Here is a 72089-nt window from a genome sequence, read left to right on the forward strand (position 1 = left end):
TTATTTTTATTCTAGGTGGTTATATTTTAGGTGAATTTAATATAAATGAATTTAACTCATTAAAATGTTAAAAAATATTTTTTACTGCAATTTAAAAAATAACTTTTTAATAAAAGTAAAAAATAACATATATTATCAACACAATTATCTCATAATTATTTAAAATATTAAACAAGACTTAGGTCTTACAAAAGAAAGAATAATGATGCGACATAAATAATAAGTCCTACACGAACAAAGTACGAAACGAAAACTCTTATCGAAAATATTCTTGTTAAAAAACTCGGAAAATTGCCATTATTAGTTGCCGGATACTTAGAAAAGGGTCTTAAGCAAAATAAAGAGACCACAACACATGTGGTATCAGCTGCAATAATGCATTATATTTTATAATTTTGGTTCAGCTGCTAAAATCACATATATCACAAAATTACTTGTATCAAAAAAGGTTTTGTACGTGCAAAAGCTTTTTGTTTTTGGTATGCCATATCTTGCTTTCAATCTAAACAAAACGCAAACGGCTATAATAAAAATAATGTTATGAAAGACTCGACAGTTAATGAAACTAGTAAAAGTAATAACAAAATTATTATTGGAATTGCATATGATGAAAGAAAAGACTAGAGCAAATAATTAACTTTAAGTGATGGAATATAGTAGGCTTTACCCTTGTGTGATAAAAGAGCAACATATAGGTGCAACTTGGGATTCAACTAAGCGTTAACGTGTTCACGTTACACCATCCTTGCCATCTATTTGTTCTAAAATCCCTACAAAAATGATATCAGAAAAACTTTATATTGCATTTTAATAGGTGGATATACAAATAATACTATATATATAATATATAATAACCATAGGATGGTTATTCATGGACGGATGTTCATGCTCATTCTGAGATAATGTTGGAACAAAAATCTATTTACATGGAACATAAAATGAACTCAACCAAAAACAGTTAGTTAAGTAACTTGATAGTTTAACAAATAAGGATGGGTGTACTGGATTGGTTTGCGAAAGTCTTAAGCATGTAAATAATATGACAGTAAATTTTTATTTAATTTCCTTTAAAATTGGAGAGGAACTCCCACTACTTGATGACATAAAACTTTAATCTTCTATGCTATATCAGTTTTAAGTATACAAATCGCGAGGTTAGAATTATATTGTTTTATCTCCAAGTTTTTCCGAACCGAGAAAATAAAGTTCAAGGTTTTAAATTGACCTGCAGGCCAAATAACATAAAAAACGCTAACAAAACCAATTTGTATTAATTTCCTTATACAGGCTACCACAGTTTCAAAGAAATTGTTTTAAAATATTTAAAGTGCAGGTGTTTGAATTACTACTCCCTGATTTGGAAATATAACAATGTAATATACACTTTTTTTTTAAAATACAGTATCATTTTGTATAAATCTCCATTTTCTGTTAAAAAAAAGATAATTGTATATTTTATATGTGGCAAGATGATTGTATATTTTATATGTGGCAAGATGATTGTATATTTTATATGTGGCAAGATGATTGTATATTTTATATGTGGCAAGATGATTGTATATTTTATATGTGGCAAGATGATTGTATATTTTATATGTGGCAAGATGATTGTATATTTTGGAAATTAAATTACTGTAAGGTACATATCTGTTTTATAAGTAAAAAAAGTATTTTTTACGCTAGTGAGCAAATTACATAAACACGCTATTTTGTTTAAAATTCAATTCAACAGAGAAGATAAGTAATATATTATCTAAAGTATGTACCAAGTATCGTACTTCAAGTAAGAAAAAAACTAGACAAATAAGAGTTTTTGGAGCACTTAGGAACAGTCACAGAAAAGGATAAGATTTAACTGAATAACGAGTAACGCGAGAATGAATTTTAGTAGATGGCACAAGAGACGCTAGCTCTTTAGAGCAGTTCCCATTATAGTATTTGCAGAAAAGAGAAAGAGAAACAACATTAAGACGATGTAATAATGGTAGGAGGTTGGCTGCAAGAGCAGGTCTAACTATGTTTAAAACGTGTTTTTGCACCTTGTCTAAAAGAGAGAGGGTATCATTAGAAGGTCCGCCCCAGATATGGCAACAGTATTCGATACAAGGCTGGATTTGAGATTTATAGAGATAGTGAATAGAATCCAAAGTAAGAAAATGTCGAGCTCGATAAAGAGATGCAGCCTTAGCAGATGCTAATTTTACAACAGATTTGATATATGGTTTCCAAGAAATATTGGAAGTAAGAGTTAATCCTAAAAGATGAAGAGCGGATGACTCATCGAGTACATCACCGTTCATAAATATAGGAAGATCTAAATTATTGCGATAACAATTGACTGAATAAAATTGAGTTTTATCTGAATTGAATTTTCACCAGCCACTGTGAGCCACATGCTGTAGCATAAGTGAGATTCTTTTCAAGCTCAAATGCCCCCTCCAAGCAATCAGATAGTTTTGGCTTCTTAACACGACAAGAATAAATGATAGTATCATCAGCAAACAATGCCACCTTAGATGTGAGAATATCTGGAAGATTGTAAATGTAAATTTAAAATACTTAAGGGCCTAATAATAAGTGCTGTCCATCGAGGATAACTTTTATACTACAGTTGGAAAGGAAGGATTCAATAATCTTAAAGATGTTGCCAGATACACCGTAAGAAGAGAGCTTATGGAGAAGACCAGCATGCGAAACTTTATCAAAAGCTTTTGAAATGTCAAGACCAATAGTCTTAACCTCTCAACCATTATCTAATGCACGATAAAATCTATCGGTTATTACTGTTAGCAAATTAGCTGTAGAACGAGAAGATCGAAATCCATATGGTCAGAAAGTAAGTTATTAGATTCAAGATGAAAAATTAAGTGTTTGTTAATTGAAGACTCAAAAACCTTGCTTATGATAGGAAGAAGACTTATGGGACGGTAGTTAGACGAATCAGATTGCTCTCTAGAATTTTCGAAAATAGGAATAACAGATGCTGCTTTCCAGCAGACTGGAAAACAAGACTCTGATAAGTGCTTGTTGTTGAATAGTTTTGAGAGTATACACGACAGCTCCAGAGAACACTTCTACAAGACAATAAAAGGTATTTTATCCGGGTCACAAGCTGCAGAAGAGTCTAAGCAGGAAATCACTTTAGATACAGAAGCTGGAGTGTTACGAATGTCAAGTAATCGATCAACTAGCTTGTTGGCAATATCAGGTAGAACGCAACTATTGGAATCAAGAGATGATATTGATGAAAAGTTCTTAGCAAACAATTCAGCTTTGTCTTTTGGCGAGGTGACAAAGTCTGAACCATACAAGAGAGGTGGAATTAAAGATTTATCTTTATTAATAATACTATTAAAGATTCTCCATAAGTCACGAGAGTCTAATTTTTATGATGAAATACGAGATTTCATGACCCGAGAATAGCGGGCTTTGGCGTTAGACAAAACCTTTTTACAATGGTTTCTAGCAGTAATAAACAGACGTCTGTTTTCTAGAGATTTGTGTTGCTGATAAATATGGACGTAAGGATTTCGATGGGCAATTGCAGCAGCACAATGTGAGGAAAACCATGGATGAGAGTGAGGCTTGACCTGGAACTGTCAAAAGGGAACAAAAGGTTCCATGCCAGTCTGTATCCACGAAGTTATGTAAGAAGCACATTTGTCGCCAGCAAGCCGAAATATTTCTACCCAAGGGCCATCACGAAGAAAATCACGGAAAGAGTCCCAGTCAGCTTTAAGGTAGTTGTAAGAGGTACGATGATAGGGGGATTTAGGTGATGAAGAAGAATGAGATATTAGTTTCAAACAGATCAAACTGTAATCAGAAGCACTTAAGAGTGAATGTGGAAAAACTGAGCACTGACTAGGATCAGAAACAAGACATAAGTTGAGTAGAAAAGGTAAATGATTTGGGTTGTCAGGAAAGCGAGTTGGAAAGTTGACTATTTGAATTAGGGATTTTGAAAGGCAAAAGTTGTGGGCTTTAAAGCCTGCAGAATCACTGACACTAGAGCCAAGCCATTCAGTGTGATAAGCATTGAAGTTGCCGACAGCAACGATATAGGCAGATGGATAAAGAGAGAGGGCTTGGTCAATATGATCAGAAATAACATCAAAAAGAGTGAAGTCTTGAGATAAAGGAGAGCAATATAAAACAAAAGGAAAGGCGATAGAGTGAAGTGGTGCTAAACGAAAGCACATGAAAGAATAATCTGTGGATTCAAACCTAGTTTCACGACAAATGGGTGAGTTCTTACGAATGTAAATGCCCAGGCCAATCATGTGACTATTGGAGTCTTTACGAATTAACGGAAGATAATCATCAACACTAAGATGAAACTGGTGAACTCAAATTAGTCTCACAAAGAGCAAGTAGGTCTGGTGAACTTTGCATGAGATAAGACTCAATAGAAGAAAAATTACTTCGAAAAAAACAAATGTAAGTGAATGATAAATTTAGAGAACTTGGTGATGATGCTGGTTTTTTGTGTTTTATAGTCTTTGGTAGTTTATTCATTTTAAATTTGTTGAAGAACTTGAATCAAAGCATAAATAGTACTCGGAACACTGTTTAATAGCCCAAGCAATTGTCTCATTACTACTAATAAACCCTAAGTCGTAACAAAGGGCTTCAAATGTGGCCTCCGCAATGCACACCAAAAGTACAAACAGGGACACCATCCATGCGCAACATGGCACTGTTAATACTTTGATATTTTTCAGCTGTTGATGGAATCAGCCTCTCTGAGAGCTACCACAGAGTTCGGGAAACCTGACTACCAGCCGACTTCAGAACCATAAAACTGAGTTTTAGAGCTGTACCCTCATTAGGAGATAATAGAATGAGTTGCCTAGTCATAAAAACAGAGACACAAGCAAAATCCATGCATTAAGTTAAGAAGATACAACATTCAACATCCTAAACCGGAAACAATGTATTAAAAATACATCTGCGCCAGCGTAATAGATTTTTGTATTTTACTGATTTATTTGTAAAAAGCAAATTTTTTATCCATAAAAAAAAAAAAAAAATTTATCCGACTCAACTTTTTTGATTTGTGGAGATAGGACAAAATAATTCTATCCTCGCTAAATACTATTGAGTCAAGAACGATTCTATCCGGTCAGAAAATGTCCCAATCTTGCAAATCTTATTGAATGTTTTATTTTATTATTGCTTACTTAATTCGGAAAATAACATTAGTGATTACTAATTAGAAGTAACAGAGTCAAAATATTTAATTAGAAACTTCTGACTTGAAAACACTTTTTTAATCGTATAATATATTCATATTACACAGGCTAATTAAATTACTAATAATGAAATTTGCTTTAAAAAAACACAAACGATGTGAATTGTGTTGTTTACTTCAATTTTAGTTTCTACTAAACATTTACGGAATCAAAATAAAATAAAATAAAAACTCGAAAAAAAAAAAGTTTTTTAAATCTTTTAGTTTTATATTTTTTTAGACTGAATAAGTAAAAACCAAAACCATCTATGTTTTTGCAATTTTGAATATCTTTTTAAACCGAAATTGTTTTGCTTTGTTTGTAACTGATTTCATTTTTATTAATTGACAAATTTAAGCGCCATAAAATTGTTCTGTTAAAAAGTCGTATACCATTTAGGCCGATAAAGCAGTTGCAGTATGATCCAATTACATTAGAAGATTTCGTATAATTAATGAATATTTTAAATGCACGAACTAATAAAATATCTAAATTTAATTTAATTTTCTAGTATTTTTATGATTAACACTTTTATTTGCATTCATTAAATCCGACGATCTGATTAATAAATTATACCAACAAAATGCATTCCGCTAAATCTATATAATTAAACAAAAAATGTCAGATATAAACACAATATAGCAGATAAGGATGAGAAATGGTCAACACAGAGTTGCAAATAATTAAAAAGTTTTGAGTTATTCTTTACATTAACTACTTGTTAGACGTCTTAAATTTTCTTTTTCAAAAAATACAGAAGTTTAGAAAAAAATACAGAACTTTATTTTTAGTTCTAGCTAAATAACGTCTAATTACTTTATTATTTTATTAAATATTTACTTTGAGATTGTTACTTGTTAAGCTGTTCAAAATAACTTGAAGCTTTTTTTTGTAAAGTTTTGATGTCATTCTTATTTAGTCGTTTTCAAAAACAAGATTTAATCCTTGGACTTAGGGTTACATAAATTTAACTGATTTTTTAGCAGGCTATTGTCATTTATTTGAAATTAATTTCACGAGGTATATTTATGATGTTTTATTTATAATTATATTAAAATAATTTTATTCCGTTCATTGCATGTTCTTTTTTTTTTTTTTTTTTTTTTTGATGTTTTTTTTTTTATGTTTTAATATACAGTAGTTGTGCCTTACTAGTAAAAATGACAATGAAATGTATAAATATTACGGTATACAATAGATAATTTTATTTGAATAAAGAATATACATAAAATGTGAAATGACGTTCAGATTTTACTTGAATAAAAAGCCAAAACAATAAAAATATAAAGATGACATGGTATTACATCCTTAACTTGATTTTATAAAATAACGCAAAATACACGCTTATCGTGGCATTAATAGATACACTTATCAGGTCATGGCATTAATAACAGCATTAATATCATGTTATCTTTATTTTTTTATTGTTTTGGCTTTTTATTCAAGTTAAATCTGAACATCATTTGAAATAGCGCATCATTTAAACTGTAATACCGAGTCTTAAATTTGTTAATACTTATATGTCAACAGTTAATATAAGAGTTTTTTGATAAAATAATAAAGTGATAAAAACAGCTAAATATAACATTTTTTTAGCTTAATGTCTTTTTTAGCGTGTAACATGTACACCCAATAGGTACATTGGGTTTTTAAGACGTTTAAAGCACGTATCAAAACGTAAATACGCTTTTTAGACGTCTAAAACACATCTTATAATAACGAAAATTTTATATGAAAAAGCGCTGAAACTTTTTATGTGATAGACTTTTCTACGACATATTACACGGCTGTGTATGTTTCATTTTAGGGAAAATAGAAAAAGACGTAAAGTGCATGATTTAAAAACTTTAAATTTTAACCTTTTATAAGATTACTGGTTTAAAGTGAATAAAAATTGTGCCGTTAAATATAAATAAACTCGATATGCAAAATGTTTAAATGATTTTTAAATAAATGTTTTAATAATAAATAATAGACGTAGCTTTAAGATTTGTTTTTTTTTACTGTTCTAAACAAAATTTAAAACGTACAAAAACAAACGCGCTGTAATACAATATAAAATAATACGAATTCTTAACAAGTTGCCTTAAGTAATGAATCCAAATATGTTTAATTTAAAAAAAAAAAAATTAAGTATTGATGGATTACAACTTTTAATGTAAGATATATTTTAACAAAACAAAATCTATAACTTTGTATTCTGTAAATATTTACTAAATTATATATATACTCACAATCCAAAGAACATGACTAAATAAACTCATATGATGAATTCTGCTCGTAGTTTTAGATATCTCTGTTTACAAGTCCTTTGACACTAGAATTAAAGTACCTTTTTATAAAAATTTAACCATCTACCATGATTAAGTGGTAGTAAGTTACCGGGGCCCCGGCCTCGGCTAAAAATAAGAATTTTTCAAACCCGGCCCCGGCCACGGCTAAACTATAAGATTTAGCAGGGGTTGATAGACGGGGCTAGAAAAAAGTTTATAATACTTTACATATTATAACTTTATGCTTACATTTACTATTTATTAAATACTGGCATATATTTTTATATTTTCAAACTCTAATTTACTTCCAACAAGATTGCAAGCAACCACTTTTAAGTTATGAGTTACTTTAAAATAGAGAATAAGTAAAAAGACTGAGAAATGGTTAACTGAAGGCTTCAAAAGTTGTAGTTTGTATATAAAAGAAAAACATGAAGATGGCTAATAGTTATAAGATTTTTTTGATATGCAAGGAAAAAACTGGATTAATAAAAGTTTTTATAGAATGAAGGGACAGATACAGTAAAAGGATGCAACTTGTTGAATAAGAAACAAGCAAGAATGAGTTTTGGTTTATCGTAATAGAGATGATAGCTTGTTTGAGCATTGACCATGATTGTATTTGTATAAAAAAAAGGAAATGCAACCTTACAACAACGGAAGAGTAGCTCAAGCTTGGCAGATAAAGCAGGCCTAATTTATTATTATTATTATTATTATTATTATTATTATTTTATGTTAACTCACCTCCTCAAAGCTGAAAACGCCACTACAGACGAGGAGGCTACTTAAATGTGGTTATAACCCAATTATCACTCCGAAACACGAACCTTGATAACTAAGGCTGCTACGCAGAGAAACAAGTTGAGCGCAGTACTACCAGGGACGTGGAGGGGATTAAACTCGGTACCTCTCGCTTATGACGCGAGCGCTCTACCACTACACCACGACCACATTACATTTACAATGTGCCTTTAGACATTGTCTGAGAGTAAGAGGGCTGTTATTCATCAGTATAGGAGTACCAGCATTATTGCAATATTTGTTTGCTGTAAATAAATGAGTTTTTTTGTTTAACAAAAATTGCAGATTTTAAGCCCAGAATTTAAATCCTTAAGCCACGGCAAGCCTTAGGCTGATGCGGAAGAGAGATCAGATTAAAAATCAGATGCTTGCTCTAAGCAATCAAAAAGTGAAGATTTTTTGTAAAGACAAGAGTATAAAGTTGAGTCGTCAACAAAAAGAGCCACTTTAGATGTTAAATTTTTATTAATATTGTAGATAAGAAACAGCACAGGAGCAAAGATTTAAGGGTACCAAAAGATACCTTCTGGTACCCTTAAAGTTACTTGAAATAAAGAAGAGTGTAGGCCTTCAAGAATAACTTTATTACTGCAGTTAGTAAGAATTAATTTAATAATGTCAAAACCTTTTTTTAAAGAAATTAATAACAGAGTGAAGACTAATCGTAGGATAGCTGGAGAGGTCAAAGTGTTTTCTAGAGTTTCGAAAATTGGAACCACTTATTTAGCACTTTTTAAAAATTAAATATTGTTAAATATTGTATAATCAATAAGGTTAAATGTTAGACTTATTTTAGTTAATGACATTGTTGAAGACTAATCAAAAGTCTCTAGAACCTAACATCTGATATAAGATACAAGATTTAGTAAACTGAGAATAACAGAGCTTTACATCAGACGGGACCTTTTTATATTGGTTTCTTGGAATAATAAAATGACATTTATTCTTAGGAGAGTTGTTCTTGTGAAAATGATAAAATAAATGATTAATAAAGCAATTGCCCAAGATGGTGGAAAATATGGAGTTGAATGAGATTTTACTTAAAATTGAAGAGTAGGGATAGAAGAGTAGAAAAGCTTCCGAACTTTTAGTCCAGAAGAAAGCTTCTGACGCTTTATGCATACATATTATGGAAATAAACATATATGTTGGCTACTTATATAGATGCTGGCATATAGTACCCTTTCATATTTATATAAACTTTAGTATTTATATGGTGTAGTATTTGCCGAAAGAGAAAATGATGATGATGACGATGATTTTTTATCACCTACATATTTTTGTGTTGCACTTTATATGCAACAAAAAATATTTAACTTATATATGTAACTTATATATGTATATATTTACTTAAATATGTAACTTCAAAATTTATTTTCAATCACAAGAACTTTATTTTCTTTAAAATATTTAAAAAATATATATATAAACACACTAAATGCAGCCATTACGGTTTGATGACCGCAATTCTTGAACTATTTTAAAAAATAACTAATCTTTTTTTCAAAATATTATTTAAAAAATGAATATAACTTTTAACCACATCTTAAAACATCTCAAAAATGTCGTATATTTATAAAATTTGTTCCTAGTACTAATTCTAATAAAGTTTTTTCTATTGATTAATCGCTTTGTTAATTCATATTATACTTTATCACAAGTTTAGTAAACCATAATTTGTAACTTTTTACCGCAGCTTGTGTAACTATTTTTTTCTGAAATCCATTTGTTAAAACTGTCGTTTGCGGTCCGTTTTTGATTGACTTGAACAACGAGTTATAAAATTACAAATTATAATAATTTAATTATAATAATTTAAAAAAATAACTAATAACCCATACAAATTATTGGTTAAAAAGATTAAGAAATACATCATCAACACATTTTAAAAATAACTAATAACCCATACTTATTATGAAAAAACACTTTGCAATAGCAATTTCATTAAGAATGGTGTAAAGATAACACTTGGTGTAGTTAAGGTGATTTATTAATTATTTGAACTGATAAATTTAGAATTCACATGACTCGGTCAGCGCATTATATCCAAACAAGTGCTTTAGGCTATAATTTTTTCTGTTTCAGATTTTTCTAATGTTTAAAGAAACTTTTCTTTATTTAAAATAAATTTTAAAAATCTTTTACTACCACAAGATCTAAGAAACATAATTTTGGAGTCTTTAAATTGAAGATATATCATTAATTAGAATCGAATTTTTGTAAAGTGCCTTAATCCACTTTAGATCCTAGTTCTAATCTATTATGATGCACTTTAATTGAATGTATTTCTCAATATACAACATTCCTATCGAAATTCATAAAAGATTTATGGATACCGATCGAAATCGAGTTTAATAATAATATAAAAAACTGCCAAAGACCGTTACAGATCATTTTTTTTAAACTATGATGTTCATTTCAACATAACACAAGTTTATTTAAACCTTGTTGTGAATTACGTCTTCCAAGGTACTAGCAATTAGAGGTTGTATCTTACAGGGTTATTCATTTTTATATGCGCGTCTGTTTATTCTTATATGCGCATTTATTCATTCTTATATGCGCATTTATTCATTCTTATATGCGCGTTTATAAGCAAGTCAACCACCCATAAAATCTTTAATATAATTTTATATAGACAATAAATAGGCTTCTATGTGTTTATATAGATTTATTTAAAACATAAATTAGGTTATTGCCACTGCTATTTATTTAAAAAATGGTTGCCGTGCCAGCGCTGGCTAGCTAGCTGACTACGCATATGATTGTAAAATGGAATTAAATTAAACTCTGTAGCATCCATAATCTTTTTTAGTTTCCTGATTTCCCCAACCGTATTTCGAGGCCTTTCTCCCTGTTTGTACGTGTGCTATAAATAAGAAGAAAAATTCTTATATTTGATTAAGCTATGCTATAAGAGGCTATTGTTTGCCTAAGCAAACACCTCTTTTATTACTACAATGAAAGTAGAAAATGAATGCAGATTCATTTTGTACTTTCATTTTAGTAATGAAAGTACAAAATGAATCTGCATTCCAGCCTCCAGTTTTATTTCATAAGGCAGCACTCTCATGGTTGAAACAGCACAAATCAAGCTAACACTTTAGTCACAATTTGCAGACGACTGTAAAATTTCTAGCGCACCTCTTAGCGAATAACCATATGTTCTTTAGTATGCAAATTAAATCCAGTTTCATCCAAATAAATGTTTTTCATTTGAAATTCCGTTAACTTTGCTTGGAAATGCGTAGCGTGCATCAATAACTCGTGTTGAGTTTTGTTCTTCTGGCACATGCACAACACACTTTCTTGATAAATCTAAGCGTTTGAATTTTCTTGAAATAGTAAGCTGAGACATATTGAAGCCTTCTGCAAAAATATTTTCTTTTATTGCTTCTTGCGTACAGAGATTATTTACTTGTACGCATAATTCAATAATATTTTTTATTTGAGCGTTTTTAGGTCTTTTATCTCGTTTTTTATCAGAAAACGAATTGAATGCAGTCTTGTCGTTGAATTCTCCTCTGTTAAACTTAACAACAAGATTTTAAACTGTGTGCATAGATAAATTAAGAGAAGTGGAAATGCTTGTTGTAGATTCATTTCTTTCAACTAAATGCTTAAGCATTTTAATGTGCTATTTTCTAACATTTTTCCTTGTTTTATGATTTGCACAGCTATTTTCTCTTCTATCCATAGGGTAAATATTTGAGTATTAATGATAATTATATAATTAAATTTAAATCTAGATAAATGAATATTTAGATAAATAATAACTTAATCAATCAATAAATATAATGTTAAAATTAATCAAAGATCTAATACTTAATTAAATTAACCATCATTAAATGTAAAAAGTTTTCGTCTTAAGTATTTTTAACTTCGTTTACCAGGAAACAAGAAAAATTTGTTTTGAAAAAACAGTAATCGTGGCATGAATGTTAGCTTGATTTGTGCTGTTGCAATAATGGAAGTGCTGCCTTATGAAATAAAAACTGAAATACAGATTCATTTTGTACTTTCATTATTACACTGTTAGCACCAGCGATTAGGAATGCAGACGTGGAAGCGTTGGTGTTTGTTATGGACAGCTGTAAATTCCACTGGAGTCTTTTTGTTAGATAAACACTAGACTCTCATGGCATAGCTATTAAGTATCTGCCAGCATACACGCCACAGCTTAATCCAATAGAAGAATTTTTTCTTCTTCTTTAAAGCATACTTACAAACAGGGAGAAAGGCCTCGAAATATGGATGTGGTAATCAGGAAACTCAAAAATAATATGGGTACTACAGAGTTTAACTTAATTCTATTTTACAACCATATTTTTAAATAAATAGCAGTGGCAACAACCTAATTTATATTTTAAATAAATCTATATAAAAACATAAAAGCTTATATAAAAGTTATATAAATCATTATATATTATATAAAATTATTATACATTATTTAAAAACATAAAAGCTTATATAATAGTTTATATGAAATTATATAAGAGATTTTATGGGTGGTTGACTCGCCTATAAACGCGCATATAAGAATGAATAAATACGCAAAAAAGAATGAATAAACATGGATATAAAAATGAATAGACGCGCATACAAAAGTGAATAACCCTGTAATAATAACATTAATGTATTTGTAATAATGCGGTATTCGTGAAGGTATTTGAAAATTATTCCATCGTAATTATATGTATTTAAAGTTATAAATAAAATATTTTGTGGTTCTGAATGTTATATAAAAAGGATGATATTTGTAAATAATATATTTGCAGTCATATGTTAATAAAACAACTATAATCAAACGAGTAAATTCATTAGTCTCACTGGGAAACGTTTAATAATTCCCCACACTAAAAGGTGGCAACCTCTGCCAGGACCAACGAAACCTACGAAAAATCAAAATGGATCAAGAACAAAATTATCAGAGGTAGATCAACATGTTGAATATAAACATTAAATGTATAGAACGCAACACAACAAGCAGCAACAAATCGAGCATAATCATGGCTTTAGACAAAATAACAAATTTGTTGAAAAGATTTGAAATGGCAAAAGATGAGCTGACCAGAAAAATGCTGGATGACGGCGAAAGCATTGGTTGAAGAATGGCTATTAAAACCAATAGCGGAAGTTGAATCAGCGGTTGCAATTAGAAACGAAATGGTAAACAAATTGGATATATTAAACAAAAACGAATACGACAAACGATTTGAGTATGAGATTTATGGAACACTAGTTAACAATTCAAAAAGAAGCGGAACAAGCTTCATTGCGAAAACTTCAAAACGAAGAAGAATGGTACCTAAAGAAACTAATAATAAAAGAAACATTGCGTAAATCTGTTGGAAACGATAATGAAGCTGCTCAGCGATCCGTTAAGCTTCAAAAGTATACTATTACAAAATTTGATGGTGATTATAAAGACTGGTTAAGATTTTGTAATCAATTCATTGTGGAAGTCGATAGCTCTAACATATCAAACATCAGCAAATTCAATTACTTAATGGAACTCGTCGAAGGAAAACCCAGAGAGGACATACTTGGTTTACCACACTCATTGGAAGGATACGAAGAAGCAAAGCGTATATTAAAAGACACTTATGGAAAAGATATTTGAACTCGCAAAGCGTTGATTAAAGATCTTGAAGGAATGACAGCTATACACAAAACGCACAAAATCAAAGAAGTTCACGAATTTTATAATAAACGTGCAAGAACAGTTGGAACATTAAAAACAATGCAAAAACTACAAACTGCTCAATCATTTGTGTATTCATTAATGGATAAACTTAGATTGGTTTGTGAAATACTCACACATAACGATAACATAGATAGATGGGAAGAATGGGGACTGGAGCAACTCGTCGAAAAGATACAAAAATACATAGAAAGAAACAAATAAAATACGATAAAAAGAACGCAAACGTACAGTCAAGGTCTTATGAAAACCGAATCACTGCATTCAAGCAACACAATAGTGGTAATTATAATAAATCGATGATGACAAGTGTTGGTAGACATGAATGTATCTACAAGGACATTTTTTAAAAAAAAAAAATTATGTTACAACTGCATTGGTTATGAACATTCCGCGGCAAATTGTCAATCAAGAGGATGCAGAAAGTGTTACAAAAAATATCACACGTCAATTTGTCAAAATATGAATGCAATATTAGACGATAAAATGGAAAGTAAAAAAGAAACCATGGGAAGGATGTTTAATGCAAGTACAACTGTTCACCCGACAGTAATGACAAAGGTAAATGGTGAAAAAGCGAGGATAAAGTTAGACACTGGTGCAGGAAGTTCTTATATGTGTACAAGCTTGATAACAAAACTGAAGTTAAAACCTACACGAAGGGAACATAAAACTATCGAACAACTATATGGAATGGTAAATGAGCGTGTGGAAATATATAATGTTACGCTGGAATCAATAACAATACCGGAATTTTGCATCAAGATTGAATGCATAAATGCAGAAAAGGAAATACTGACCTTCTTAACCAATCATATGATCAAGGAGGTAAAAAAGCAATTTGCGAGACTGAGGAGACTGAAATTTAGCAATGATGAAGAGATTAATGAAATACAACCTGTTCATCTAATACTTGGTGCTGCTGATTATCAACGAATTAAAACTACCGAACCGGTGGTTCTCTGAAAAAATCCGGATAAAGATCCCGGAGCTAAATTAACTATGTTTGGATGGACTCTTTCTGGAAGACAAATGGAATTAAGTTCTGGAATTGAAAAGGGTTTTTTGTTAAAAATTGGTTGTGATGAGTTCAAGCAAATGTGTAGTCTTGAAGTACTCGGATTGTCAGACACAAACAGTTAACCAATGTTCCATCAAGACTTTAGCGAGAAGCTACACCAAACAAAAGAAGGCTATTATGAAATTAGAATGCCATGGAAAAAAGATGTTGGTAAACTGCCAAATAACAGAGATCTGGTTATTAAAAGATTAAAAAGTACAACAATTCGATTGGAAAAACTTAACAAACTAGAGCAGTATAATGAAATAATGATTGAACAGATCAATGAGGGAATACTGGAAGTACAGTACCAGAAACACCTACGGGAGAAATTGTTCACTACATTTCTTATCAAGCTGTAATCAAGGATAATGCTGAGTCAACAAAAATGCGAGTTGTTTATGATTTTTCAACAAAAAAAGATGTTCTTTCATCTACTTTGAACGATTGTCTGGAAGTAGGACTATTGCTACAACCCCTAATTTATGACATTCTAATACAAAATCGGATGAACGAAGTCTGCGTTTTAGCTGATATTAAGAAAGCAGTCCTGCAAATTTGTATTCACTAAATGGTTAGAGACGCACAACAATTAATTTGGTATGAATACTTGAAGAAAAAGAAATTAATGGAGTTACGATTTAAGGGTAATTTTTAGTTCCGGTTCAAGTCCTTACATTCTCGGCGCTACCATTACAAAACATATATTAAAATACAAGGATATTTATCCAAAAACAATGGCTGCCTTGGAAGAAGATACTTATGTCGATGATCTGCAAGCGTGTGGAAAAACGGAATAAGAGCTTGTCAGATTTAAATATGAATCAACAGAAATCTTGAACGAAGCTGGATTTTAATTGCACAAATGAGATGGCAACGTAAGAAAATTGAAAAATAATGTTGAAGACAAATCAACAAAAATACTTAGACATCCTTGCAACAAGTAAACGGATCGATTGTCAATTTAATTTACTACTTGCATCAATAACGGAAATAAAGAAGTTTTTACTAAAAAAAAAATTCTATTCACAATCAACAGTGTTTTTTACGTATTGGGATTTAGTGCACCTGTGTTAATCACTGAAAAATATTGTTTAGTCAACAATGCTTATTAAAAAGTTTGATGGCATTATTAAATATCGAAGGAAATTTTGGAAGAATGGCAAACTTATATCAAGGCAATAAGCAACAAAAGGACTATTTTGGTTCCTCGGTGTGTTGTGTCTGGAAGAGCTATTGAACTAGAGCTCCACGGATTTTCAGATGCAAGTAAATTGGAAGTATGTGCATGCATTTATGTTGTAACGAGCCTCCAAAATTCAAAAATAAGCAACTTACTTGTAGCAAAAGCATGGATTGCACCAAAGGATGTAGGTATTCCAAGACTCGAGCTATTAGCTGCACATACCTTAAGCAAGTTGATGTACCATGTCAGGAAAACATTCAAGTATAATATTAATAAAGTTTTTAATTGGATTGACAGCACTGCTGTACTTTACTGGTTAACTCGGTTTTTTATAAACTGTGACCAACTTTACAGTTGGTCACAGTTTATAAAAAACCGAGTTCAGCAGATCTTATTAAATGTAGAAGTAAAATGGCTTTATGTCCCGACAAAAGAAAACCTTACCGATCTTGTAACAAGAGGAGTGAGTACGGAGAAGTTGTGAAGCTTGTGGTTCAATGGTTCAATATGGTTGAGTCCTAAAGAAAATTGGCCAAACCAATCGGGAATATTTGATGATTCATATAGCACATTATGTGCTGTAAAGGAGAACGTCTGTATGGTAACAGAAGAAAAAATTGAAGAATTTTGGAATAAATATAATTATTGGAAGATTTTAAGGGTATTTTCATTTATAAAAAGGTTCATTTACAATTGTCGCAATAAAGAAAAAAGAGTTGGACCAATAAAAACAGAAGAGATGATAGAAGCGGAAACGTTCAATATTAAACACCTGCAAGGATCTGTTGTGCTAAAAGCCAATGTGGAACTTAAGCAGGATAAAAAGCATCTTCGGAGGTGTCATGGAAGAGTCACCGAGTATAACCCAATATTTATACCAAAAGGATTCTTATTAACTCTACGAATTATTGAGCATCATCACACCAAAACCTTACACGGAAGAGTCGGAGATACCATGGGTAGCATAAGAGAAAGATTCTCGATACCAAATTTGAGAGTCGCCGTAAAAAAAGTTATTCATGGTTGCAATTTGTGTAAGAGTTACAGAGTGAAGCCTCCGTTACCACCAACAAAAGCAATGCTACCGCACTTTAGAACTGACTATGTTGAACCATTTGCGGTTAGCAGTGTTAATTTTGCTGGACAGTTAGAGTATAAAGTACCAAAAAATTCGATTAAAAAATGGTACGTTGCACTGTTTACATGCGCAAGCACAAGAGCCGTCTATCTTAAACTTTGTCATGGCCTATTAGCAGTAGAATTTCAGAAAATTTTAAAAGAGTTTGTTGCAAGGAAAGGACCACCTCAGATGATAATTAGTGACAATGCGAAAACATTTGTGGCAACAGGGAAGTGCTTACTTACTCTTAAGAACAACGAGAATCTTGCAAATTGGATGTTGAATGCTCTATGAACAATAGGCCACTTTGTTACCAAGGTGACCTGTTCGACAATCAAGTATTGACACCAAACGTAAATGAGGGGAAAACCTGCGGTATTGCTTAAAAAAATGTTGATTTAATAACAAAATGGAAATGTGCAATACGGAGAGCCAAGTTTGTGAAAAACTGTAAGACCCATCGGAGAAAAAGATGGGTGAGCGAATTTTTCGTGCAATGGAAGAACAACAAAAAGCAAGGAATAAGGTAAGTAACGTAAAACTGCCAGTTGTTGGAAGCGTAGTGCTTATTAAAGAGGATGTGAAAAACAAAGCACTTCTCAATATTGGTCGAGTTGAAAGCGAAATCAAAGGAAAAGACGGAATTACACGTGGCTTAAAAATACGATTATGAAACGGTTATGTGATTGAACGACCAATTCAATTGGTATATGACCTGGAAATCGGTTATGAGGCAGAGAGAATAAATGAATATAAAAAGAACGTGGAAATTAGAGAAAAAGTGATATTAAATGCAAGACAAAAAATCAGTTGCATCATGGAAGACAAGATGGTTGATTAAAGCCGAAGTCTCAGCTTTAATCGGGGGAGTGTGTTGTGAACAACGTCTTCCAAGATACTAGCAAACAATTAGCGGTTGTATTTTAATATTAACACTAATGTATTTGTAATAATGCGGTATTCGTGAGGTGAAGGTATTGGAAAACTATTCCAACATAATTACATGTATTTAAAGTTAATAATATAATATTTTGTGCTTCTGAATTTTATTTAAGAAGGATGATATATGTAAATAATAAATTCGCAGTCATATGTTAATAAAACAACTATAAACAAACGAGTGAATTCATTAGGGTCACTGGGAAACGTTTAAAAATTTCCTTTTAAAACCTCTTAAAAATTCCGATAAGCTATCGGAATTTTTATGAGGTTTTAAAATAAGAAAAAAATTAATCTTCGGTCTGGGTTTTTTAGCTTAGCAACATTTTTATATTATGTAGGTCAAATATTTTGCGCAAGTCCGATATTGGCCGACAATTTTTTTCTATTAAAAAAATGGAAAAATGAAAAATTTTTTCTCATTCAGAAATTACTCCTTCAAAACTATTTAACTGTTATTATTTAATGACTAGATCGTTTGTTGGAATTATGCCTTGGTCAGCAAAGTATCTTACAATATTTTATATTGTAAGATTTTTTTTTGAAACCAACAAGGTTCAAAATATTATCGCGACTGTTATCAAACTGTTTGTTAACAAAATAGCTGTTTATTATCAGACTTTTTTTTAATGTTTTTGACCATGTGATACTGAACATTGATTCTTTTATTTTTATATTTAATGTTTAGACTGGTAATTTTGAGCTTAAGTAGTAGTTTTATATATATTAGTTTATGCGCACTTATGTTTAGTAAACCTTAAACTTATGTTTAGTAAACCTAACGGGACAGTTATGCCTGAAGCCTTGTATCTCAGCTAAGAACTATTTTTTCTCTAAAATTTTTTTGACATAAGATTTCAAATTAATGGGCTTCATTATTGTAAGAAAAAATTAATTTTAGAATAACCGAAATGTTTAGAATAAGCGATATATAACCGAAAAGTTTAGAATAACCGAATTTAGAATAAGCGATATATATAACCGAAAAGTTTAGAATAACCGAAATGCATCAGTAGGTTTGCAAAAAATAAAATTTGCTTATTTTCTTAACCGATACAACGACAAAAGATTTATCTTAAACTATAGCTAAATTGCTTTATTTATAAAAAATTTATATTTTTCAGACAATATTTATTATCCTCTTTTAGAATCTGGATTTAAAAAAATATTTGGAATTGAGCTTTTTGAATAATTTTAATTTGAGTAAAATAGCTTTTGTGGGACATATTGGGACAACAAGTTATTTATTTAATTGACTATTATTTTGTCTATAGTTTGATAATTTTTAATCTAAATTATTATTTTGATAATTTTTAATCTAAATTATTATTTTCATTATTTAGAAAAGCAATGTTAGTAATAAATTCAAAGAAAATTTTATAACTATATTATTATTTTATAACTTCGATTGTTATTTGTTATTTTATAACTTCGATTGTTATTAGTGTTTAATGTAAACAACGATAGTAAGAAATTATATAAGAAAGCAGTTTTAGTTGTGAACAAAAAGGAGCTTAAAATCCGAAATGCTGCTGATACATATGGTATATTTAAATTTGCTCTGCATTGGCATATCATGCTAATAAGCCAGCTCATCAAAAATGTTACCAAATAATATATTATTTGGTATTTGGTATAATATTACCAAATAATATGTTATTTGGTAAAATTTTTGGATATTTTTTGTGTAATTTATGTGATCCAAAATATTTTTTGTTTATTTTTAAATTTAGTAGTAGTTACTAATTTAATCATATATACTAGTTTTGCATCTTCTTAAATTTTAGAACAATTTCTTAAGTTTGGTTGTTTAAGAGTATTTTAGAATGAAACACAAAAAAGTTTTTTTTTATTTTAGTTGTTATTCCTTTTTTTGTAGTGTTTGGCTGTGTGGGCGTGTAATTAAATGGTTGAGATTTTAATGTCTGAACATATTTAAATGATAAAATGCATTCATTTGTTATCACTTTTAAATCTTTACAAATAAAGAATAACTGCTGCTTTTTAACTGTCCGGCTTTGCCCCACCTACTTGCAAAATGTAGAAATTTGGTAGTCTAGAGTTTCGTTGCTTTGGTCGTCATAGCTTATTTTCAGAAATTTTTTTTTTATTTTTTCGTTTTTTTATATCAATGATTTTAGGAAACTTATAAAAAATAGTGTTCACTATGGTTAGTTTATCCTCAACTAGCATTTGTTTCTTATGTGTCCCTATATACCCCACTCTACCCTAGTATTCAGTATCATATGGTCAAAAACATTAAAAGAATGCGAAAGTTTGAAAATAAAAGTTTTCTTTTAACGAGGCGCCAAACACACACTATTTTAATGGTGTGTAATTAAAAGTGGACCAAAACACACCATTTTTTAAAAAGTGGTGTGTATATGGTCTAGTATTTTTTATTTATTTACAAAGGTCTCTTTCATAAGAACTAACAGTTTTATCAAAAAGCCGCATAAAACAATGTTAGTCACTCCGCGTTGTAAGCTGAGTGAAATGCATTGAGTTTGCTGGTAATGTTATTATGGTTAGAGTCACCTCGCCAAAAAAAACTGTTATGAAATATTGTTGGTTTATGATAGCTTTGTTATATTGTTACGTTATAGATGGTTTGTGTATAATTTTAATAATCTAATAATTTTATGAATAATTTTAATAATGTATTAGTTTTGTGCGTAACTTTGGTGATGTAATAGTTTTGTGCATAACTTTAATAATGTAATAGTTTTATGGTAGTGTTGTAATGAGAAATTAAAAGATTTTTGCAATGTAATTAAAATTTAGTATAAAAGTTTGTTTTACATTACTAAATCAGGTAATGTGAAAATTTTTAATTTTTAGTTTAAATCTAGAAGTTATTCAAAATATATATAACTTGTATTTGCAAAAAATATGTTGTCTATTCTTTAGAACAGCTACATAACGCATTAAAAAACGTTTAAAAATTTTTTTATTAACTTGGACATGCAGTTTTAAAAGACATAGATCAATATTAAAGTATTTAAGTATTAAAGAATATTTGAGTATTAAAGAATAAGATTAAATATCATTAATCTACTAATTTAAAGATGTTATTTAAAAAAATGCAGGTTTAGTAAAAAGTGATATCTAAATAAAACTATTATAATAAAAAATAGTCAACCACAAAACAATATCAATATGACTAAACATAAATTAATCATATATATATATATATATATATATATATTACATATGTGTAAATATATATACATAAATATATAAATATATATATAATACGTAGTATCATTGTCTAACCAAGTCAGTGCGTATCACAATCACGGACGCGTTTCGCCCTCTGGGGCTCATCAGCGTGATGATGTGATACCGAAGGTGTGTAAACACACCAGCTCACCTTGAGCTGAGCCCCAGATGATGATGAGCCCCAGAGGGCGAAACGCATCCGTGATTGTAATACGCACTGACTTGGTTAGACAATGATACTAAGTATTATTAATATGCACCAATTTTCTGTACTAGTAGTTACTAGTCGTCATGTTAGTGCCGTACTGTGGTTGGTACATTTTCTCAAATAAATATATATATATATATATATATATATATATATATATATATATATATATATATATATATATATATATATATATATATATATATATATATACTGGGGGATTAAAATGTACACGGACTAAGTTGCTCGAGGACTCCAAGCTTGTGGGGGGTCCCAACTTAATGAGTGGCCCCAAAAAGGCCGATTGTGCTAAAGTTTTTTCTTAAACATTGTTTAATAACACTTGTATTATATTTTAAAAACAAAACTTATGAGATAAACAGGAAGAGACTGCAAACACTTTTGATTTTTTTCTGGATTTCAAAAAGTAAAATGTTTTTAGTTTTCTTTTTTTATATTTATCTGCGTATCCATTTATATTTTCTTTGTAAAGGCGTACGTCAATAATTATCATTCAAAAATTTTTCCACTCATCCGTGACAACGAACGCTTTATTATGGCATAAATTATGCAATAATACAGTTTTTTACATGTGACAAGACTGTATTATGTATTAAGACTCCAGTGCATTTTTTCATAAATTTTTCCACAGGAAAACAAAGATTTTTCAAAGCGAGGCTGTGCTTTTCAAAATACTTTTATAGCAAGCAAACATGAAAAGATATCAAAGCGGCGCAGAGAAATGGAGCAAATTAACAAACATTGTGAAGTTGCTGAAAGCCAAAAAAATGCGATTCATAAATATTTGAGTGTTAATGATTGATTTTCAACATCTACATCAGCTAATTTTGTATTGCCATCAATTGCAACCATTTCTCAAAAAGTAGTTAATGCAGAAAACACAAAAGAAAAACTAATTGGTTTCAAGCGGTTAAGAATAGCGTTTAAGTTCTCAGGACAAGTCAAAAAGCTGTTTCGACTTCAAAACTGAAGTAATAGATGACATAGCCTTATGGCCAATAAAACTAAGGGGTGTTATGATTAATTATGTTATTAAAACAAACCAAAAAAATAAAAATAAAAACCGCCAAATATTACAGCATAATTGTTAGTTAGACTCCCGACATTTTACATAATGATCAATTAACATTTGTTATAAGATATGTTTCTTCACTTGGTAGTATAGAGAAAAGAATTTTGGAACTTATTCCCATAGATAAACATAATTCGTCATATTGGGAGCAAGAACTATTGAAAATATTAATAAAATATGGGTTGCGTATTATGATTTGTTGAAGACAAACACTTGACAATGCTGCTAATATGTCAATAATAATAATTTTGTAAATATTCACGTTTAAAAGCTCGTATAAAAGAACGTAGCCCATATGCAGTTTTTATTCTATGTACTGATCATTCTCTAAATTTAGTTGAATTCCGCTGCAGAAGAAAGTGATTCTGCATTTTAATTTTTATAATTGTAAAAAACCTATTTACGTTTTTTTCATCTCCTACCAGTCGCTGGCAAATTATGAATAATAGATTAGAAATATATAAACATTTCCTCACAGTTAAAAGGATTTCAAATACAAAATGGTCAGCAAGGGCAGATGCTGTATTGGCTGTGAAACTTGGTTACAATAACATAAAAGAAGCATTAAACGAAATTTGCAATTCAAAAGAAGAAAAATTGAGTCAATCTGTTAAAAACGAAGTTACTTTAGGAAAAAAATAGATAAGTACGAATTTGTTTTAATGACAGTTATATGAAACACAATTTTGCCACTACTTCTACGAGTAATCACTTTAATCAAACGAATGTGATTTAAAGAAGGAATCCAAATTACTTTGTCTTTGGAAGCCTTTATCGATAACTTCAGACAAGACTTTGAAAAAATTGAAATAGAAGCTACTGAATTATTAGGTCTTTCATCCAATATGGAAGAGGACCAATTACGCAGACAATAAAAGAGAGAACTATTTCTTGATAAAAAATAAAACTGGCCATGAATTTACAGCAAAAGAAAATTTAAAAAAAAAAACATACATATATATATATATATATATATATATATATATATATATATATATATATATATATATATATATATATATATATATATATTATATATATATATATATACATAATATACATATATATATATATATACACATATATATATATATATATATATATATGTATATATATATATATATATACATATATATATATACATATATATATATATATATATTTATATATATGTATATATATATATATATATATATATATGCATATATATATATATATATATACATATATATATATACATATATATACATATATATATATATACATATATATATATACATATATATATACATATATATATACATATATATATATATATATATATATACTTATATATTTGTTGTTGATTTTGTCGTTGTTTTAAATCTTTTGATCTATTTTTTTTTATTATAAATTTTTTATAAGTCAAAATAACTTCTTTCATTTTCCATTCCTTTTTTTGTAAGGTGTAGTATGGTGTCCGACAATACCATTATCTACAGAAAAATATATGTTTAAGGCTAATGCAATAAAATTTTTATCTTAAAAAGATATTTAATCTAAAACAATCAGTTCAATAATATGATTTTTTAGATGAAAATTGGTTTTAAGCTTTTAAAAAATATACAAAAGCATGCATACCTAACACTAAGGTTGACAAGTAAAACTTAGATTTGTAAGTAACACTAAGTAACATTAAGATTTGTAAGATTTAACCACAAGTGCAAGAAAGTAGAAATGAGAATAGTTGTGATTGATGATTGCTTTAAAAATTTATCAAGTGAAGTAACTAATATACCTCCTGATATGATGTATTACAATGAAATCAATCTTAGTAATAATTCAGGTAAAAAAAAAATAAAACAAGATGTGAATGTAAGTATCATTTTCACAAGTCAGGTCCGTAAATAACTAACCCAGACCCGACCCATCAACATTCTTAGTAGTGATAAACATTTTGCTCGTTTTCACAAAATCAGCATTTTTCTGTTAGAAAAGTCTCAAAAGAAAAGCCTAAACGTTACTAATAGTTAATTTCTACTGGATAAAAAATTTTTCTACTGGACGAGTTTGAGAAAACGTTCTTGTGGTTTGTGTTAACATTAGGATGAAAAATAATAGATAAAAAGAAGTAAAAGCATTAAAAAAAAACATGCATTTTTAATTTCATTGTTAATTCCCTGGGTTAATTCCCTGTGCTATAAAAATATATAATACAAGTATTTTTTTGAGGTTAAGGTTTGAACTTTTTTTTTTTTACGTTTTTATCTGTCTTTATGTTTTTACCTAATTATTATACATTTAGTTTTTTTTTTCTCTCTATTTACTTTTATAACTTTTAGCAGCATCTTTTTATGCTTTGGCTTTGATTAGCTTTTATTTATTGTTGAAAAAGACAATAGTTATAATTTTAAAAGCAAACAGAAACCTCTATTCTTTGTGTAAATCGAAAATAATGCACACTTTAAAAGCCTTACCACTTTATACAGTAATTAAATTTCAAACATTATTTTTAAGTGCGATACATCTAAATGCAAAATTTTTAACTAAAGTAAAAATAAACCTTGTTGAAGTAGTATAAGGTAGATACATATTTAAAAACTAATAAAAATATTGCCTGTATCAGTAACAAACATTGACATGCTTCAACTCAATTTGACTTTTTTTCTTTATTATTTTTTGCTACATGAAAAGCAGTGGTTGCTTCAACCTGTTTCAGATGAGAAATTTTATTCAGCAAGAAACCTGTTTGAATTTAAATTTAGTATTGTTATTAGTTGACATTAATTGTTTAATTAGGGTAATTCTTTAAGACTGTTCTATAGGGTTGTTCTTTAGGGTTGTTACTTAAGTCTTTCACTCAAAAGTTCACTTTCTCTTTAACTAAAAACTGATATTCTATAACAATTTCTGAACATTGAACTTATAGCTAACCCTACCTTAACTTCTTAACCTTACGATAAAATTATTGAAAATCTACCTCTGTTTATCTGTCTGTATTTTCTATAATCTACGCTCTAATGATTCACTTTAAAGTCATGATAGTAGCACATAAATCAAATACAAGCTGATCCTAATTATCTTCAAATCGTTATCTAAATCATCATCAAATACTCATCCCAACAAAGATTTCTTGAGAAAAGAGATTTGTGATAAGTGCAGAATATGTTTGTTTTGATAGTGTAAATGTACTTTATTCGAATTAACTAATTGCCTAAAAAAAGTTGCTCTAACATAATTACAAATAATTGCAATGGCAATTGTTGTTTTAAACAGTTAAACATTTCTAACATAATTACAAATAATTGCAATGGCAATTGTTGTTTTAAACAGTTAAACATTTCTAGCATAATTACAAGTAATTGCAATGGCAATTGTTGTTTTAAACAATTTTGAAAAATAGTAAGAAAATCAAAGACGTCATTTTGTTTTGAAAAAAAACTTTTCAAACTTGCAATTTTGAAAATTGCAAAGATTTTCCTTTAGATGAGGAAAAAAGGAAGTATGCAGCATTCGCTCTGGAGGTAATTTTGGACCAAGTAGCATTTTTTTGTTTAAAAATAGTTTAGTGTTATTACCCTTAGATATGCCAAGGTTAACCTTTTTGTTACTATTTTTGTTACTTGTTTTGTTTTATTATTTAGTTATTTAGTTTAACTTATTTAAAACTTGAAACTATTTATGAAATTCTAATAAAGAGCGCTTCAGTACGAGCACCTAAAATCCGTATTATTTTATTTGTACAAACTCTTGCATCCATATAAGTACCTAGTGAAGGTATTTCACATAAATATGCATTCAATTACTTTTAAATTATCAGTGTTTAATTCCATCTAATATAACTATATTATGGTAAAACTATATTATGGTAACTTATCTGTTGTAATGATAAAATTTTGTATCTTTTGTACTTATCTGTTGTAATGATAAAATTTTGTATCTTTTGTACTTATCTGTTGTAATGATAAAATTTTGTATCTTTTGTACTTATCTGTTGTAATGATAAAATTTTGTATCTTTTGTACTTATCTGTTGTAATGATAAAATTTTGTATCTTTTGTACTTATCTGTTGTAATGATAAAATTTTGTATCTTTTGTACTTATCTGTTGCAATGATAAAATTTTGTATCTTTTGTACTTATCTGTTGTAATGATAAAATTTTGTATCTTTTATACTTATCTGTTGTAATGATAAATTTTTGTACCTTTTGTACTTATCTGTTGTAATCATAAAATTTTGAATAAGCATTGCAACACCAAAGCCGTATTTATGCTTGAATAATACTATTAAATTGATACAATTGTGAAAATATTTCAGTTCTTAGTTTAAGTATGCTCACAAATTATAAACAAAATGATGGAAGCAGAAAGTATGTTACATCTAATTTAAAACTGGTACACCATTTACACCTAATTTAGAACAGGTACACGTTAGAAGTCTTTTAATGCGTTGTCCATTAAAACGTTTTTTTCAGCTTAAAGACAACCAGTTCAAAAGACAAAATATCCAGAATAATATTAAAGATAAGTTTGAATACCAGATTAATATAAAAGATAAGTTAGCAACGCACATCTCAAATGGTATGATAGCTAACCATGGTTTACATTACAGGAAAAAATATTTTAAGACTTAAAAAAAATTAATCTGAATATGGCTTTCCCGATAGTTTATTGAAAAAGACTATTCAGACAAAATCCTAACATCTTGAATTAATCTTTTATATTTTTCATGTAAACTTAGTTATTATTATCAATTTTTTTTTAATACTAAAAAACGAAGGTTTTATAGATTATTCTTTAACCCTTTATTGTTTACAGTAGCCTATGACTACCATCAATTTCCAGAGTATTTTATTCTGTTGGTAACGTATTATTCATAATACCATTAGGTGTGATTAATACTTGCTCATACAATATTGCCGTAAGTTAAATAAATATGTATAAAAGAAAAATATAAATTTTTTAAGGACCTAAAATTTAAAAATGGCTTTGCTCGATTGGTCATGTCAATGTTTTTTGAGATTTTTTTAAATAGAGTTTATATGCTGTTTCCATGATAGATTTTTAACAAAATTCACTCCTAAAAAATTACCGGAATTAATTTTTATTAATTTGGAGATTGAATAAAATAAGTGGTATTTTTTTTGAATATTTAAAGACAGTTTGTTGCATATAAACCGGTAGACGGGTTTGTGGAAAAGAGAAATTTTTTTTTTTGAATATTTAATGACAGTTTGTTGCATATAAACCATTCATTTACTTTATTTAGTTCTTCATTGACTACTTTAAAAAGTGTTTTATTATTTTTATGAGAATAAAAAAGATTAGTGTTATCTGCAAATATAATGAAATTTAATAATTTTGATGATGAAGATAAATCATTAATGTAAAGTAAGAAAAGTAAAGGTGCTAATATAGAACTCTATGGAACTCCACAAATTATAGCATTTTTGGTTTTTCTATATTATCACATTGAACGTATTGTTTTCTGTTCGACAAGTAATTTTTATACGTAATTTGTTACTTTAAATTTCAAATTATGTTTGTCATTTTTACACCAGGTCTCTGTAAGACAAATTATTTTAAAACCGTGACTTTTCAAAATTTTTATTTATACTTCGAATATTATTATTTAAAATTGAAAATGTATTTTTATTTTGTTGAAGATAAAGTTTAGAATCAGAAATTCAATAGTATTTGCTTTCTAATGATTTTAGATTGAAATATATACTGACTGAGTCATTATCACAAATACTGACAATTTTATCACAAAGTTTATTTACTAAATTATCATCCATTTTAAAACAAAAACAAAAAATCAAACAAAAAAGTATATATAAATAATGTATTGATACTTATAAAGTGTTTGTGGAGACAGCATCTCCTTTCTTCACAGCCGACTAGAGATATGGTTTCTTCTGGAGTTATTTTCTCCCATGCTTCAACTATGGCTGCTTTTAGATCATTTTGGTTTCTGTAAGCTCAATCTCAAGTTTTCCGGTCTAGAATGTATCACTAATGCTAAATCGGATTAATATCAGAGCGCTGGGCAGGCCATTCCATCACATTAATACAATTCTTTAGAAATTATTTCTTTGTTGCTATGGCAGAATGTTTTGGATCATTGACTTGTTGAAAGAGGAAGTTATTTCCGAACATAAACTTACGAGATTCAAACTTTGAGGGCTTCAAATTTTGCTTTAAAATGTCTATATACGACTTGGCGTTCATTGTTGATTCAATGAAAGTCAATTTTCCAGCTACTTACCACGCCATTGATCCCCACACAATGACATTTCTACCACAGTGTTTTACTGTTCCTCTCATGCAACTCAATATGTATGCCTCGCCTTGTTTTCGCCTAACTTTTTGCTGTCCATTCAATGAGATCAGGTTAAATTTGGATTCATCACCCCAAATTACTTTCTTCCAATACTCAATAGTCTGATCAACATACTTTTTTGCAAATAATAATCTTTGTTTCATATGTCTTAGAGTCAAAAAGTTTTTTTGCAACATATTCTACCTTGAATTTCTTGCTTTTGGATTCTATTTTGGATAGTTTGAGCTGAAATCATGATTTTGTGGTCGTTTTTAACTTTGTCTGCAACCTTTTGAGCAGCTTTAATTCTGTTTTGCTTGACTTTGAAGTAAAATAATGCTTCTATCAATGGTAGCAGATCATTTGTTTTTACAGCCTCCTCCTTCTATATTAGATATGGTCCCGTTCAAATTATGCTTTAATATAATGTTGCCGACTGTTCGAGAAGGGATTTCGGAACAAGTTGTTGAAGACATGTAAAAATTAGATAAGTGTTTTTACTAATTTATATATATATATATATATATATATATATATATATATATATATATATATATATATATAATATATATATATATATATATATATATATATATATATATATATATATATATATATATATATATATATATATATATATATATATATTTGTATTTATCCAAAAAAAAATTTTTCATTCTTCTTTATTTTCTAAAGTGTACAAAATTAAACTATGTCTCCAATTGATATAATTGAGAAAAAATAAAAGCATCAATTTCTGAATGAAAAGCAACAAAACAGCAAAATCTCTATTAATAATCAAACTAAATCAAAAGACCCTCTATAAATAAAACTTCCTTACATTTGAAAAATATAGGACTTAACTAAAAAGAAGTTTAACTCGATTATTAAAAAGCATTGTAAATCGGTATCCAAAAACTTAGAACTCACCAGTGATATTTAATTTCAATATAATCTCAATTCAGTTTTTATTCAGTTCTTGAAGAATTGGTTTAATTTTTTTTCTTTATTTATTTCTGTTTTTAATCTTCAAATATTTAAAATTATTTTCAGTTCAGTACTTATGAATTCAAAAGTTGGAAAGAAAAATGCAAAAAAATAAATACAATTAATCATTTATACATATTATACATTATATATACATAAATGCACGACATATAAACAATGTTCAAAGTTCTTCGTTTTCGAAGTTTTATTTTTTAATTTTGTTTTTATTTGTTTCGTTTTTTTCTTTGTTTTTTATTTTTACCTACTTAAAATTTATTAAAATTTGCATTTTAAATAAATTTACTTTTTATTTCAGTTCTTAATTCAAATATTATTTTTATCATATTTTAATCAATTTTTGACAGTATCTCAACTTATTATTATAAAACTTTCAACAATGTTAAAACAATTTTTTAAAATAATATTAGGTAATGTAAGTAAACAAATTGTTATAAAACAGCCAATAGATTTTTTTGTAACTTAAAGAAAATATGTTATTGAATTTCAATTATATAGACTTGTTTAGCTTTATAAAAACTCTCATCTCTAGTCATTTTTTTACTTGATTATGTTCACTTGGTTCCGTTGGCCCGTGGTAATTCGGCGTTCAAAGCATTCTCTTATTGTCTGGATCTTTGGTACTCGAATATTTCAGGAAGATGTACAATCGATTTTATCAATTTTACATTTCAAAAATTGTGTACCTGCATTTCATATTTTCTCTATTTCCATTTAAAATTTTTTGCGTATCTTTATGTAATCTTTAAAGAGGCGCGACTAAGTTATCGGAATTTTTTACGGCAAGTAGTGCGTCACACGCGTACTCGTTCTTCTTGTCCTGTATTAGACATGTAGATTTGTAAATTTTTATAGTAAATAGGGAACTTTCATGTAGAACTGTCCTACAAGCCAATAACATTTGTAAACTCGTTATTTTGTTATTGATAAGTTTTTTCTTCTGAATCTTTAGGCATTTAAATTATTTTGGGACAAATAGTTTAAAGTAATGTTGACGGGTCATACATAGGTCAAACATAAAGGAAAATCAAACCATCGCAAACATGTCAAAGAGCACGCAGCCAGCTTTGTGGTCAGTCATGGGCGCCAACATAAGAGCAAGTAATTAAAATTTATAAATAAATTGTCGAACAAAGTTATAAATGTACATTATATTTAACATTTTTTTAATATTCAATAACTTTTGTTAGGTAATAATTCACAATTTTATTCCTATTTCCAATTCAGAAGCTGATATTCAATTCTATTTTAGTATTTGTTCTTCAAACAATTCCTTTTTTTTTGCTTTCAATTCACATTAACATAATTAATTACTTTTACTTCTAATTTTACTTAGCGTTGATAAAAATGTCAGTGGTACATTTAAAATTTCAGATATCCTCACCTAAAGATCCCTTGCCAATAGAGTTTAAATCATTCGTTGACTATAATTTGTTAGCGCAGGATGTAGTTATTGCTCTATTTATTGAAACCACTCGCCACTTCAAGGCATAAATAATTAAGCCCTATCGGAGAGAAAAAAATTCATATATTTTTAAATATCTCTATCCCAACAAAAACTGCTACATCAAAAATGACGATCAAGGTTTTCAATATAAGATTTTTCTTCCAACAAATTTGAATTCAAATTAAAGGAAAGTATATAAAATATAATTATATAGTTTATAATTATATATAAGGAATAATAATTATAAGGAAAGTATATAAAATATAGAATGCAAGAAGGCAGATACGAACAAATTGGTTAATCACTAAAAAATGATTCTCTCTGATTAACTGTCTTTACACACTAACAAACACACTAACACACACACGCGCGCGCGCGTACACACACACACGCACACGCACACACGCATACGTTTTTCCAACTCTTTGTTTTCCTTGAATTAAAAAGTGAAAAGTATTTGCTGTCATATGAAAGTCATTTACATAAACAAAAACGTAACACATTTAATTGAGACTTTCTTTTAAAAAATGTTACAATGGTAAATCATAGTTACAATATAGCAATTAAATATTTCTATTATCTAACTTTCTACAGTTATATAAATCTCCATAAAAGCATTAAACATAGCACTACTGATGAAAATAGTGAAGGGCTTCAAGTGTATATTATCATTTATATGATATATATTTATTTTATAGAAATAAATCTTTTTGCAAATTTTAAAAATTCAATTATTGTTTTTTTTGCTTGGCATACCTTTTTCCATTATATATATAAACATATACGATAACTTAACGTACTTCATTATCAAAAAATATTTGTGCCGAAGTTTGCAACAAATGTCATTAATTGTACAATGAATCCAAAATATTTTATTGTAACTATAGTTACTATAATACTACGCAATAACAATGAGAGCCAGAATGTTTTTAAACTAAAAAGTGTTTTACTTAATTAATATGATTTTTATGCTTAATAGACCTTTCAAAAATAAAGATAAATATTTTATGTTTTGTTGTACCATGTGTATCAATAATAAGCGAAAATATTGGTATTTATTTTTATTGAGCCAAACGTGTAAATAACGATAATTTTATTTTATTAAGCCATTCAAACGATTGAGTAGAGCTTAACGCATTAAAAATGATAAAAACAATAAACAAGTTAGTTAGACAATAAAAATAATAAACAAATTAGCACGAGTTTTTTATTCTTTTGGCTTTGATATTACGTTCATTATTCATAATTTTTATGTTTCTAATTTTTCCGAGAAAAATTTAATTATTTAAAAAATGAAGTTATAGTTATTGTTTTTTATATACTATTTATGTTGCGGTTTTTAATAGCATTAATTTACATAACAAACTATTCTTAAATTTATTTATACATATGCAAGAAACTACTCGTACAAAACAACCTAGTTAAAATGTGTCGGAACTACAATATTATCTTTTCATTGCTACTGTTAATTACTAAATCCTCCGCCGACTGGGACTGGATTGGGTGTTACAATGAATCAAAAGAACTTTACGATACAGAAAATACAACCGTGATAATAGGTGGAATTTTTCCTATACATTTTTGGGATCAAGAAAACAAAAAATATGTATTAAATAAGCCAGGGCTTTTATGGGTTGAAGCAATGATTTTTGCAATAAATGAAATTAATCACAGTTCATCTTTTTTACAGAAAACTAAAGTGGGATATCGCATACACGATAGCTGTAATGACATCAAAAAAGCAATGAAATCTGCTCTAGAACTTACGCAGGGATTTCCACCTGATGGCAAGTGTCCGTGCAATTCAAGCATTTCAAAGGTTGTTGCTGTAGTTGGCGATGCAGCTTCTGCAACATCAGCAAAAGTAGCTGCAATATTATCCTCAACAGTAACTACTCAAATAAGCTACTCTGCAACTTCAACTGATTTTAACGCTAAACAAGCTTATCCTTCATTTCTACGTACAATACCTCCGGACAATATGCAAGCATTATTAATTGTTGACTTAATAATTCACAATAAATGGACATATGTTAGTTTAATTGCGTGCGATGATGAATACGGCAGAGTTGGATTTAGTGAACTCTTACAAATATTAAAAGAAGTAGAGGTGTGTATTGCAGTTCAAGAAATATATGATGTAAAAAGTGATGTCAGCGATCTATTAACTATAAAAGTTATTGAGAAAATCATTCAAGAAGAAAATGCAAATGTCATTGTCTTGTGGTGTCAGAGACCAGAAGCTATAAGAGTCCTAAAAAAAGCTGAGTCACTGCGTTTACACAATAAAACATGGATAGCAACAGAGACCTATGGAATGAGTGAAAATATTTATGACATTGATCCCAATGTTGTTAGAGGAATGTTTGGAATAGTTCCATCTCAAGTGTTGTATGAACCCTTTGAAACCATGTTAAAATCTATAACACCAAATACTGTGAACAGAAATCCTTGGATTCAAGAGTATTGGAGAGAAAAGAGTTGCGATAAAGGTAGTACGATTAACTGCTCAAGTATAAATTTAAGCGAGCTTCCTAAAAGCAAATATGCAGAAGTAATCCATGCAGTAAAGTCAATTATAATTGGTATACAATCGTATCAGAAGTTAAACAACACAGAACCTATTAAACCTAAATTACTTTTCCCTTATGTTAAAAATGTTAGCTTTACAGGTTTAAATAATCTAACTGTGTCGTACGACGAACAAGGAAATCCAGTAGTTGCGAGTTATTCTATCACAAACCTAAAACAAATTAAAAATAGGAAGTTAAAATGGCAGGTTATTGGTTCCTGGAATGATAAATCAAGAGGTATAGTTTTAACTTCTGATAGCGAAATTGATTATGCTGGGGGCTCATTAAAAGCACCTGTCTCATCTTGCAAAGAAATATGCAAACCTGGTTTTTTTGCATTTTCATTTCAGAGTTCATGTTGTTGGAAGTGTGTAAAATGTGCAAATGACAGTATACAACCTAAATACGGAAAAAGTAATTGTACTCCTTGTACTGAAAATAAAAGATCAAATATTAATAGGACAGTTTGCATTCAACCTGAAAATTTGTACATGAAAGCAAACAGCAAAGAAGGTGTCTTGTTAATAACATTTTCAACTATTGGATTTATTTTTGTTTTATTAGCTATATGGACGTTTTATAAATACAAAGACACATTTGTCGTTAAAGCTTCAAACCGTAACTTAACTTTATTACAGCTTGTAAGTATCTTGTTCATTTTATTGCTTCCATTAGTTTATATTCACAAAGAGACTGAGGTGTATAAATGCGGTGGTCAACTATTTTACTTTGTATGCTTTAATTCTATTGCTATATCTGTAAATTTTACAAAAGCCGACAGACTATTGAGGATATTCAAAAAGAGTAAATCAGGTCGATTAACAAAATGTAGCATTTTAAAAACAAATAAAGTACAGTTTCTAACTGTTGCCGCTTTAACATTTATAGGTATTGTATTAAGCCTAGTTTCTTTCTTTTCATTTCCAGTCCAAGTAAGTTATACTCAGAAAACACTTGAAAATGACAAAATTTTAGTTGTTTATTACTGTGGCGGATACTATGATTCTATTTTATTTTTAATGATTGGTTATGTATCACTAATAGCACTCGTGTGTGGAGTATATGCTTTCAAAGCAAGGAACATCCCAGAAATATACAATGAAGCTCGATTAACTAGCTTAGCGATGTTTGTATTTTTATTGTCGTGGCTGATATTTATTCCTTTGTACTTGAGTGCGAATGGTGAACAGCAAAAACCTGAAATTTTGTGCTTTGTGTCATTCATTTCTGTTATATGTTTTTTTCTTATCATGTATGCTCCAAAATTATACATCGTTTTCTTTAAAGCAAAAGAAAATACAAGAGGAAGATTCAAAGTAAAAATAGCAGAATTTACTAAAATTTCCAATGAATTTGACAGGCTTTAAAAACTTAAAATTTCATATTTTACCCAAACAATTATATTTATTAATAGTTTTATTAATGGTAATATTAAGAGTTCAAAAATACTCAATAAACAAAATAGCAAAATATACTTTTTTATATTGGTTTACGTGATATTGAATTCCTTTGCTGCATTTAAAACTTTTTATTACTATATTTGCATACTTCTTATAATTTATAGTTTAAAACTTGATAAAATTTTTTATAAACATATTATAAATTATTACTATTATTATAAACATTATATTATATAAAAATATAATAATTTAACTATAATTCATAAACTTTAGTTTATATAAATACGAGGCAAAGGTATTGTTCAGGGTTGCTTTAAGGGGCTTCAGATCCTTCTTCTCTGCTTCTACTTAACTTTTTGCAATTAAATATTACATTTTATGACAAATATAATGAATTTTACAACGCATGCGAAAAAGACAAGCAAAAAAAAGGGCATCTAACAAAAAAGTAAATGGAGCTAATCTAAAACGTCGAAACGTGTGTTAAACGTGTAATTTTGTCATGTTTAAAAGATGTACCTAAAAATAGTCTACTTTCAAAACCGTTATAATATAGAAACCATCAATCGGTAATCTTTTGAAGAAAATGACGTAATCTGTGTAATGTAGCGAGAAAGTTAGGATCAGAAATTTTTTCTAAAAGCAAAACTTTTAGAAAAAAGTTTTATATCAAATAAAGTTACTACTCTAAAGTTGAAAGTTTGTTTGAAATAAAAACTGATTCATACTATCATAAAAGAAATTTGTTAACATTTAAAGGAAATCCATAGTTGCAAATCACCTAAACCTCATCAATATAACTAATATTCTTAATGGTTGTAATTCTTATTTTGATTACAAAAAGTTAATATTTAGGCCAAATAAAATAGAAATTGTATTAGGAGAATTTTAAGTAAACATTTTAAGTAAACTTGAAGAACTCAAAAAATGCAAACTTAAAGCAACTGAACAATTACTTAAAGATTAGATTATAACCAACAAGCCAGACAAATTAATTTTCTTAACTCAAGCTGAACCTTTGGGGTTGGCCGTGGCGCATCGGTTAGAGCGCTTGCTTTATAGGCCGGAGATTCCAGGTTCGAAACGAGCCCTAGGACGTATTCTCGCGTCACGGTAAGAAAGTAGGCGTAAACTTTCCTGTTAAATGCACTTTTACGGTGCTCTGTGACCGTTGAGGTTATGAAAGCTGTAAAAAAAAAGAGGAAACTCTGGCGTAAATATGTGTCAGCAGGACCAGGATCACACCAACTTATTAGAGCAGAATATATCAAAGCAGCAAAAACCGTCACAGAAGTGGTGAAAAAGCAAAACTTGACTACGAAGATGCACTAACTTCTATGTCTAAACATAACCCAAAAGAACTGAATTCTCATGTCAAAATCAATATCAAAGTTCACGATAAAATCCATTTACTTGAAGACAGCAATGGATCGGTGGCCGATAACATATTTAACATATGTAGACATTCAGTGAGTATTTTCATACTGTATTTGAATTAGAGCCGCAAGGACCGCTACCTAATTTTTTAAACCAATCTCCAGCCACTTGCGATAAAGGAGTTGATTTTATCACTTATGAAATAGTCAAAAACAGATGGCTGAAACTTGATCCTTCAAAAGCAACAGATCCAGATATAGTCCATTCTATAGTCTTAAAAAACTGCGTAGAAGCTTTTTCTGTTCCTTCAACCATGTTATTTAAGTCTTCTATTTTAACATCCTTTGTTCCAAATCAATGGAGAAAAGCAGAAGTAACACCTATATTCAAAAAAAGAAGTAAGTTAAAGGCAAGCAACTACCGGTCAGTTTCCAAAACCTCGGTACCTTGTAAGGTGTTAAAAGGTTTAATTCACAATTGTATTATGCAGTATTGTTTCAAAAACAAACTTATTACTCCAGCTCACACAGGAAAAAAAATTTATAAAATTTGTATAAAAGTTTGGAACATATGGTCTATAGAAATTCTATAGAATTCTATAAAATTTCTATAGAATCTCTGTTAATTTCTATAGAAATTCCGATAGAACTTTTTTTTCTACTTTTTATTCTATAGAAAATAAAGTTTTATAGCAATGTCTATAGAAATTAATAGACGTTCTATAGAAATTTTATAGAATTTTATACAACTTCTATAGACTATATGTTTCAAAAGTTTATAGAAATCCTATAGTATGCCTTTGTCAAACACAAGGGGTGCACGACCTATTAGAATCACGGGATATTGTTACAGATGCCATCAACCAGGGTTTTACAGCAGACGTAATTTATACAGACTTTTCAAAAGCGTTCGATAAGGTACCGCACGAAATGCTCTTATATAAACTGAAAGCATATGGCATTCATACGGTCAACTTCATAACTGGATAAAAAATTAGTTGACAAATAGAGAACAACGTGTTAAAATAGATAATACATTATCGCCATGGAGGAAAGAGTTTAGCGGAGTACCTCAGAGTTTGGTTTAAGGTCCGCTCTTTTTCAGCGCTCGGTTTTAGGTCCGCTCCTTTTTGTGTTCTACATTAACGATTTACCGGACTTAATTTTGAGTCATATAAAAATGTATGCAGACGACAGCAAGATCATAGGTATTATCAAGTCAAAAACATTAAACTTTTAATTTTGACATTAAAATTTTAAAGACATTAAAAATGTCTTCAAAATGATTTTCACACAGCTTTAATTAGTCTAAAAAATGGCTTATGCCATTTAACATTGAAAAATGCAAAGTGCAAAAAAAAAAAAAAAAGCCAAACCGTATATACACAATGGAATCACAAAATGGTCATTGCAAACAACTCAAACCCACAGCAAAAGAATGCAATTTGGGGATTATAAAAAAGAAATAGGGAAATTTAAAAAAGGATTCAGAAGTCGTGGTTTAACTCTTTGACGTTTTCTATATACTACTCATATCTGATCATTATTAGAATTTGCCGCCAGCGTGGTCTCCTCATTTCATAGGAAACATAAATACAATCGAAAAAATTCAATATTGAACCACAAAATGCATTAAGTCAATAAGTCACCAAAAATACGAGGAACGTTTAACACGGCTTAATTTGACTACCCTTGAAAAACGCCACTCGCGTATAGACCTTACACAGCTTTATAAAATAATGGAATTAATTCAATCATTTTTGTGACGCCACAAACCACACCAGCGTATCGAAGATCTAAGTATAGTTTAAGAATAAGGAGCCAGGTCTTTGAACTAGACGTCGAAAAAAGTTTGAAACATTATGAAAGTCGTAATTTTTTTACTAATTGAGTAGTTAAAAATTGGAGTTTATTTTTAACTATTACAGTAAACTACCATCACTCAACTGTTTTAGATGTAGATTTTAATAGTACAGTTTATTCACGCTATTCAATTTGGCTGGCGCAGCTGTAATTGCAAATGTTGTGAGAAAAGAGGGGTCCTTGTCTGCCTCTCTCTGTTAATCATTAAAATATGCATTTTAGATAAATTCTTACCACGAACTGTTTTTACTGTGCATGATTTCAATAAATTTGTAAATAATAGTTATTATTGACTGAATAAATAAATTAATTAATAAAAAACATTTACATTCTTTAGACACGTTAATGAAAGATATTTATTGCAAAATATAAACTTCGAATATTAAAAAGATTTAAATGACATTTTGAAAAGCCTTCAAAAAAATATCAAAGATAAAAAAATACTACAAAAATGTATTATATAAATAATGAAATCCATGTATGATATAAAAAAAACAATAGACATGAAAAATCCTTTCGAAAGGTTGTAAAAAAGCGCTCAACTAATTAAAAACAACTGAAAATGTTGACTGAAGTGATGATAGAAAGAGCACGTGGACCAAAATTGTCTAAAAATGGCAAAACTATTTATGAATAAAGATAGCCATATAATACATGTTTATAGAGGTTTTGGGGCCAGGGATTTAATTTTTGAGCTCCTATTCAATTTTGGAGTGGTCATGACCACAAAAGTAGTTATTTTAGGGGTTGTCAAGGGTGGTTATGAGGTTTCACGATGGTTTTTAATTTAGATGGGACATGTTGTATATCTAAATATAAGTAACTGCTGTCAAGGAATTCAAATTTGGGCATATTTAGTCTTTAAAAGTGGTCATCACTGCTCAAATAGCATTTTAATACAGTCACGGGTGGTCCTAATATGTCCCGCTGTTTTTCAATAAGATTGGACATGTTGTATGTCTAAATATAGGTAACTGCGGTCAGGGAATTTGAAACTCGGCATATTTGGTCTTTAAGAGTGGTCATAACCGCTCAGGCGATCATTTTTGGGGTTTTCAAGAGTGGGACTAGAATATCCCAATAGTTTTCAATTAGATTACTTGTTGTATGTCTAAATATAGGTAATTGATATCAGGAAAATCAAATCTGGCCATATATATGACCAAATATATTTGGTCTCCAGAAGTGGTTATAATCGTACTGGTAGGCGTGGTCATGAGCTGTCAAGATATTTTCGTGATTTTTATTTACATTGTGTACTTAATTTCTTTGATATTGTGAACAAAAACAAAAGATGTTCAATAAAGTTAAACTTTATTAGCATCTTATATATATATATATATATATATATATATATATATATATATATATATATATATATATATAAAATAATAATAATAATCTAGGTGATGAAATAAATCATACAATTATATTGTGAATTGTGATATTGTGAATAAAAACAAAAGATGTTCAATAAAGTTAAACTTTATTAACATATATATATATATATATATATATATATATATATATATATATATATATATATATATATATAATAATCTAGGTGATGAAATAAATCATACAATAGTACATCAAGAGCCCATTGGCCTCCTTAGGTTAATTGAAATCTTTGACTTTTTACTGACTTCTTCTTATTCTGGACACTTTAGTAACGTAGCTGCAAAGCACTTATCATAATATCATAATTTGTTTAAGGCCTGTAGAATTTCATTGTGTAGTGCTCTCTGTTGTTTTAGCCTAGAGCATTAATATTAGGGTGTTTGAAACGACTATTTTTTACAATTAAACTACTGTTTTTCCATTTTATGGGCGTTATTTAAATAAACAAAACATATTTAACACATTTAAAGTAAAATTTCCTAATTGAAAGCGGGATTTTTTTAAAGTTATATAGACGACATCAAAACTGAAAGTACTAGGTGATGTAGTTTTCTCACTTTCAACACAACAAGAAATTAAAAACTTTTTTCCTCGTAAACAAGCTAATTTAAATTCTTTACTAAACTAAACTCTTCTTTTTACATAAAAACTTTTTGCAGACATAAATACGAATACTAAATATTCTCTTCAGTGACGAATCCAGCATTTTTTGGTGTATGAGATTCTAGACATGGAGCAAACTCCAAACATTTGTATTTTATACTTATGTCAAATAATGATGCTTTGCAAAAAATTGCGATGATTGGATTTTGTCAACCCCAATTCCCCACGAAAACCACCACCAACCACCTCAAACGTGAGAGCAACAAGCTAATAAAATGTTATTTATACTATTCTTAACTAGACCTATATTCATCGATAAATTTTAAGTTTCATAGTATTATCTCTCAGCGTTCAAAAATTATGACCGTATAAAGTTTAAACCCCACTCAATTTGAGGGGATTACAAATTTTATACGGTCATAATTTTTGAATGCTGAGAGATAATACTATGAAACGTAAAACTTATTGATGAATATAAGTCTAGTTGAGAATAGTACAAAAAATATTTTACCAAAATAGTTTTTTCTTAATACTTATAGAACAGAGCAAAATACTTTTAAAAGCAAACCTATTAGGTAGCACACAGCATGTCTGTTGAATAAGACAAGACTAAAGACAAGGCAAAATTGATTGTACTCAATTAGCATCAGTGGGTCACAGAGAAGATCAACAAACTACTGGATCAACTTATTTAACAAATTCCTTATATTAGAAAAGTCTAATATAAAAGCATTTGTGTAGTTGCTTGATGAATCTGAATCTGTCAATAAAACATAAAAAAAAGAAAGAAAATTTGTTCAACATGCTACTAGTTACCAGTTTACCATATCATAGTTACCAGTTTACCATATCATAGTTACCAGTTTACCATATCATAGTTACCAGTTTACCATATCATAGTTACCAGTTTACCATATCATAGTTACCAGTTTACCACATAGGTCTTTACTTGAAGATACTGAAACAAAAAATGAATTCAATAAAAAACTTCAACAAAGTTAAGTATACACAGTAAAAAAAAGTTTTGAATGTTTCATTGATAGCAGTTTATGTTTACTAAAGAAAAATGCTCTGTAAGCATTGCTTATATTAATATTACTATTAGGTAATTTTTTACTATCTACTTTGTCTTTATTGGCTTACCCTCTTTAGCTTGGTTTCTATTCTGGGCTGTTTCAACTAATAATGATTTATATAATAAAAAAAGTATGGATAAATCATTTTGCATGATATATAAAACTTTTACATTAAGCCTGAATTTCCATGATACCAATGTAGTCATAACAGGAGTTGGTTCTGTTAAAAATGTACTAGAAAATTAAAACTGAAATATATCTTTTTACCTTATAGCTACATATAAAATGTTAAACTTAACATTTATATGTATAGAAAGAGAATTTCTATGTTGTATTATTAAACAAATACTTGTTATAAAACATCTTGAGTTTTGTACTTTTTGTTTATCTTTTGTTACGTCAATAAACATTTTATGTTATTATGTTATGAAAAACTGCTGCTATGTTATTGAACAAGTAATTAAAGATCTGTTTTTGTGTGGCGTAATAGCAACTTAAGTTTTACTTTTAAAATTTATGTTTATAAAGATATTATGTTATTCTATAAGATATTAAAGTAATTCCTTTTTTTTTTTTTTGCAGATTAATTTTTTTTTAATCTAGACTTTCCTCAGATACGAATAATACTAGTTGCATTGTTTTTGCTTATTATTTTTGGGGTATTTGATAATTTTTCTTCTTTATAGAAGAAAAATTATCAAATACCTATAGTGCTTATATTACCCAGTGGTTTAGGTAACATGAGCACTTTTGCTGCATTTTTAAAACCTCTGTGTTTCAAAGAAACTATTTTTTGTTTCCAAAATTGTATGTGGATCATAAGAAGTTATTCCTAAAGATTTTTTTTTTTTTAAATTATTAATTTGTAACATTTTATAAATATTATTTATTTGTACTAATAACTTTTGCATATAAATTTTTATTCATTTAAATATGTGTAATTAATCATTATGCACAATAATTTTTTTTTATAAACATTTTAAACTTCTTTTTCTTTATCATTTTTCAGATGATATTTTATTTGCTGTATCCAAAAATAGTAGAGTACACCCGTTAATGATCGTTCAGTAATGATTGCTTATAATGATCGTTTGTAAACATTATTTTACCTTTGAGTTTTTTTTGCTTACATTAAGAAGTGAAAAGTTGTTTATCTTGGCAAAAATAGCTAGGAATCAACGCACCGTCCCAGCTAGCACACATACATTGGGCCAATGTATGTACAACTATCGCGAACGTCAACTGCTTTTTCTAATGCAATTCCAACGTTGATCCAATGTCATGTTTTTAACAATAATATAGATAAAATGCTTAATTAAAACAGCTTGCACAGATACATTGGGCCAACGTATGGAAAACCATCGCAATACTTGATTTTTTTTACGGTTCAAACCCAACGTTGATCTAATGTAAATAACTCAACGTTGATTCAATGTTTATGGATTCAGGTTGAGTCAATGTATATAACTCAACACTGATTCAATATATATGAATAAAACGTTGATACGATGTATACAAGCCAACGTTGCTAATGCAAAGTTATATATCTTAAATAAAATTTTCCGTAAACATTTAATTATCAATCCACAAGCAAAACAAACATCATTAATGTCTGTAAACTTGATTATTTTTATAATAACTTACGGCTCGCTTATTTAAGATCAGCAAAGCATGTGATGGTGCTCCACTGTTGTAAAAAATGACCAAAAACTACTTTGAGCTGACCCGAGAAAACCGCTTTGACAGGGTGAAACTACAATGTTTCCTGACTCCAAAAATGTAAAACTTGAAATCTAACTATTTCGTCCGAGAAAATAATTTTGATTTTTAGTTTTTAGTACTTTGCACAATAGGGCGAAATGACAGCTTTTCAAATTTTGTATTTTTACAGCATTCAAAAACTCTTCAAAATAAGCATTTATTACTCCAAAACATAACTATCTAAAATTCACTTGAATAATAGTTTATTCTGACACAACTGATATAGTTTTTCATTAACAAGATGGAAATAATAAACACTTTCTTAAATAATTCTTTTAGCTATTCTAAGCCAAAACACAAAAACAACCTCTTGATTCTAAACACATAAAGAGCAAATGGTACATAAAATAAATTCTTCTCAATATTTGATTCTTCACAAATGCTTGCTGTTGTAGTCCACAACACATGAAAGAAGCCTCTTTGCATACTCAGGATGATTGCGGTCTCTTTTTGTATCTCTGCCAATGTAAGCTGAAATTATGATGCATTGATTTTGTTGCCTGCTCACTAAAGATTCCCAAGGGAGCCCTTTTGATCTCAATGAATTGCTTCACATGGAAGAAAACAGCATGAACTTTTGGAGTCACACTGATATTCATGATTGCCAAATATGAGTCTCTGAAGCGATCAATTTTTTCAGAAAAGTCATCCTCCAGAACCATACCAAAACATGCTGTCACCACAGACTTAAACTTTCGAAGGGCATCAATGATTCCAAAGACTTGAAAAGCAGACTCAGTCTCTGCAATTCTTTGAAGGAGGTCAAGATTGCTGAGAAGCTTGTGACAGGCATTCCCTGCAAACTGCCCACCATGGTATGGTTCTTGTTGAATGTGGAGAGCTGAGGGCCACTTGACAACATTGGGCCAAACTTCTGTCATGGCTTTGTACATGTGATTGACCACACCAAGGAGAAGATGGAGTTCCATTGGTGGTATGAGCTCCAAGATGAGTTTGTTTTCAGAAACAGATAGCAAAGGCTCATGCACTACATTGCCAAAAGATCTTGCCTATTTGATATCACCACCAGACTTAGCAAACTCTTGATAACAGGCAACAAGTGAGCCTAGTGTCCTCAAAGATCCTGATCGAGAAAGATGCTTTGATTCTGTGTTGCACCAAGAGCAAGGGTGAGTACTTGCATGGCTCTGAAGGCCACAAAGGATGTTGGCAAGTTTCATGTTGTATGAGACAACAAAGTTGACTTTGTCTAACTTGATTAAAGACAAGATCTGCCTCACATTTTCAAAGTTTTCTGGTAGTCCTTCTGATAAAGCCACAAGCATTTGACGCTTTACACTACTGTCTTTGGCAGTCCTCTGAGTTAAAAGTTTTTTCTGTGGTGGTGACCTTGAATCACAGTGAGAATCCAACTCCATGATGCCAAGAGAAACTTTCAGAAATCCTCCACCTCCATCAATTCCCAACTTGACAATATGATTCTGGAAAACTCTTCGAGAAAGCAGGACTTCATTCAAAAGCTCGGCAAGATCCTTGCAATGCACAACCACAGAGTCAGTGGAGTTACTCTCTGATAAAACTTGGATGCTAGTTTGAGTAAAAAACTCAGACAACAGTTTGCCAATGGCTTCAAACTTAGCAAGAAAACTAGTCTCCACAACCTTGGTGTCATCTGACTCTGTTGATGGTTGATGCCAATTTCTTCATGCCAAGGTTGGACAGTCCTGTGTTTAGCTGAACTTGTACAAGATCTTCAGTTTTGATGCCGGGTTCAGGAAAAAGAGCTCTTGCACTTGAGCTTCCTAAAAATGAAATTATATTAGCACTTTTTGTAATTTTAAGTTTTAAAATTAAAGGTATTCCCTCTGAACCTGCCATCTTTATATGTATATATAAAAGTATCACCTGTTTTAACTCTAAGTGGTGGGCCGCCTTTAGGATGCGATATTTTGACAGTACCACCAGGTGTGGAAGGTTTAGTAGAGATGACTTGAGTAGCTATTTGCTCTGCAGCGAGTGGATCAGCTGTAGCTAGCTGCTTGAGATTCTCTCTAAAAGTGAATGGAGTGCACTGATGTGGCAGACCTCTTCCAACTAGACTTAAACAATCACCACATCTTTGAGGGGTACAATCTTCCACAGGTTTAGAATAGTCCACTGGGCTCTTCTCATTCAACTTCAAATGTCCAACTTGACAAATAAGACAGTTGCAACCTTGATCTCTTGTTGGTGGTCTAACTTTTATAGATGAGAAAGGAAACAAAGGTGGCAGGTTAACATCTTTTCCTTCATCTTTTCTCCGAAGAATTGTTCAACATGAGTCACAAATGCCTCTTGGCACTCTGGTATCAGTCAAATCAAGACTTGTATGGTAATGCTTGAGGATCTTTTCAACAAGGAACTGTGTCAACTCTCGAGAGCACTTCTTCAGACACAAGACACAGACAGATTTCCGACAATCTTTATGATTTTTTGAAAAATTTGGCATTTTGAAATTTTTCTCACACAACTGATAAGTGAAACACTTTAAATAAACATGTTCACTGCCAATTCCCGGAATTTTTAGCTTGTTTACAATTTTGATGCAAAACTTAAAATAAACATGTTCACTGCCTATTCCCGGAATTTTTAGCTTATTTACAATTTTGATGCAACAAAATGTTTATAATATAGTTCAACCATGAAATTGTAGGTAAAATTTTATCTTCTGAGTTAAAATAAATACAAATTATACTTGCTATATAGACTGTTATGTTTTAGAGTAATAAATGCTAATTTTGGAGAGTTTTTGAATGCTGTAAAAATGCAAAATTTGAAAAGCTGTCATTTTGCCCTATTGTGCAAAGTACTAAAAACTAAAAATCAAAATTATTTTCTTGGACGAAATAGTTAGATTTCAAATTTTACATTTTTGGAGTCAAGAAACATTGTAGTTTCACCCTGTCAAAGCGGTTTTCTCGGGTCAGCTCAAAGTAGTTTTTGGTCATTTTTTACAACAGTGGCTCTTTAGTGAGATGAACTTGTAATTACGGGCCTTGGCTTCTACTCTTTAGTCCTTTAGAAATAGGAAGGGGAGGACGTTTATTATTTTTCGGAAAATTTTCCCTCCCACCCCAACCTTATTAGGACCAAAATCCTCCCCCATTGATTGATCTTATTTGTTGTCAGCAATAACTTTACATCTCCGAACTAAAAAAAAAAATCAGTGAAAATTGGCCTTAAAAATTAGAAAATAGTTCTTTTAGTCACTGATACAAAAAAACTTTCAGTGTAAACTGGCTTTAAAAATCGCCGACCAAGTAAATAGCGATTTATTTCTCACCAAAATATAAAACTTAAATCAGCATATTAAGTCCTTTTGAAATTATGATAAAACAGCTGTTCAAAAATGCGCATTTGACGCTGGAATTAAATAGTTTTAAGCGTGTTTTGTAAAAAATATTAGTTCGGAATAATAAACTGAACTTTCTAATAAAAATATACTTATATTGTAGAAATAAAATATCCCTCTCCTTCCCCCCCCCCCTACTTCCTTATATGGCTATTACCGGGATGAAGATGAACCATCACGCCGCGATGAGGGGGGGAGGTGACATTCCCTTTCCCCATCAATGGTTTTTTCGTTCATTTAGTCGGCAAATTTGACCTTTTTAGAAAAGTCAGTCGGCAAATGTAGACCCTTTATGACAAGTCAGCCGGTTAATTTACACAGTCTGTTGGCAAATGTTGTAACTGAATTTTTTTTTTTTTTAGTCGACAAAAGTTGTAATGGCACCCCCCCCCCCCCCCCTACAAGACACCTACTCGCACCAGCCCTGACCACAATACCCATTACTGACGTTTTAATAGTTTATATTTGTGTATATATATATACATATATATATATACGTTGCATTTGTAACCAAAATGACATAAAAATAACGTTGGCGACCGATGTTGCGCCAACGTAACTTGCAACATTGTTTAACGTTTTACCAACGTATGTGTGTTAGCTGGGATTGCATGGTATTTAAGCCTTGGTAATTGTAGATACGCGCAATTTAGATTTCCTAGTTTATGGAAATGTTTTAATTGTTCGACATGATAACATGTTCGAGTTCTAGGAATTTTTTAAAATTCAAGGAAATGTTTTAATGAATTATAAATAAGTGTACTAGGGTTGATGGTACCAAGGATATGAGGGTACATAGTCTGAAGTACAATTTTAACTTAACAGAAGTAACTCGTTTTAAAAGAAAACCCTTCAAACAAGCATTGTCATACAGCAAAATAAATTCAATAAATTTAAGTTTACATTTTTAAGTTATCTATTTACTATTAGTTTTGTTTCATTTGTTCTTTATACTGTGAAAATTGCTAAAGATTTCTAATAATTTTTTACGGCTCAAATGCCAAATTTGTAAACATAAAATGTGTGATTTTAGCTCTAAAGCTTACTCCAGTATTTTCTCTTGCTCTAAAAAAGATAAAGTATATTTTAGGGGAGTACACGACAAGAAAGAGACATATTGTGGATGTATTTGACATTAAACACCAAACAACCAGTTTTTGTTGTTGATTGCTTGTACTAAGATATAACGGAATAAATATCAACCATGATATCACATATAAAAATGTTGCTAAACAAGTTAATTGCGCTTCGTTGTGTGTATCAGGCATATTACGTGCTTTAAATGCATATACTCCACAAACAAATGCAATTAGTACAACAAATGTTATCATCAAAAACAAAATTGAGTTATAGTACCCGTCGCAGTATGATATAGTTTGTATGTTATCATCTCTTTGTATTGTCAATACGCTATTCACTTCGATCGGAAAAGAAAACAAAGAAATAATACAAAGCGTAACACTTATAAAGGTTAAAACTGCGACCGGCATAAATTCTCTAACAATTATTCGCACATAATACTGTGTACTGTGTGCATTGGTTTTACTTTTAAAACGAATAGATCTACTTTTAGAAAAAATTCTTAAAAGAAAGTCAGCTTTTATAAAAGTCACCGAAACTGTAATTGTATTGAAGCAAGCAAAGTAAAGCAGTTGACTAAAGCATATTTGTTTAGTGATTTCTTTTTGAACACAAAAAGAGGGTAACATTAGTGTAAACAGAATACTTATAAGCTGCGTTAACGATAGGTTTATGTTTGAAGCCTTTACAATAGGGGTTTCTTTGTACCTGTAAAATGTAAAAACAACAAATATCACTAACACGCATCCGAATGTAGAAAAGTTTATTATTATAACGCCTTCTTTGCTATCAGCAAAAATAAATACTTTCTTGGGTAAAACACATTTTGTTCCAATGGCGTTCGGTATTTTGCTTTTAGTACAACGAGTACAATTGAATTGTCCAAAATTTGGCTGTATACTGTCCTTTGGGCATTTTACACATTCCCAACAACATAAACTTTCAAATAAAAGTGCAAAATAACCTGGTTTACATTTTTCTTTGCAAGACGATTGTAGCGAATTTACCGAATCACCTGGATATGTAATTTGTTTTCCTGGATTAAATGTTATTTTTCTTGATAAGAAATCCCAAATCGCTATAACATCCCAGAAAAGTTTTTTATTATTATCTGTTTTTAAATTAGTTATTGAGTAACCCGCAGCTCTAGGATTTCCTTGTTCATCATAAGATATTAATAAGTTATTTATACCAATAAAACTTGCGTTCTTTACATATGAAAGAAGTCTTTGAGGATTTAACTCTGATGGATTTTCTAATTCAATGTAAGAATTTAACCCTCTAGCAATTGACTGAACTGCATGAATAACTTCTGCATACTTACTTTTTGGTAGATCAAATAAACTGAGATTTGAGCAGTTAGCTACGTTACTAGTCTCACAATTTTTTTCTTTCCAATACTCATGAACCCATGGATTTTTGTATATCAAGTTAGGGCTCAGAGATTTTAGTTTGGTTTCAAACGGTTCATAGAAAACTTGCAAAGGGATTATTCCAAGCATTCCTTTTACAACGTTTGGATTTATATCATAAACTTCATTACTAAAACCATATGTTTCAGTAGCTATCCACGTTTTGTTATATAAATTTAGTTCGGCAGCAACTTTTAAAAATCGAACAGCTTCTGGTCGTTGACACCAAAGAACAATAATATTTGCTTTTTTTTCTAGTAAAAGCTTTTTAATAAGTATTTTTATTTTGTCTGTATTAGAATCACCTTTTACATCGCAAATCTCTGCAACAGCTGTGCAGACTCCTTTTTCCTGCAATCTTGGTAATAGTTCACTAAATCCGACTCTACCATAATCGTCGTCGCATGCTATAACATTGATAAACGTCCAGTTGTTGTAAACCATTAAATCTGTTATAAGTGCAGCCTGAATGTTGTCAGGTAATATAGTTCGCAAAAAGGAACGATACAACTTTGCATTAAGATCAGTAGATGTAGCTGAATAACTTATTTGAGTTGTTCCTGTTGAAGATAAAATTGCAGCTACATTTGTTGAAGTATCAGATGCTGCATCGCCTACTAAAGCTATAGCTTTTTTAAAACGTAAATTGCATTGACATATGCTATTGTTGACAATTGTTCGATATTGGTGAAAACTCTGCGTAATTTCTAAGGCTGATTTAATAGCAATTTTAATATTATTACAACTGTCACGTATGCGATAACCAATTTTCTTGTTTTTTAAAAAACTGCTTTTGTTAATTTCATCAATTGCAAATATCATTGCCTCAACCCATAAGAGTCCCGGTTTATTTAAAACGTACTTTTTATAGTTTTGATGCCAATAATGGACTGGAAACAAGCCACCTATTATCACAGATGCGTTATCTATATCGCTAAATTCAATAATATTTTCAGTGCATCCACTATATCCTGTAAGTGGTGGTAAAAACAATAACAATGTTTTGAATACCAAAAAACGTTTGCATCTTGATGACATTTAATATACAACAGCAATCGACATTGAGAGTCGATAGTTATACTAACACCTTAATTTATTAATTGGTTTAAAAATAATATTTATTACATAGCAATCAGAAATAAGTATGTTTATATAATATATATATATATATATATATATATATATATATATATATATATATATACATATATTATATATATATATATATATATATATATATAAATATATATATATATGTATATATATATATATATATATGTATATATATATATATATATATATATATATATATATATATATATATATATATATATATATATATATATATATATATATATATATATATATATATATGTATACATATATATATATATATACATATATGTATATATATATATATATATATATATATATATATATATATATATATATATATATATATATATATATATATATATATATATATATATGTATGTATGTATATATATATATATATATATATATATATATATATTTATTAGTAGAAAATCCCTTAACAAAAATTTTTTCCATTTAACACTGTGTTTCATCAACAAAGATTCATCAGAAATCTTATTTCTGATACATAGATTTTGATACATAGATCTGTACATAGATTTCTGATGAATCTTTGTTGATGAAACACAGTGTTAAATGGAAAAAAATTTTGTTAAGTGATTTTCTACTAATATATAACTGCTCTGTTCTTTTAAGAACATTGAGCACTCTATTGTGTAGAATACTTTTTAAAGTTGTTTAAGTATATATATATATATATATATATATATATATATATATATATATATATATATATATATATATATATATATATATATATGTATATATATATATATATATATATATATATATATGTATATATATATATATATATATATATATATATATATATATATATATATATATATATATATATATATATATATATATATATATATATATATATATATATATATATATATTAATATATGTTTATATGTACGCTCACATTTATATATAAATTGGTAAAAAATCACTTAAAAAAATATATGTACATACACTCACACACACACTCACACACACACACACACACACACACACACACACACACACACACACACACACACACACACACACACACACACACACATATATATATATATATATATATCTTTTAAAATCATATTCTTGTTATACGATATTTATATTTATTGAATTTGGTTAAAAGGCTGCGTATAAACTTTTTTTTAAAATATATTTTGATATAATTATATATTTACAATGTAGATATATATATATATATATATATATATATATATATATATATATATATACATATATAATTTTTGTAAAAATAACATAAAACTATATTGATATGCCAAATAAAACAAAGGCTTAACATAATTATCTTAAACAGTTAAAATTCATATAAAAAAATTTGGTTAAAAGGCTGCGTATAAACTTTTTTTTTAAATATATTTTGATATAATTATATATTTACAATGTAGATATAGATATATATATATATATATATATATATATATATATATATATATATATATATATATATATATATATATATATATATATATATATATATAATTTTTGTAAAAATAACATAAAACTATATTGATATGCCAAATAAAACAAAGGCTTAACATAATTATCTTAAACAGTTAAAATTCATATAAAAAACCAAGATTTTCTTCATATAAATCAGAAAAAACGTTGCTTTTTATAAATTTTATTTTCTTATTAATTATTCTTTTTAAAGATACTTTTCAGATATTTTTTTCTATTGCAAGCAACAAAAATCTACTTAGCATGTTTGTTTGATTTAAAATAATCAACTGCAATATATACAACATTACACAGCGTTGATTTATAAATTCCATCTGTCACATTTGTAATAAATCATTCTCTTTTTTTTTTATCTTTCTATTTTTTCTTCACCTATTTTCTTATTTATATTAAAGACATTTTTTTTCAAGCAACTTAATATTTATGCTATTAAGGTTGTCTTTACAACCGTAAAAAATAGGAATGTGAAAGATGTTGTAAAATAAAAATGTAACTATTGCTAGCCCTAAATGATCAAAGAATCATTTATCATATTAACTGATTTAAGAACATCATTTTGTTATATAATGATACACTTTTTTTTTAAAGTACAAACCTGCTTTAGTTTAAAAAACAAAACGAAGTACAATTATTTGTTTAATAAAGTATATAAATACATTAATTAAATTAAAAATTATTTGGTAAAACCATTAAAATATTTATTATGATTAAACTTGATTAGATAAAAATCCAGTTCTTGTCTGATGACTTCGTTATACGCTGGTTGATCAAAGACTGTTAATAATCCATGCACTAAGACAATCAAAACTTAGTTAAAGAAAAGAAAAATAGAATATTGCAGAGCACATTAAGTACCAAAAGCATTCAGAACCAGTACATAAGTTGCAATATTCCCATAGGTTGAATTAGTTTATGAAAGTTGTGCATGAAGTTTGGTTTTTAAACTAATCGTGCCCAAACATCTTATAATGCTAAAGAAGGCTACGTTAAGTTCTGACATTGCGTCTACTTTTAATTATTTTCTTGTGTTCAAATATACATGCATAGATACATAGGGTTCAATGGGGAAATAATTTCCACCTAATAAAAGCCACTTAAAACTATTGATTTCTATGGATATTTAAATTATATATTTGTATTTTAGCAAGATAAACAATTTTCTTAATTTTTTCACATTATAGGTACGTTAATTTATGATGCTTTTTCTAAACATTTTTGTTTTTTTGAAAATGTAGGATAAATTATTTTTTCTCCTTGATTTTCTATGAAATGAAATTGTACGGTCAAATTTTATTTTTTCATTTCAATTGACTAATTCGTTTTTAAAAATCTAAAAAAAAAATTTTTCGACAAAAAATAATTTTGATTCTTTTCGATTTTTCAAAATACTATCAGATGTTATACTACATATAGATTTGTTATGTTTTACAGTGAGTTTTACTTTTGAAGTATGTACACTATTGAAAGTACGTTTTAATCAAAGGTTATTACAATAATCTTGAAATCATGCCCGTATTATATAATAAATTTTTTTGTAAATAATATTACACGGCAAATAAAATAAATTATATATATATATATATATATATATATATATATATATATATATATATATATATATATATATATATATATATATATATATATATATATATATATATATATATATATATATATTTAATATATATATATATATATATATATATATATATATATATATATATATATATATATATATATATATATATATATATATAATTTATAATAAGTCGTAAATCATTTTGCTACTGGTAACATGTAACCCAGTTCAATCTGCTTCATGTCCTGCTGCCTTGTAGTATAAGCTTTTTTAGACAAAGGCTAGGAAAAACCAACTCCAACTTAAAACACCCCTTGCCTTAGGGCTCTTGACTAACCAGCCTCGTACCCCTTCTTCATCTATTAGGCTAGCGTAGATGTGTTTATAATAAATTGTTTCCAGTTTAGGATGTTGAATGCTGGATCTTCTTGACTCAATGTATGGGCTTCGCTTGTGTCTCTTAACGAGGCAACTCATTCTACTATCTCCTAATGAGAGTGCAGCTCTAAAAATCAGTTTTAGAGATCTAAGGCTGGCTGGTAGTCAGGTTTTCCGAACTCTGAGGTAGCTCTAAGAAAGACTGATTCCACCAACTGTAAAGTATCAGAGTATTAACAGTGTCATGTTGCGTGTAAATAATGTCCTTTTTCGGAGCCTTTTGGAGCCCTTTGTTATGGCTTAGGGTTTATTATTAGTAATGAGACAATTGCTTGGACTGTCAAGTAGTGTACGGAGTGCTATCTGTGCTTTGAGTAAAATTATAAAACAAAAAAAGCCATCGTCATTACCAAGTTCTCTAAATCTATCATTCACTTATATTCGTGATCTTCAAAGTAACTTTTCTTATGTTGAGCCTTATCTTTTGCAAAGTTTGCAAGACCAACTTGCTCTTTGTGGACTAATTTGAGTTCGGCTGTCTTATCTTGTGATCTTAGTGTTGATGGCTATCTTCCTTTAATTCGTATAAACTCCGATAATCACATGTTTAGCCTGAGTATCTACATTCGTAAGAGTTTACCCATGTGTCGGGAAACTTGGTTTAAATCTATAGAATATTCTTTGATGTGCTTTCGTTTAGCACCACCTTATTTTATCGCCTTTCTCTATGTTTTATATTGCTCTCCTTCATCTTTAGACTGCACTCTTTTCTGATCAAATGAACAAGTCAAACCTCCCTCATCTTCATAGTTTTCCTCTAATTGTGTTTCCTCTAATTTCTAATCGTAATCATTACTTTCATATCTACAAGCAAAACAATTTTCCGAAATACAGAGGTCTGTTTACTATTGCTAGAAACCAGTAGACAAACCATAAAAAGGTTTGTTTAAGGCCAAAGCCCGCAATTTTTCGAAATCTCGTATTTCATCTAAATTATAAGGCTCTTGTGACTTCTGGAGAATCTCTATAACAAAGGCAAATTGGTTTTTCCACCTCTCTTGTATGATTTTGTCACCTCACTTAAAGACAAAGTTGAATTTTTTGCTAAGAATTTTTCATCAATATAATTTCTCAATTCTACTAGTTGCGTTTAACCTAATATAGCCGACAAATAAGTTGATCCATTGAATATATTCATCTTAAATATTATAACTTACTACCTGATCACCAATATGGATTTTGATCTTCTTGTTCTACTGCTGATCTTTTAACTGTAATAACTGATAGATTTTATTGTGCATTAAATAAATGTGGAGAGGCTAAGGTTATCGCTCTCGACATTTCTTAAGCTTTTAATACAGTTAGACATGCTGGTCTTCTCTATAAGCTGTCTTTTTAGTGTATCAGGTAACATGTTTAAAATTATTGAGTTCTTTCTTGCCAATCATAATACAAAAGTTGTCCTCGATGGATAGCACTCTTCTTCATATCCTGTAACTTCAGGGGTTCCTTAAGACTCTATCCTTGGCCATATACTTTTTTTAATTAACATTAAAGATCTCCCAGAAATTCTCACATCTACGCTTGAATTATTCGCTGATGGTATTATCATTTAATCTTGTCTTGATAAGAAGCCAACATTCTCTGATTGATTGGAGGGAGCATTTGAGCTTGAAAAAAATATCACTTCTTCTGCAGCATGGGACTCTCACTGGCTGGTAAACTTTAACTCAGGTAAAACTTTTTTCAGCTAATTCTTATTGCAATAATCTAGATCTTCCTATATTTATGAATGGTAATATACTCGATTCGTCTTCTATGATTAATTCTTACTTTCGATCTTTCTTGAAAATCATATATCAAATCAATTGCAAGATTAGCATCTGCTAATATTGCAATACTTAATCGTGCTTGCTACTTTTTTACTTCTAATTCTATTCTTTATCTCAATAAACCTTAAATCCGTCCTTGTATGGAATACTGTTGCCATATAAGGATTTTCCAATGATGCTCTTTCTCTTTTATACAAGGTGCAAAAACTCATAGTAAAAATTGTTGGACCTGCTTTTGCAGTCAACCTCCAAACATTTACACATCGTCATAACAATGCTTCTCTTTTTCTTTTCTATAAATACTATAATGGGCACTGCTCTAAAGAGCTAGCGATTTTGTGCCTTTTACTAAAATTTATTCTCGTGTTACTAGTCATTCAATCTCATTCTTTAACTGTGGCTGTTCCTAGGTGCTGGAGAAATTCTTATTTGTCTAGTTATTTCCCTCGAACATCAGTTCTTTTGAATTCACTTTCTTCCTCTTGTTTTGCTGATTCATATAATTTGAAATCTTTTAAATCATCGATTAATCGTTGTCTTATTCTATAAATTTCATTTTTGCTTTTCCAGTAACTTCAAACTCTAATAGTGGTTGCTTGCAGCCTTGATGGAAGTGAAGATGTTAAAGAAAAAAATGGTTTCTAAACTGATTTGTCCCCAAACAAGATAACATCAGATAGAAAGAAACCTATAACTGGATCCAGACTTTTCAATCAGTTTTCAATTCAGTGTGTTGAATTGGTATTCAATCTGTTCTACATTTGTTTCTTAACAAAGAAAAAAATTTTTTGCTGGAAATCTACAGAATTTATTATTTTATTATTGACATTTGAACATGGGTAAAAGGAATACCCGAGCCCAATTGAAGAAAGGCTAAATAACGGTTTTGCTTGAAAACAGTTGACTGAAGCAGATGGAAATTGCCGAATAAAGCAGATGTAAATTGTCAAAAAACTGATTGTTTCTGTAAAAGTTTGATGAAGAAAAAATCTTCAGGCATTAAAACAGGCTCTTCAAAATTTGGAAAGTGTGGTCGAAAGTGGTCCATTACACCTAGACTTAAACGAAAAATAAAAAACATTGCTAAAAATAACAGAAGAACCACTTATGAAACAATTGTGATGAAGTTAGTTGATGAAGGTATACTTTTAGGCCGTCAGACTGTGATTGGAGCAAGGTTAGGATGCAGACACTTTAGGATTATATCAACAGCAAGACGAAGATAAAAGATACAATCAAAGCATTGAACGACAAAAATGCAGAAATAAAAACAGAAGGTTCAAAAATTGCGAATATACTAAATGATTTTTTCAGTTCAGTCTTTGTTAAAGAAGAAAAAAATAGTCTACTAAGTGTTCAAAATTATGCAAATGTGAAATGTCAAACTCCTTAATTTACTTTAGAAACTATAGAAAAACAATTATTGAAACTAACTGTAAATAAATCAACTAGAGTCGACAAAGTACACCCAAGAGTTTTAAAAGAATATTCAAGTGCGTTAGCAAAACCACTATCAATTATATTCAATAGATCATATTCAACTGGAGTTTTACCAAAACAATGGTTATGTGTAAAGGTTACACCTCTATTCAAAAAAGGCGACAAACTGGAAGCTACAAACTACAGTCTCTTTAACATCAATTGTATGCAAAGTAATGGAAAGTATTGCAAGAGATTGTAAAAGAGACCATTTGATTACCAATGATTTGATTATAAACAAACAGCATTGTTTTGTAAAAGGTAAAAGTTGCAATACAAACCTATTGGAAACAATAAACTTAATAACACAAGCTTTAAAAGATGATTTCTCGATAGATATTGCGTTTTTGGGCTTTGCAAAAGCGTTTGACACTGTACCACATGAGAGATTATGTGTTAAGTTAGCTAGTTATGGTATAAATGGTGAACTCTTAAATTGGTGCAAAGTATTTTTAAGTAATAGAACTCAAATAAATGTTTTGAACGATAACGTTTTAGATTGGAAATTGGTTATAAGTGGCGTTCCTCAAGGTTCAGTACTTGGTCCGCTATTGTTTATTATATACATCAATGATTTGGTTGTAAATTTACAAAATCAATGTAAATTTTATGCTGACGATACAAAAATAATTTCAATATTGCAAGGTGAGTCTGAGCAGAGTAATTTACAAGGTGATTTAGATAAATTGTTAGATTGGTCAAGCAAATGGTTAATCAAGCTTAATGTAAATAAATACAAAGTTATGCATATTAGACCAAAAAATCCTCAATGTATCTATAAAATGGTAGATGGCAGTAATAATGACCAGACAAACTCAACAACAACCACTCTAGAAAGAGATTTAGGCATTTATATCTCAAACCATTTGAAATGAGAAGAACATATCAATATTGCAGTTGGTAAAGCAAACAAGAAGTTAGGATTGATAAAGAGGTGTTTCAGTTATTTGGATAAAGAAAGCACAAAACTATTATTTACATCGTTAGTTCGTCCTCATTCATAATATGGTGCTTCAATATGGAATCCGTATCTTAAAAAAGACATTGAGAAAATAGAAAAAGTACAACAAAGAGCAACAAGAATTCATCAATTAAAAGGTTTAAGTTATCACGAATGATTATTAAATTAAAAATGACAACGTTAAGTGAAAGAAGAATAAGAGGTGACACGATTCAAAAGTTTAAAATTAATAATGGTTATGACAATGTAATTTCGCATCATCCACCAGATTTTCTAACAAACTCAATCACTCGTGGTCACAACATGCGTATTAGAAGACAATTAGTCAAACAATCAACAGCAAGATATGAATTTTTTACAAATAGGATTTCAGAAAAATGGAACAAATTAAATCAAGAAACTATAGATGCAAAATCTATTAACATTTTCAAAAATTTTTATGACAGATTAAAAACAAATTAGCTATATTTTAACCTTAAGTAAAAGCTGTTATAGTCTAACAACTACTGTTGTTAAACACCATACTCAACTCGCTGCGTTGAGTATTACAGCAAATAATTATTACTATTATTATTATATTATTATAGAATTTGCCTAAGTTTTGTTCTAAATTGGTTGAGCAAAGAGAGTGTTTTAAGATCAACATTTAAAAGTGTATTTTATAATTTAGGCCCTCGATTTGTGATTGAGTATTTAGTGGCTGAATTTGGTTTTGGATTGACTAAAGTTTTTTTTTAAGAATTTTGTACTGTAAATGTGATTTATTTTTTTAAATATTGAGTAAAATAAAAACTGAGTAATGTGTATTTAGTTTCAATAATACTTAGGGATAGTTTATTGGATTTAAACCATTGGCTTAGTTTATCAAGTTCTTTGTTTACTGTTGAAAATAAAATATCAATATCTTCATTGGAATAAAACAAGTTAGTATCATCGGCAAATAAAATTGAGTTTAAGATATTAGAAAACTTATTTAAATCATTAACATAAATTAGAAATAAGAGGGGTCCAAGTATTGAACCCTGGGGAACACCGCATGTGATAGTCATATTATCCGTTTTTCCACCTTATCCGTTTTCCCCCCAAAAGATCTGTTTATATTCTTAAAACTTTCTATTGGTTTTCACAAGCAACTTGGTTAAATTTTTTCAATATTTTATTGGATTTAGGTGAGCACAAGACCCCTGAACACTTACCAGGTCCCTAATATTTTTTTAAAAATTGAGCATTAACTGGGTCGCTAATATCATAAAAAAAAAGTTTTTCAAAAGTATGTTATGTTGGGTCTCAAAAGAAGCGAAATTATATAAAAATTTCAAAAATAATAATCGTTTTATTAAAAAATTATTTTTAAGAGCGTATTGCGGAAAAAAGACCTTTCATAACTAAAAATAAAAGAAGTGTATTTTTTTGATAATAGTTCCCAAAAAAATCTTGAATAATAACTTTTTTTTTTAAATAATTGTTATTTTTGAAATTTTGATATAACTTCACTTCTTTTCAGACCCAATATGACATACTTTTGAAAAACTTTTTTTATGATATTAGCGACCCGGTTAGTGCTCAAGGGTCTTGTGCTCCCCCCTAAATCCAATAAAAATTTAAAAAAATTTAACCAAGTTGCTTGTGAAAACCAATAGAAATTTTTAAGAATATGAACCAATCTTTTTTAGAACATAAGGGGTGGCTGGTATAAGGGACACCTTAATATATATATATATATATATATATATATATACATATGCATATATATATATATATATATATATATATATATATATATATATATATATATATATATACATATATATATATATATATATATATATATATATATATATATATACATATATATATATATATATATATATATATATATATATATATATATATATATATATATATATATATATATATATATATATATAAGGTTTTGTGATGTAAATAAAATACTTCCGCAATTCGTTATTGTTGATTAATGTTCAATGACCGAATTAGATTTTAATAAAATAGTAAATAAAAAATATTTTAGTTAAAAGTTTTACAATGGAAGCCAAAAGAACCGAAGTTTTAAATTTGATTCACAAAATTGTTCAATGTTGATAAAAGGACAGTCAGTGGAAAAGTCAGTGTGGCCCGACTTTCATGTCAACTTTTAACAGAAAGACTTAAAACTTTACTAATGGAACGATCAAAGAAGCTTTTAAATCAGCTAAAAAGCCATGCTTTGTCAACAGTTAAAGTTTTCTCAGATGAAAAACTTTTTAGTATTGACTGTGTAATAAATAGGCGAAATGACAGATTCATTGTGCAGAAGGGTGACAAAGCACCACTTGTGTATCACACCGAGCACCCTAAGCCCATCATGATGCTAGGAATCATTGCTTCTAATGGAGAGAAATGTCCACCAATCTACATCAAAAGAAAGAAAAGTTACCTCTGATGTATATATTAACTTACTAAAACACTATGTGATGCCATGGCTGAAGAAGACATTCCGAGAAAACGATTACATTTTTCAACAGGACAATGCACCTTGTCATGGGTCTAGAAAAACTCAACAATATCTTCAGGACAATATGGATAAAATCTGGCTCAAACATTTTTGGCCATCATCCAGCCCTGACCTGAATCCCCTTGACTTTAGTGTGTGGAACGTAGTTGAGAGTAAGGGTTGCAAAAAGGCCCACTCAAGTGTCAAGTCACTGAAGTCATCAATTACCCCTGCTTGAAACTCAATTTCAAGAGACTATATAATAAGCACCTGCCAGTCCTTCCGTCCTTGGCTTGAGACAGTGATCAAAAAAAGGAGACTTAATTAAATGTTAAAGTGGAAAAAGTATTTATCTTCAACTTTTCTTCTATTAATATTCCATGAATATAATTTTTTAGTGCTTTAAAAATTCATTTTGAAAAATGTTCTAAAAAGTTTGCGAATCGCTGCCGCACCCTGTATATATATATATATATATATATATATATATATATATATATATATATATATATATATATATATATATATATATATATATATATATATATATATATACATACATATATATATATATATATATATATATATATATATATATATATATATATATATATATATATATATATACATATATATATATATATATATATATATATATATATATATATATATATATATATATATATATATATATATCCTCAAATTGAATATATTATTATTGTTTTATACTACAGGCCTCGATTTGCTATTGAACTGTAAACAACTTTACGACAACAACGTCGTAATAGGAAATTTTTTTGGCGTATGCTTTTGAAGCAGCGCTATATGAACATTACGACATTACAAAAAAATGCAATAATAGAAGTGAGGCATTGCATGAAGGATCAAACTAATTATTAAATGGTGCTCATAGATTTAATATAGCATCTCTAAAAAAACTGAGAAGTTGGAACAAATAAGTAATATCTACATCGACTATTTAGAGATATTGTATTTTCAATAATATGTATAATATTTTCTGCCTTTACTGTATTTGACCTTTTATAAGACGTTTTATGATTTAAAAAGTTGTTTGTCAGTTGTTCACAACCCAATCATCAAAAATATTTTGTAAAGGTATTTTAATTAAATAATAATTTAGCTCAATAATTTGTAAAAAATACGGTGATAATTTTTAAGCTTTGAGAATTTAAGCTGCTTTATAATGTTTTTAAAAAATCTATATTTAAAAAAATCTCAAAATACAGTTATGAAAATGCAAATAAAAATAACACACAAAATTTAAATTTAAATAAAAATGAACAATTAGAACTTTATAAATTTTCCACTAAAGATGTTGAGTATGTACATAAGTAAAAACATGAGTGCCTTATTTAATGTGGTTAAAAGAAAGTCTACGAAAAAAGTTTAATAGTTCATTACGTTTTATTAAATGGAATTAAACAACTCGAGCTACTTTTCCCATTTTTACCAAAAAATATGTATTCAAAGTTATAAAAATTTTTGAACATTATTTTACTAATTGACGCATCTAATTATAACAGATGTTTACCTTTTGAATATGAGTTACAGTCTTATCTTTAGTATTTGTGAATTTTATTTTGACTCTTTTTAAAAAACCAATTATTTCATGATATTCATAATAAAACTTATTACTATTCTTCAATTAACACGTGTTTGATTATTTACTCGGTGCAAATATTGTTTTACAAACTTATTTGTTACTAAGGTAACATCTTCTTTTTTTGTTTTAGTTCATAATAATCGTAGTAGTAGTAGTAGTAGTAGTAGTAGTAGTAGTAGTAGTAGTAGTAGTAGTAGTAGTAGTAGTAGTAGTAGTAGTAGTAGTAGTAGTAGTAGTAGTAGTAGTAGTAGGAGTAGGAGTAGTAGTAGTAGGAGTAGTAGTAGTAGTAGTAGTAGTAGTAGTAGCAGTAGTATTAGCAGTAGTAGTAGTAGCAGTAGTAGCAGTAGTAGTAGTAGTTGTAGTAGTAGTAGTAGTAGTAGTAGTAGTAGTAGTAGTAGTAGTAGTAGTAGTAGTAGTAGTAGTAGTAGTAGTAGTAGTAGTAGTAGTAGTAGTAGTAGTAGTAGTAGTAGTAGTAGTAGTAGTAATAGTAGTAGTAGTAGATCGGACACTATAAATCCCCTATTAACCATTTAAGACGTTTTAGATTGATCTTTGTTTATTACTATTTTACACAAATTGAACTTTTTTTATTATTTTTAAATAAGTTTAATTTATTATTTTATGCTCTAATTAAATTAATTTAATTGAGACTTTTTTGATTTTTCATATTTTCGTGTTAATTAATTTTATACTTTTGCACTTTTACAGTTGAATTAAAAGTGCAAAAGTACAGAAAGTAACAACAGCAGTACATCGTTTCTTAGATTTCAAAAATCTTTTTAAGTCTGTAACCGCATTGAATTTACTAAACTAAAAATGTGAAAAAGTACAAAAAAACGAGCAGCAGCTCAACTTTATCGCATACCGAATTCAACGTTATCCAACCGAAAAACAAACAAGACTTTTGTAGTTGGTAGTGGCAATACAACAAAAGTAGTTGGTAGTGGCAACAAAATTGGCGATTAGATTAAATTTAATTAAAATTATGAAGTGCGTTTTGTTCAAAAATGGAATGCTTGGTTGCAAATGGAACCAAAGCTTTATGAGTCTTTGGCATCTAGAACTGAAAGAAAAGACAGCTTCAAACATGGCTTATTTGAGAGTAGAATCATGCACACTAAAATTTATTGCTTGTGGTTATGTTGTTTTGAAAAAACGTTTTAATTTTGCAAAATTAGATTTTAGTGAACAATATTTTGTGGAATTGTGATGAAACTTGTTTTAATGGTGACAAAGGCAATGCAAAAGTAATAAAAGAGGTACAAAGCGTCTACAAGTATTAACTGGAAATAACAAAAAAAAAAACCAAACTGCTCTTAAATGGGTTAACGTCGACGGATTTCTTTGCCTCCTTTTGTTATATACAAATCAAGAAATTGACTTTTAAAAGATTGGATTATAGGACGCCTACTAAACACACTTTACCCAACATCGTTATCTGTTTGGATGGAAAGTTACCAATTTTTGCAGTGGCTCAATGAAATGTTTATTTATACATTAAAAAAGTTGGTGTTTATTATGTCTTTGGATGGCCACAGTACACATGTGTCATTAAGTGTAAAATGTAAAGAAAACAGTATAACATTAATTTGCATTCCCGTCCATTTATCTCACATTCTGCAGCCTCTTGATGCTGTTGTATTTTATCAAAGATTTTTGCATGATATTTTATGCAAAATTTATTCTGAAAGTGGTTTCACCAATTTGTCCAAAAAATTTTCCCAAGTCTCTTCTCACAGCTGTTTAGTTGCAACAAAACTTACACTCGTTACATGTCGTAGTCAAATGATTGCTGATTTTGAAAGAAATGGGCTTTTTCCATTAAATCAAGATAACATTGACAAATCAAAATTACAAGTTTGTCAGACTATTAGTAACAACTTAATAACATGACAAGCAATTACAAAATTAAAATCTCAAGCTGAAAAACAAATGTCAACCTCAATTTTACCAGCAACGTCAACTTCAACCTCAACTGCAACATTAATTTCAATTCTAGTTTTAAAGGTGGAATGCAAGTAGCAAACTTGAGAGAAGTTCGAATTGAACTTTGAAGTCTGACTTCGTCAAGTTAAACTTCAAAAAAAAGCTGGAGCAAATTAGTAAACGAAACTTGAAAATTTTAAGATCGCGCTTGAGAAAGTCAAACTTGAAAAACTTAAAAAGAGTTGATTTGAAGGCGGAATCGGAAAAAAAAACTATGCAAACCGATAGCGGCAGAGTATTTGAAAAGGTAAAACTTTTTAAATACAGCAAATTAACTATATATTTTTAAATAATATTTCTGAGTTTTATACTTTAAAATATTAATTTACAAAAATAAATGAAAAGTTGTTACAAAAATAACAATTTTAACTTTTGCGTTTTATTTTAATTAAAACTTGGTAATTTAATAAAAAAACACTTGATTTAAATGAATATGCTCGTGTTACCTACTATTTAGTCCAAGGCTCTGACTACGAGGTAACAGCTGCTTAACATTTAAATGGCATATATGCTTGCAGTTATAAACAAAATATGTATGTCGAATACAAGGTTGTTACTATTCATTTTTCTTGTTTAATTCCAACAAGGCTGTAAGCAAACACCAATTACGTTTGGAGTTTGCAGAAAATTAATTTAAATTTATGACAACAGTTTTCAATACCAGGATGAATATGATATTTATAGAGGTAGAGAACAAAATTAGTAGAAGAAAATGGTTAACACGAGTTAGATTTTATCTAATGTACGACAGAACCTATTTAAGTTATAACAATAAACAAGAACGATAGAACTATAGGATCAAAATCTGTATAAATCAGGGACGGATCTAGCATTTTATGATTTTTGAAATAACTAACCTCCGGATACGGAGCAAATTCCAAACAATTATATGTTTATACTTATGTCAATTAAGGATGTTTTGAAAAAAATTTGAGCTGACTTGAATAATTGAATTGACAGGAAGAGTGTGACCATTTTGTTCAATATATGAATTAGAGAAAAAATTTCGTTATATTTATTAAGTTTATAATATAAACAATTAAACTCGGCTAAATAAACCTATTAATTTTTTGAGTTTTAGTAAAAAAGAGGAAAAAAATACAGTTGAAACTGGCCTAATCAAACTCTAATATCCTCACAAGAGACAACATTTTGCAAATATTGACACAAAATCATTTAATTCTATTTTAAAATTTTATGGGGCTAGTGTAATTTTAGAAGTTAAATTATTAAAGTTTCAAAAACTTAAAGGTGTACTCTTATAGGTACATTTTTAGGATACAACTATTGATACAAAACAAATTTAACTTTCTTTCTAGCTTTTTACATATCAATATTATCATATACCAAATGACCAAATGAGCCACTGTAGTTCATATTTAAAGTAAGGTCTTCTGATATTATCAGAAAACTTGAAGTACCAGAGAAACCAAAAAAATAACAAAAATGTTATAGCATTAAAATAAAAAATTTCGAAAAATATTGACAATGATACACATTAATGTACATATTATTATTTTGTTAAACACACTTTTAAAGATTATTTTATTGGAGCATTTCTATATTTTTTGAATATTATTTTTACTTCACAAGATAATACCTTTTTTTTTTCGGATTGAGTTCTTCATTTACTTTATTAATAAAAAAAGATTTTCTGCGTTGACACTTTTTGATAATTTATGTTTTTATTTTTTTGATAAGTAAAATATTCACAAAAAGAATCGAGTAACTATTTTAATTTCTCCTACAAAACCTATCATTGATGCTTTTAAACTATTTTGCTCATTATAATTTTACATTTCAACGTATACCCAAAGATCATTTTGTAGAAAAGCAATGTTGTGAAGCAAATCAAGATACAATAATGTCTATAAGACTTTTGGTTTTATTTGTAAAGAGATATTCCAAACAATTTCCAAAATAATATTCCACTGTCACACCAGCACTGGTAATATGGGGCGTTTTCTCCTATAATATGGACATGCTAATGAGCTTCTAAAACCTGTTTAATAACTGAGTGGGTAAAAACTCGTGATCCTCAAGCACATCTAGTCCACTGAGAAAGCAGACAAAATTTAATTACTTGGCACTTCAAAAAAGAATATACTTTTCTATTTCAATACAATTCTGCATTTTCTCCCTCAGAACATTTTTTATGATTTGCTCCATCTTTTTTTCTAATCCTGAAAGTTGTCAAAGTTCGTAAAAAATAAAAAAATTTAAAAATACTGTTTATATGTAAGTAAAACTTCAATTTCATAAAAAGAAGCAATAGCTGATATTTATGCTCTATAAGCAGTAGCTGATAAATATGCTCTATAAGCAGTAGCTGATTTACATATATATATATATATATATATATATATATATATATATATATATATATATATATATATATATATATATATATATATATATATATATATATATATATATATATTTAATTTGGTATAACTATATTATAATAATATAATTATAATATAAATACTTTCTCACCTGAAATGAACCAGTAGCATAAAACCGAAATACAATTGACAGTTGTTGTACTGGTGAAATGTATTTGTATAGCATAAAAAAAATGATTCATTAGAAATTTACTCATGAAATAAGTAAATTGACAAAAATTCTATATGACTTTTAACCACATATTTACAAAATGATAATGGCGATTGGTTTTTTTATTTCAAGTTTGCTTTCAAGGCTGGTTTTACCGAACGTCAAAAACGAGTTGAATCTGATTTTCCAAGAACGAACTTATTTCGAGTTTGTTTCTTGCATTACACTTTAGTGAGGCTTTAGATTTGAAGTATAACATGAAATTTTAAGTTCGCTTCTTACATTCGGAAAAGATTTTCGCTTTGACAAGTTGACTTTTCAAGTTTAACTTGAAAACGGCTGGTTTTCAAGTATAGCTCGAGTTCAAGTTTGCTCTTTGCATTTGCTCAAGTAAAATTTCAAACTAGATGTATGACTTTAAATTTCAAGTTCGCTTTTTACATTCCACCCTAAATTTAACTTCTCAAAAAGGATTGACCACATTCTAGGAAAAGCTCTCTTGAAGCAATTTTGTTTTCAAAATGTGCAAATACCTTGCAAAAAAAAGTTAAAAACGTTATAACAGTGAATGGTCAAGCTTTTACAGACGACCGGTTTAGAGACGAAGACGCAAAATTATTAATATGCAATGTTGAAATTGCAGCAAATTAAAAAAAAAATCCTGCCAAGAAAGCCAAAAAAAAGTACAGGTATGCAAAAAGTGTCCAAAGATTTTTAAAAAAGAAAAGCTAGAGATGGAAAAAAAAAATTTAATTTTTTGAAAAATAATGTTTTTTTTTTGTGGCTCTGTATGCCTTGTCTCAAAATGTCTATAAAAGACGAATAATTCTTATGTACGAAAACTTGCAAAACCTAGTCTATAAATTTTTATTTTTGCTCAAGTTTTTTTTTTCTCTAGTTTTTTCTGTTTGTATTGATATTATGTCTATAGTTCTCTAGTTTTTTCTGTTTGCATTGATATTATGTATATATTTCAACATTGTAAAAAAAGTTTGAATTTATCAATTTACTAATATTTTTTCATATAATTTGCAACTGTCCGCTTTTAGAAATTAATTTTCCTAAAAATGCGGGCACATTTTAAGAAAACAAAATCTTATTTTCAATTGAAATATGAAACTTTTTTTAAAGTATTTTTTACACTGCAGAAGTGTTTTTATTAACAATTATATTCCAGAAAAAAAATTGCAAACTCTTAATTTAGAAAAATTTATTCAGCTTTTTGTGAAGAGTGACCTGTTGATCCGGTTTGTGGTAATTTTATTCTAATGAGCATAAAACTAAACTTTTATTTCATTTACAAAAGTCTTAATTTTTCTAGGAATCTGAAAGTTCTTCTTTTTGATGTTATTATCTAATAGTTTGTCAGCACGGTTCCAGAGTGGTATGCCACAACTTTGGGACATTTTTATGTTTCAGACTCACTTCATTTAGGGTGTGATAATTGTAAAGTTTAAAGAAACAAACTTTAGTTATTTAAGAAAAATGTGAATTTTGAGTAAAAAAAACCATATACAATAACATTCTTGGCTACTTAAAATAAATATGTATGACATAATACCGACGTTCCGGCAACTATAGTTTATATATATAATCAAAAAGAATGGTTGTCATAATGCTATTATGAAAACACAAGGTATCAAAACTTTCTCCAATATATATATATATATATATATATATATGGTAGAAAGCTTTGATACTTTCATATTTAAAATCAATTAATGTATATTTATTGCTGTTAAAAAATTAAAAACAAAGTAGTTGAGGAGTTAAATGGCGCTTTTTTAAATTTTTCTTCATACCGAATAACCAAGAGCTTCTTGGCTTTGATTTATTTATCTATAAGGATCCAAATCATCTGAATCTCAGTCCTAAATCCGAGCAATTTTCATATGGGGTCTTGTGGTATTATTTGGGTTATAGTAACTTTTAGTTAACGTTAGATGCTATGTTTGACTAGCAATTGATTAAGAGATCGTGAGGACTCAGCGTATTAAAAAATTACTTCAGGACAATTTTTTTTTTTTTTTTTTTTTTAATTTTGCAGAACAACAAAACATTATGCAGAACAACAAAATATTTTTATTGCTATGACATATTACTAATACTATTTTTTTTTAATATTTTAAAGAAAAATAAAATGTTTTAAAAACAATATTTACAAAACTAAAAATAGATTTAACGTAAAATATTCTAAATTTATACATGAAATTTCACACTTATAACACATCTTTTATTAAATAATATTCAAAAATAAAAATAGCTAAATATTTCAAATTATTTTTGACTTAATTTTGGGCGCGAATACAATGTTTAACATATGTTAATGTTACTTGTTTTTAAATTTTATAGGTTTTTAACTCAACTGTTGAATTTGTGAAAACAAATTCTGTAATTTTTGCTCTGAAAAGAGCTGCTGTATTTTCTTCTGGTCGAAATAGAATTATGTACAATTTCGGTGCATACATAACAAAAAAAAAACATATTGTAGATGTATTAGACATAAAACACCAAACTACCAGTTTTTGTTGTTGATCACTTGTACTAAAATAGGTAGGAACAAATATCAACCATGATAGAAAATATAAAAACATTGCTAAACATGTTAATTGCGATTCGTTGTGCGTTTCTGGCAAATTTCGTGCTTTAAATGCATACACTCCGCAGATAAATGCTATAAGTGAAATATAGGCTATTGTTGAAAATAAAATAAAATTATAGTAACCATAACAGTAATATGCCATCTTTATAGTAGCATCTTTTCGCATAGTAATATAGCTGCTAACTTCAATTGGAAAAGAAAAAAGAAAAACTATACACAGTACTATAATGGACAAACTTAAAACTGCAACTGGCGTAAATTCCTTTATGATAAAACAGCAATGCGAATATTCTATTGGCGTTGGTTGGCCTGTTAAATGACCCGCTGAACGGCTCTTTTTACTATTTTTAAATATTTTCAATAGACAGTCAGCCTTAACAAAAGTTACAGAGACTGCCATTGAATTAAAACACGCAAAATATATCAATTGACCACCACATATGTAAATAGTAGTATCTCTTTGAATACAAAAAGATGGCAGCATAAGTATAAAAAGAGCACTTATAAGTTGCATCAAAGATAAATTTATGTTTGAAGCTTTTACAATTGGAGTTTCTCTATATTTGTAAAAAGTACCAATAATAAAAATAACTAAAAGAAATCCAACGGAAGAAAATAAAATTAATAAAATACCGTGTTTGCTATTTGCCATAATATAAACTCGCTCGGGCGTAATACACTTTATTTTGCCTTTATTCGGCATTTCGTTACCGCCGCACCGAATACAATAGTCTTGACCGTAATTTGGCTGTATACTGTCATTTGGACATCGTACGCATTCCCAACAGCATAAACTTTCAAACTTTAGGGCATAATACCCTGGTTTACAATTTTCTGTGCACGATGAACGAGGAGAATTTGCTGTAAACCTTGAATATATTATTTTTTTATCAGAAATTAATTTTATTTCTTTTGATGAACAATTCCAAGCTGCAATAACATCCCAGAATAGATTTTTGTTTTCATCTTGTTTTAAATTAGTGATAGAATAACCTGCATTTTTTGGATTTCCTTGTTCATCATAAGATATAAAAACATTGTTGATACCAATAAAACTTACATTTTTTACATATGATAAAAGTCTTTGAGGCTTAAAAGCTAAAGGATTTTCAGACTCTATATAAGAATACAATCCTCTAGCAATAGACTGAACAGCATTAATAACTTCAAAACACTTACTTTTTGGTAATTCGTTTAGACTGTGGCTAAGGCAGTTGATCGTGCTATTGTTATCACAGTTTATTTCCTTCCAGTATTCTTGAATCCATGGATTTTTGTATACCATGCTAGGATTCATAGATTTTAGTCTAGATTCAAATGACTCGTATTTAAATTGAAGCGGAATTATTCCAAGCATTCCTCTGACAACATTCGGATTAATAGAAAACAACTCGTTACTGAAACCATAGGTTTCTGTTGCAATCCACGTTTTATTGTATAAAGATAGCTTTTCGGCGGTTTTTAAGAAGCGAATAGCTTCAGGTCGCTGACACCAAAGAACAATGACATTCGATTTTTTTTCCAAAAGTAATTTTTTAATCACGGCTTCCATTTTATTTGCGTCATTTTCACCTTTTATATCCAAAACTTTTATTACGGCAGTGCAAACTCCTCTTTTTTGTAATTTTTGTAATGACTCGCTAAATCCAACTCGACCGTAGTCGTCATCACAAGCTATAACACTGACGTAAGTCCAGTTATTGTAGACAATTAAATCGGCAATTGCTTCGGCCTGAAAATTATCAGGTAGGATAGTTCGTAAAAATGAAGGATACGTATCTGTGTTAAGATTAGTCGATGTTGCTGAATAGCTTATTTGAGTAATTCTTGAAGATGATAAAATTGCGGCAACATAAGCTGAAGTATCAGATGCTGCATCGCCTACTAAAGCTATAGCTCTTTTCATAAATGATTCGCATAAACATTTACCATCGCTATTTACTGTATCATTATGTACATAACCTTGAGTAATTTCTAGCGTAGACCTCATTGCGATTTCGATGTTATTACAGCTATCTTGAATACGATAACCAATTTTTTTATGTAATAAGCTACTTTTGTTGATTTCGTCAATCGCAAATAACATCGCCTCAACCCATAAAAGTCCTGGTTTATTTAATACGTATGTTTTATACTTTTGATCAAAAACGTGAACTGGAAACAAGCCACCTATTACAACAGACGCATTTTCTACATCACTTAATTCTATGCGTTGTTTAGTGCATCCATCATACTCCTCCAATGATGATGTAATAAATGATAATAACAGTTTTAAATGAAAAATCTTTCTAAAGTTTGCTAACATTTGAAAATTTTCAGTTTGAAATATTCCTCATTAATTAGCTACGGTTAAAAAGCTACAGAACTAAATAAAAAATATAAGAAATATAAACTTACTATCATCATAACAAAAAGTACGGCTTTTGTTTGCAAACAATGCGGAAATTGCTAAGATATTAAGTTTTTAATATATAATTACCTACCAAAG

At 28.9% G+C, this 72089-nt stretch overlaps 3 protein-coding genes and 1 long non-coding RNA gene across 8 annotated transcripts in view; 1 reads left to right on the top strand and 3 right to left on the bottom strand.

The window, feature by feature from the left end:
• Nucleotides 1–211: 211 nt before the first annotated feature.
• Nucleotides 212–42217, bottom strand: LOC136078320 (uncharacterized). Its single transcript, XR_010637721.1, has 4 exons — nt 41957–42217; nt 41630–41771; nt 668–770; nt 212–502 (listed from the first exon to the last, which is right to left on the bottom strand). It is a non-coding gene; the product is annotated as an uncharacterized LOC136078320 (long non-coding RNA).
• On the top strand, nt 6042–35640 carry LOC100201161 (metabotropic glutamate receptor). 4 transcript variants are annotated; one of them, XM_065793899.1, is made up of 2 exons: nt 6042–6254; nt 33288–35640. In XM_065793899.1, the coding sequence occupies exon 2, from the start codon at nt 33342–33344 to the stop codon at nt 35535–35537; it is 2196 nt and encodes a 731-aa protein (XP_065649971.1). In that variant the 5' UTR covers nt 6042–6254; nt 33288–33341; the 3' UTR covers nt 35538–35640. The 4 variants fall into 4 exon arrangements, with proteins under 4 accessions (XP_065649971.1, XP_065649970.1, XP_065649972.1 ...); XM_065793898.1 differs by having other exon boundaries at nt 6109–6254; nt 32994–35640; XM_065793900.1 differs by lacking the exon at nt 6042–6254 and adding an exon at nt 21042–21135.
• Nucleotides 42218–47823: 5606 nt separating the features above from the next.
• Nucleotides 47824–62462, bottom strand: LOC105846088 (extracellular calcium-sensing receptor). Its single transcript, XM_065793902.1, has 2 exons — nt 62386–62462; nt 47824–50581 (listed from the first exon to the last, which is right to left on the bottom strand). The coding sequence occupies exon 2, from the start codon at nt 50530–50532 to the stop codon at nt 47989–47991; it is 2544 nt and encodes an 847-aa protein (XP_065649974.1). The 5' UTR covers nt 50533–50581; nt 62386–62462; the 3' UTR covers nt 47824–47988.
• A 6694-nt stretch (nt 62463–69156) lies between these two features.
• The window catches only part of LOC105846111 (metabotropic glutamate receptor 8), a 13084-nt gene continuing 10151 nt past the window's right edge, over nt 69157–72089 (bottom strand). Inside the window, exons 2-3 of one of the 2 annotated variants that reach the window (XM_065793904.1) lie at nt 70235–71966; nt 69157–69673 (exon numbers count right to left, since the gene is read on the bottom strand). In XM_065793904.1, the coding sequence (XP_065649976.1) occupies nt 69339–69673; nt 70235–71906 (2007 nt within the window). In that variant the 5' untranslated portion in view covers nt 71907–71966 and the 3' untranslated portion in view covers nt 69157–69338. Of the gene's footprint in view, nt 71967–72089 lie in introns of both variants that reach the window. The other variant, XM_065793903.1, reaches the window with a different exon arrangement.

Source organism: Hydra vulgaris, chromosome 03 (assembly GCF_038396675.1).
Source record: "Hydra vulgaris chromosome 03, alternate assembly HydraT2T_AEP".
Taxonomy (NCBI): Eukaryota; Metazoa; Cnidaria; class Hydrozoa; order Anthoathecata; family Hydridae; genus Hydra; species Hydra vulgaris.

Bases quoted from the DNA above. Each gene is read 5' to 3' on its own strand.
- LOC100201161 (XM_065793898.1), top strand. From the start codon at position 33,024: ATGTGTCGGAACTACAATATTATCTTTTCATTGCTACTGTTAATTACT.
- LOC105846088 (XM_065793902.1), bottom strand. From the start codon at position 50,532: ATGTCATCAAGATGCAAACGTTTTTTGGTATTCAAAACATTGTTATTG.